The sequence below is a fragment of the Gordionus sp. m RMFG-2023 genome, chromosome 1, assembly GCF_954871325.1.
Source record: "Gordionus sp. m RMFG-2023 chromosome 1, tfGorSpeb1-WG-v2, whole genome shotgun sequence".
Lineage (NCBI taxonomy): Eukaryota > Metazoa > Nematomorpha > Gordioida > Chordodea > Parachordodidae > Gordionus > Gordionus sp. m RMFG-2023.
In genome coordinates this window covers 32,513,516-32,582,421 of record NC_088775.1, presented here as the reverse complement: position 1 = coordinate 32,582,421, position 68,906 = coordinate 32,513,516, and the positions used below count along the sequence as shown (strand labels likewise).

General features: G+C 28.8%; 2 protein-coding genes and 1 long non-coding RNA gene across 7 annotated transcripts; 2 read left to right on the top strand and 1 right to left on the bottom strand.

The window, feature by feature from the left end:
- The first annotated feature begins 12,124 nt into the window (after positions 1 to 12,124).
- Positions 12,125 to 12,600, top strand: LOC135922606 (uncharacterized). Its single transcript, XR_010570974.1, has 3 exons — positions 12,125 to 12,214; positions 12,261 to 12,389; positions 12,453 to 12,600. It is a non-coding gene; the product is annotated as an uncharacterized LOC135922606 (long non-coding RNA).
- Positions 12,601 to 36,517: 23,917 nt separating this feature from the next.
- Positions 36,518 to 37,331, top strand: LOC135922510 (eukaryotic translation initiation factor 5A-1-like). The gene is made up of 2 exons (XM_065456873.1): positions 36,518 to 36,635; positions 36,700 to 37,331. The coding sequence occupies exon 2, from the start codon at positions 36,700 to 36,702 to the stop codon at positions 37,165 to 37,167; it is 468 nt and encodes a 155-aa protein (XP_065312945.1). The 5' UTR covers positions 36,518 to 36,635; the 3' UTR covers positions 37,168 to 37,331.
- Positions 37,332 to 37,445: 114 nt separating this feature from the next.
- On the bottom strand, positions 37,446 to 59,739 carry LOC135922509 (tumor suppressor candidate 3-like). 5 transcript variants are annotated; one of them, XR_010570939.1, is made up of 10 exons: positions 59,608 to 59,739; positions 59,393 to 59,559; positions 59,228 to 59,345; positions 59,100 to 59,182; positions 58,999 to 59,056; positions 58,816 to 58,956; positions 58,558 to 58,647; positions 56,144 to 56,285; positions 55,177 to 55,265; positions 37,593 to 37,729 (listed from the first exon to the last, which is right to left on the bottom strand). XR_010570939.1 is itself a non-coding variant. In XM_065456870.1 (9 exons), the coding sequence occupies exons 1-9, from the start codon at positions 59,686 to 59,688 to the stop codon at positions 37,623 to 37,625; spliced, it is 987 nt and encodes a 328-aa protein (XP_065312942.1). In that variant the 5' UTR covers positions 59,689 to 59,739; the 3' UTR covers positions 37,446 to 37,622. The 5 variants fall into 5 exon arrangements, 3 of the variants coding, with proteins under 3 accessions (XP_065312942.1, XP_065312943.1, XP_065312944.1); XR_010570940.1 differs by lacking the exon at positions 37,593 to 37,729 and adding an exon at positions 55,102 to 55,134; XM_065456870.1 differs by lacking the exon at positions 55,177 to 55,265 and having other exon boundaries at positions 37,446 to 37,729.
- Positions 59,740 to 68,906: the final 9,167 nt, after the last annotated feature.

The following is a 68,906-nucleotide window of genomic DNA, read 5'->3' as shown; positions in this document are numbered from 1 at the left end:
ACTTCTTCAAAAAAAATTAATAAAAATGTTCCTTTTATACATTGCTACAACTACAAGTTGCATCTTGTGGTTCAAAATTGGTATAATAATATTGTTATTATTGCTAATTTTTTTAATTTATCAAATGCATTGTATAATTTTTTCAGGCGTTTTAACCCTGTAAATATACAGGCCACACCCTTAAGTGACTTTTAGACCAGAGGTGGACTGGTCATTTGGAAACATCTCGCATTATTTATGAGAATTTTGATGCTATTGGTGAAGTATTATTTTACTTTTCAAATAGAACTCTTAATTCAGAGGTTTCAATTCATGATTCAGTCGAATCCTCTGGTCTTTTATCTCAATGTATTAATATAAATTACATTATATTAGCCATCATAATTTATGAGATATTAATTACAATAGATCCACTAAATAAGTATCTACAATCAGTAGGTACTAATCTAGTGGATGCTAAAAATTGTATTGATTCTACTATCAATATATTAAAAAATAAAAGAAGTGATAATTCTTTTGCTTTGATTATGATTAAGGCTGAAAAACTTTTATCAAAATTTAATCTTACTCCTTAAAAATTATCACGGGTACGTAAAACGCCTAAATTATTCCAAGATTTTTTAGTTGATAGCAAACTAGAATTCGATTGAGAAAAAGACTCCAATTGGAGTTCTTAAAAAGGATATATTATGAAATTATAGATAACTTTGTGGATCGTTTTTTAGACCGATTTACAGAAGATGATTTTAATCTTTTTTCATCTTTTAATACATTGCTCCCCCTTGACCCTGATTATTTTTTATCAGATAAAATGGCCCCAATAAAATCCCTGTTAAACTTAAATATGGAAACACTGCATCATGAAATGAAGATAGAAAAAGGCGGAAGCTAAAGAAAATCATAATTTTGAAAATATCTTAGATATTATGTATAAAAAAATATAATCATGCATTTAAAGAATTATATAAATGCTACTCAGCAGCGATAATCATGGATATCAACGGCTTTTTGTGAGGCCTCGTTCTCTACATTAAAGAGAGTTTTATCGAGCAGTAGAGAGTCTATGAAGGATAAACGTAAACAAAATTTAGTATTAATGGCGTATGAAAAAAGAATAACGCAGAATTTATCTTTTGGTTCATTTATATTAAAATTTAAAAATAAAAATCGCCGTATTCTATTATAGTAATATTTTGTTTTGTATATGCATATTATAGTATTATTTTGTTTTGTATATTCATATTATAGTTTTATTTTGTTATTAAATATTTAATAAAAATAGGAAAAAATACCTATGAATGCATAATTATTTGTTTGATTTTAAAAAAATAGTTCCCCCCCCCCCCAAGTAAGCACTTGGCCACCCTAAGTGAAAATTCCTGGCTACGGCCCTGAATAAAATATAATTAATTTGGCGCAAATTGAGAAAAAGAAAGTTTTTGAAAGTAAGTTGTGTTCAGTGGCAAGCCACGCCAAGCCAAAAATAATGCAAATAATAATTCAAATATTTCCAAAATTACTTTACATTCAAATAAATAGCTTGACAAAAAATAATTTAATAGAAATTTAGTTTAATATGATTCTGAACAATAAAATTATCTATATTAATATGTGTCAAAATATCTGATTATATAATAACACAAAATATTATTTATTTAAAATTAGGTCATTTGACAAGTTTAAGTTTACTTATAAAAATTAAAAGATACATTTATAAGATTCATTCACTTCGTATTCAAATTATTCCATAAGTTATAGTGTCGTAAATTACATCTTATTTTAGTTATCATTTTATTATTATTTAAATATACTTTTCAGAAATTTCATATATGATTATTTATATATAATTTAGTGATTTAGAACCAACTAAAATAGGGAATGGTTGGTTTTTAAATAAAAAAAAATACAATTCATTAATTCTATCATCTTGTTTATAAAATATTATAAAATATTTATTTTATGATAAAAATATTAATAATATTCTAAAATACCGCCTGCCTTTAAAAATTACTTACGGGAGCTGGCTGAATATATTTAAATCGGCAGGGTCACTGCCCTGCGTTACCCAATCCCTCCCGTCCAGTGGCGTCGTTAGGGGGGCGCGCAGGGGCTCCAGCCCCCTGAAAAATTTGAATAGCCCCCTGAAGCAAAAAAAAAATTTAATGGAATCTTAACCTCTTGAACTAAAAATAAATTTTGTTTGCCTCTTTTATTCTATAAGTAAAATATAGATTTAATTTTATTATTTAAAAATTAATAAGACTATCTGAATATTTATTAAATGAATACTATTTTAAATATTAGATTAAATTAATACATATAAATTATATTTTCTGTTTGTCAGCTAGCAATCAAATTTTGTGTTAAAAATAGAATATCAATATAACTCACTAAATATTTATTTAGCATTAACAGTTGAAGCTTAATTTACTATTATTATTTAAATTATTTTATATTTATTAATTGAAAACTAAAAAATTTAATATTGTAATTAACATAGTTCAAAATGACTAATCAACAGTATATTTATTAAATTTTATTATCATACCTATTCCTAATAATATTTTCAAGGTTAATAAGTATAATAAAAAGTAAGTAAGTAGACATCTAGTTTGTAATAGTGTTGTTAAAAAGCCGAGTTTTATCGGCTCCGACCTCGAGGCCGTAGCCAAAAATTCGCTCAGGCTCAAGCCGGCTCATTGAGCCGGCTGAGTTGGCTTGCTCGAGTCGGCTCAGGAGTTGGCTCAAGCCGGCTCAGGAGTTGGCTCAAGCCGGCTCAGGAGTTGGCTCAAGCCGGCTCAGGAGTTGGCTCAAGCCGGCTCAGGAGTTGGCTCAAGCCATTAGCTCAAGCCGAAATTTATTTATTTGTGATTAGTGTTGTTAAACGGCTGATCCAAATCCGCTTCTTGGCTTACTAGTTTTATTAAACGGCTGAGCCAAGCCGGCTTCTTGGCTGCCATGCCGGCTTATCCCTAAACTCAGTCAAATTTTGAATCGAAAATTTGTAACTCAAGCCTACTTTTAAGCCAATAATTAATTTATTTGTGATTAGTGTTGTTAAACGGTTGACCCAAGCTGGCTTCTTGGCTTATTAGTGTTGCTAAACGGTTTGGCCGTAATTTGAAGCCTTTCATTGATTTTAAATCAGTGATGTAATAATATTACTGTAAGGTATTGAATGTTTTTCCTAGGACCCTTGCAATTTATTTTACTATCTCTCAGCCAATATTATCTTTAGAAATAAAATATTATGTAAAAAAAAATAATAGCATAATTTAGGATTTGATATAGAAAACTGTTTTACGCAGGCGCACCCTACCTAAGTAATAATTACACAAATTTATACAAAATAGATTAACATTTTTTATAAAATAATCATTCCTTAAATAAAATTCTTTATAAAAAATTCTCTATAAAATCATTCTCTGTAAAATAAATCTCTATAAACGACATTCTCTATAATTGTTTTCTCTGTAAAAGTTTCTCTATAATTGTTTTCTCTGTAATGGTTTCTCTGTAATTACGCGATACCAAATATTTTCAATTATTATTTTATAAATGAAAAAAATAAATTAAACATAAAATTACAAATAAAAAGAATATTAAGTATTGTTTATAAATTTTTAAATGTGGTTTATTTTAATATTAATTATTATATCCGATAGCTGCAGAGCCGTTTGTTGGCCAGTATTTCTTAAAAAATATTTAGATATACATATAGTCCGTGCTTTGTATATTCAGATTTTAGTTTTTAAATATTATATATTTTAAGAAAATATTAAAAACAAAAAATATCTAAGATTTTTTTTTCTTTAATGCCGCTTCATCTATTTTACTTAAATACTTTTTATGTAATTTATTCAGGTAAAGAATGCATATATTTATATATTATAAATATAATAAGAAAGCAGCAGTTATAAACCTGGCAAGGGCAACCCATACATCATTAGTTTATCTCAAGTTAATAAAAATAGGAGGCTGACATGTTTGATATAAATAATTAATTTTCTCCTTTAAAATCATAAACTAATATAATAAATTATATTTATAGTCAACCCTTAGTAATATAGGAAGGGAGGGGGTTGGGAAGAAATTTAAATAAATAAATATTTTTGTAATTAAAATCAAGGGAAAAAAATGAGACAGATATCAGGTCACACCAATGAAGGATTTTACCTTCGTCAGCAGATTTCCCTGGAAGGAAATCTGCAGGTCCAATTTTATAAATATTCAAGCTTCTCTCAGATGATATGTACCCGCTTTTTTTAAAATACTTTCTCAGTTCTTTTTTATGTATTAAATTTTTTTTTCCAATTCATTTTTTTAATATATATTTTTAATTATGTTGTGTATATTTCTCATTGCGATTTAATATACAAAAAATTGTTTTATTATATTTTTAAAATTCTTGGTTAAATCTTTTCCATTTTTACTTATATACTTAATTTGATATCCAATTTTTAAAAAAAAATTTTTTGATAAAGTAAAAAATAAAATGAAGGATAAATAAAAAATTTAAGGAATAAAAATTTTTGCTAAGTATTATTTTAAATTTTCCAACCCTCCTCCCCCCACCCCACCCTAATTTCTCTTGTTTTCTTGTTCTTTAATATTATTATTTTTTAAAATTTACCAACCCCCCTAATTTCGATTGTTCATAATTATACTCCTCTTTTTTTTTAAATTTTGAACTTTTTTCCCCCCATTTTTCTTGTTATAATTTTATCTAACTTTTTATGAGCCATATTAAGCGAAAATAATGGGGGGAGAAATTTGTTTATAAAAGAAAATATTTCTTTACACAATTACTAAAAATAAATACTTCCGATTTTTTATAAAATTATTATATGAATATTTCTAAATATAATATTTATGTAATGTGTTATTTGAATAAATATAATTATTTAACCCTTCACTATATAGGTGAAAAAAACTCCCGCGGTTACATAGGTGGGGTCTATTTTACCCCAAATTTTAAATAGCTATATCTCAGCATGGTTAAATTAAATAAGAAATTATAAAAAGATTTTTCTCTAATATTAATATATATGGTTTATTATTAAATTTTTTTTAAATCAAATTTATAAGAACCGGAACAAACCGAAAAGAACCGGAACAAACCGAAAAGAACCGGAACAAACCGAAAAGAACCGTTATAAATTATAAACCGAACCGATTTAAATTTTTTCAAAAAAAACCGAAATGGAACAAAACCTTTATAAAATTTTAAACTAAAAACCGTAACGAACCGAACCTCTATACTTAATGGTTCGAAACCCTGTTGAAAAGGGGTCGGCCAAATCGTGATCGATTTAACGAATTTCATTTAACCCTTCACTACAAAGGTGGGGTAAATAGGACCCCACAACTTTTATAATCTTTGTAATACAAAAGCTAGAAGATATTCCGACCTGATTTTTTCAGTAGTTTAATATTTTGTAACAAGGAATACAACTTCCAAATTTCATGATTATTGATTTGATAGTTTTTGAGATATATGCTATTTGTTGAGCTTGGGGTAAAATATACCCCACCTATGTAATGATGTAATTTTTTTTTAACCCTTCACTACAAAGGTGGGGTAAATAGGACCCCACAACTTTTATAATATTTGTAATACAAAAGCTAGAAGATATTCCGACATGATTTTTTCAGTAGTTTAATATTTTGTAACAAGGAATACAACTTCCAAATTTCATGATTATTGATTTGATAGTTTTTGAGATATATGCTATTTGTTGAGCTTGGGGTAAAATATACCCCACCTATGTAATGATGTAATTTTTTTTTAAAATCCAATTTTTTTTTGTTACTAATTATATTTATGTATGTCAGGTTAATAAATATAATTGAAAAAAATATAATTATATCTATTTTTTGATATATATGACTTTAAATTTGAAAATTTTATATTATTTAGTTTTTCGGTGTCATATGATTTTTAATTTCAATTATTCTAGTGACATTTTATACTTTGAAAATAGAATTATATGCTGGCAATCAGCCTGAAGGACCTTATAAATTGAGAAATAAGCCTTTTGATGTGGTTGAAAGGTTAATTCAGCCCATTTCTAAGAGTAATAGGAATGTCACCACAGATAACTGGTTTACCAGTTATGAACTTGCTATACATTTATTAAATTCCCATTCATTAACAATAGTAGGAACTTTAAAAAAAATAAATAGCAGTTTCCAACATCATTTAATTTTAAAAAGAAAGATATTTGTTCAAGTTTATTTGCCTGCTAAGATAATATGACATTAGTATCATATGTACCAAAAAAGTATAAGCATGATGCTTTCTACCCTTCACTATGATAACAATATTGATACATCAACTGGGGATTTGAAAAAACCAGAAATTATCACATTTTACAATCTTACCAAAGCTGGTGTTGATGTTGTGGATCAGCTATGTTCAAATTATTCAATATCCAGAATAACAAATAGATGGCCTATGACAATTTTTTATAATTTGTTGAATATATCTTGTATAAATTCTTTAATAATTTATAAATCCAATAATTTAAAGGAGATTAATAGATCAAAGTTTATAAAATTATTAGCAATGGAGCTAATAACTCTATTAATGAGTAATAGATATGAAAACCCACATGTTAATAAACTACTAAGGGATAATATTGGGAACATGCTAAATATAGAGGAATTAAAACCTATTTCAACCAAACAAAAAGGAAGGTGCTCCTCTTGTCCAAGGGTTAGGGACAAGAAATCCTCATTTATTTGTTCAAATTTATATGCGAAGATCATATGTATGTAACATGTCGTGAATGTTTTTTTAAAAAAAATGCATGAACTTTAATATCAAATATTTTTTTTAATATCTGATGTTTTATTATAAAATTTATTTAATTATTACTATAAAATATTGAATTAATAAAATATATAATCAAATTTGCTTCCATTCATTTATTTTTGGTCATATCATGATTAAGGAAAGTTCCAAAAAAAAGATTTTTTTTTGAGCAGCTTTAGTAAATATATCATAACTTTATTTAGAAATAAATGTAAATCTAGAAATTTTGTATTTATTATCTCTAATATTTTTACAATAAGTATATAAAATTTTAGTTCTTAAATTTTATTATTTTCTGAGATATAGCTATTTAAAATTTGGGGTAAAATAGACCCCACCTATGTAACCGCGGGAGTTTTTTTCACCTATGTAGTGAAGGGTTAAATAATTATATTTATTCAAATAACACATTACATAAATATTATATTTAGAAATATTCATATAATAATTTTATAAAAAATCGGAAGTATTTATTTTTAGTAATTGTGTAAAGAAATATTTTCTTTTATAAACAAATTTCTCCCCCCATTATTTTCGCTTAATATGGCTCATAAAAAGTTAGATAAAATTATAACAAGAAAAATGGGGGGAAAAAAGTTCAAAATTTAAAAAAAAAGAGGAGTATAATTATGAACAATCGAAATTAGGGGGGTTGGTAAATTTTAAAAAATAATAATATTAAAGAACAAGAAAACAAGAGAAATTAGGGTGGGGTGGGGGGAGGAGGGTTGGAAAATTTAAAATAATACTTAGCAAAAATTTTTATTCCTTAAATTTTTTATTTATCCTTCATTTTATTTTTTACTTTATCAAAAAATTTTTTTTTAAAAATTGGATATCAAATTAAGTATATAAGTAAAAATGGAAAAGATTTAACCAAGAATTTTAAAAATATAATAAAACAATTTTTTGTATATTAAATCGCAATGAGAAATATACACAACATAATTAAAAATATATATTAAAAAAATGAATTGGAAAAAAAAATTTAATACATAAAAAAGAACTGAGAAAGTATTTTAAAAAAAGCGGGTACATATCATCTGAGAGAAGCTTGAATATTTATAAAATTTGACCTGCAGATTTCCTTCCAGGGAAATCTGCTGACGAAGGTAAAATCCTTCATTGGTGTGACCTGATATCTGTCTCATTTTTTTCCCTTGATTTTAATTACAAAAATATTTATTTATTTAAATTTCTTCCCAACCCCCTCCCTTCCTATATTACTAAGGGTTGACTATAAATATAATTTATTATATTAGTTTATGATTTTAAAGGAGAAAATTAATTATTTATATCAAACATGTCAGCCTCCTATTTTTATTAACTTGAGATAAACTAATGATGTATGGGTTGCCCTTGCCAGGTTTATAACTGCTGCTTTCTTATTATATTTATAATATATAAATATATGCATTCTTTACCTGAATAAATTACATAAAAAGTATTTAAGTAAAATAGATGAAGCGGCATTAAAGAAAAAAAAATCTTAGATATTTTTTGTTTTTAATATTTTCTTAAAATATATAATATTTAAAAACTAAAATCTGAATATACAAAGCACGGACTATATGTATATCTAAATATTTTTTAAGAAATACTGGCCAACAAACGGCTCTCCAGCTATCGGATATAATAATTAATATTAAAATAAACCACATTTAAAAATTTATAAACAATACTTAATATTCTTTTTATTTGTAATTTTATGTTTAATTTATTTTTTTCATTTATAAAATAATAATTGAAAATATTTGGTATCGCGTAATTACAGAGAAACCATTACAGAGAAAACAATTATAGAGAAACTTTTACAGAGAAAACAATTATAGAGAATGTCGTTTATAGAGATTTATTTTACAGAGAATGATTTTATAGAGAATTTTTTATAAAGAATTTTATTTAAGGAATGATTATTTTATAAAAAATGTTAATCTATTTTGTATAAATTTGTGTAATTATTACTTAGGTAGGGTGCGCCTGCGTAAAACAGTTTTCTATATCAAATCCTAAATTATGCTATTATTTTTTTTTACATAATATTTTATTTCTAAAGATAATATTGGCTGAGAGATAGTAAAATAAATTGCAAGGGTCCTAGGAAAAACATTCAATACCTTACAGTAATATTATTACATCACTGATTTAAAATCAATGAAAGGCTTCAAATTACGGCCAAACCGTTTAGCAACACTAATAAGCCAAGAAGCCAGCTTGGGTCAACCGTTTAACAACACTAATCACAAATAAATTAATTATTGGCTTAAAAGTAGGCTTGAGTTACAAATTTTCGATTCAAAATTTGACTGAGTTTAGGGATAAGCCGGCATGGCAGCCAAGAAGCCGGCTTGGCTCAGCCGTTTAATAAAACTAGTAAGCCAAGAAGCGGATTTGGATCAGCCGTTTAACAACACTAATCACAAATAAATAAATTTCGGCTTGAGCTAACGGCTTGAGCCAACTCCTGAGCCGGCTTGAGCCAACTCCTGAGCCGGCTTGAGCCAACTCCTGAGCCGGCTTGAGCCAACTTGTGAGCCGGCTTGAGCCAACTCCTGAGCCGGCTTGAGCCAACTCCTGAGCCGGCTTGAGCCAACTCCTGAGCCGGCTTGAGCCAACTCCTGAGCCGGCTTGAGCCAACTCCTGAGCCGGCTTGAGCCAACTCCTGAGCCGGCTTGAGCCAACTCCTGAGCCGGCTTGAGCCAACTCCTGAGCCGGCTTGAGCCAACTCCTGAGCCGGCTTGAGCCAACTCCTGAGCCGGCTTGAGCCAACTCCTGAGCCGGCTTGAGCCAACTCCTGAGCCGGCTTGAGCCAACTCCTGAGCCGGCTTGAGCCAACTCCTGAGCCGGCTTGAGCCAACTCCTGAGCCGGCTTGAGCTAACGGCTTGAGCCAACTCCTGAGCCGGCTTGAGCCAACTCCTGAGCCGGCTTGAGCCAACTCCTGAGCCGGCTTGAGCCAACTTGTGAGCCGGCTTGAGCCAACTCCTGAGCCGGCTTGAGCCAACTCCTGAGCCGGCTTGAGCCAACTCCTGAGCCGACTCGAGCAAGCCAACTCAGCCGGCTCAATAAGCCGGCTTGAGTCTGAGTCTAATTTTCGGCTCAAAAACTACTGAGTTTAAGGCTAAGCCGGCTTGACTCAGTTTTTTAACAACACTAGTTTGTAATCCTCTATTATATACAGATGTTTATAAAATATTAGATAAAATGCCACTTTTATATTATTTGACAGTTATGCTAATATTATAATGAAATTTACTAATAAATGCTTTTGATAATAAATATAATAACAATTTGCTTCCAAGTATTTAACGCCATCTATTTAGTTATAAATATTTAAAAATTTAATCATTTTATTATTCATCCTACAATATATGTAATAAATTTGATATCTTTTCTTTTCTTTTTTACGTTAGGAAATCTATTTTTTTCTTTTTCAAAAAACAGTTTTGAGTTAAATTTTTAATACAAGTATATTTCTGATATTATTACAAACTACTATTATTTTAGGGAGTTGATAGACTTACGCCAGGCGTATTAGCAAGAAATAAAGGCTATATTTTTTCTTATTTATACGCATTTTCCGAATCGATGAAAAGTTACGAAGTTAAATAAACGAAGTTAATTGCCAAATATTTTTTGTTCAAGAAAATAGATGTATAAATCAGAGTTGTACAAAAGATCTTCTTTGAAGATTTTTGAGCGAGATCTAGCTCAAAAATTTGAGCAAGATCTTCTAAGATAGTAAAATTTGGAGATCTTTTATTTTAAAAAAATTTTGTGTAACGATCTTCAAAGATCTTCATGATATTTATTTTTTTACCCCTTTATTAAAAACCCAGATGTTTTTCAATTTTCATCAAGGCAGGAGGAGAGGTATAAAACATAAAAGAAATATTATATTAATAAAATTGAAAAACATCTGGGCTTTTAATAAAGGGATAAAAAAAATAAATATCATGAAGATCTTTGAAGATCGTTGATCGCAGCGATCTACAAAGATCTAGATCTTTGAAGATCGTTACACTTAATTTTTAAAAAATAAAAGATCTTCAAATTTTAGATCTTTTTATTTTGAGCAAATGTATCAATTACCTCTGAAATTAAAATTAGGATTTACAGTATCGGATTCACAAAAAGGTACATTGACTTTATTTATTGTTAATAGTAAATTATATAGAAAGGATAAATCATAAATAAAAAGTAAAAAACTCATATGATGTTCACAATAGTTTTTACCATAGGTATATTGTTGTATCAATGACATTAATACTATAGACTGCCGAAGTGGCAAAAATTGAATTGAGTAGTGGCCATTTTGTGTTTGGATCTATAACAACATATGATAATTTCATAAATTTCAGGTTTATTTTTATTATATATTATATTGATAATCTTATTTTTTTACTAGATGAATAAAAAACATTTTATAAACATTTGCAGTTTATTACTTAATAAATATCTTTAATATTTTACAGTGGCGTCGCTAGGGGGGGGGGGGGCAGGGGTTCGAGCCCCCTGAAAAATTTGAATAGCCCCAAAAAAGTCTCCTTAATATCTCCTTGAACTAAAAATAAATTTTTAATTACCCCAAGAACGATTTCTTTTATAATTCTATTAAGTAATATATTAATATTATTATTTAAAAATTAATAAGACTATATAGATATTTATTAAATAATTACTATTTTAATTATGAGATTAGATTAATATAAATTATATTTTTACTATGTCAGTTTGCAATCAAGTTCTGTATTAAAAATGGAATATCAATACCATGCATAATGTTTAAACATCAATTTAGCATTAAAAATTGAAGTTTAATTGATTTTTATTATTTTAATTATTTTAAAACCCTAAATTTAATATTTTAATTATCCGAGTTCAAAATCACTATTTAAACTTTAAAATGCATGTGAAAAATTCATCTATCAAAATTTAAAAAAAAAACTAAACATGTGGTGAGTAATTTAATACAGTTTTTTAATTTCAAACTATAACCTTAGATAATGAAAGACGATTAATTGTGGTTCTAAAAAATATAAATTGTGAAAACAAAAAGGTTAAAAGAAAGACAGGTAAATTAATTAATATATAATCTAAGATATTTTATTTATAAAATAATAAAAGATAAACCTGTGGGTCAATCTGTAGATATATGTGAGATCCAATGTATAGATATCTCAGGATGTATTAATTTTTTAAATATAATTAAATATCAAATTTTATATAGGCATGGAATCTGATAGCAGTAATCCATATAAAGGTATGAGTTGTATTAGAACAAATTATTTGATGAAATACATTTTAAAATTAATCTTATTTAGATTGTTTGATTAATAAAGAAAGAAGGCTTATTGATGAGAGGACTAATGTAAGGACAGTAGAAAAGAAAAAAATGGGTAAATTAATTTATATTTAATATAAAATATTTTATTTATATATTAGAAGTTAAACCTGTGGGCCAATCTGGTAATATATGTGTGATCCAATGTATAGATATCTCAGGATGTATTAATTTTTTAAATATATAATTTTATATAGGCATGGAATCTGAATGCATTAATCCATATAAAGGTATGAGTTGTATTGGAATATATTACTTTTGATGAAATACATTTTAAAATTAATCTTATTTAGATTGTTTGGTTTATGAAGAAAAAAGACTTATTGATGAGAGGACTAATATAGGGACAGTAGAAAAGAAAAAAATTTAATTTATATTTAATATAAAATATTTTATTTATATAATAGAAGTTAAACCTATGGGTCAATCTGGTAATATATGTGAGATCCATAGATATCACAGGATGTATTAATTTTTTAAATATAATTAAATATAAAATTTTATATAAGCATGGAATCTGATAGCAGTAATCCATATAAAGGTATGAGTTGTATTAGAACAAATTATTTGATGAAATACATTTTAAAATTAATCTTATTTAGATTGTTTGGTTAATGAAAAAAGAAGGCTTATTGATGAGAGGACTAATGTAGGGACAGTAGAAAAGAAAAAAATAGGTAAAATAATTTATATTTAATAAAAGATATATTTATAAAATAATAAAAGCTATACACATGGCTCAATCTATAAGTGACAACCGTACAAGTATTTTTTTCATTATAACAATATTTTTCTTCAAATATATAATATTTGCCATAATTTTCATAAAAAAAATATTATTTTAATTTATATATTAATATTTGTCACTTTTTTAGAAGAACTTATACAAGTATTATTTTTATTTTAACAATATTTTTCTTCAAATATATATTTGTCATAATTTAAAAGCAATGATATTTTAATTCATATATTAATATTTTTACTTTTTCAGAAGAGCTTGATCTGGGTACTAAGACAACTGGACCTATGCAACCAATATTATGTGCATATCCTTATACTGGATTGGGGAAAGATAGAAGATTCAACCTCAGTGGTACAAATCCTTTCATTGTATAGAATATAGCATTACCAGAAACGTTATTTTTTGTTTTCCTTGTCGTAATTTTCCAACACAACCTCAAAAAAATTATCTCTTTAATATAGGTTATCAAAAATTTCGTAAGGTAAAAGAATTCTTAACAGCTCACGGAGCAACAAATGGTCATGCAACGAATGTGATTCTCTGGAACCATTTTAAACAATCTTTAATAGAAGAGATCATTAAAGAAAAATTTGTAGCTCTAACTAAATCAGCAATAATGGAAAGAAGAGAATATTTAAAACGATTATTCAAAATTATAATACTATGTGGTAAGTTAGAACTTCCCCTTAGAGGACATCATGAAAGTAAGACAAGCAATAATCAAGGGAATTATTGTGAAATATTAAACTCTTTGAAAGAGTATGATTCATTTTTAATGGCATATAAGCCACCAGGCAATGCTCATTAGTGCTCACTTCCATCACAAAATCAAATGCTATCTGCAGCGGGAAACCTAATCTTAAAGTACATAGCTTCAGAAATAAGGGAGGCAGGTTATTTTGCTGATGACACTCGTGATGTTAGCTCATATGAACAATTTAGTATATGTGTTAGATATGTTGATAAAACAAAAACACCAAAGGAATCTTTTATATCTTTTGAAAAAGTTGTAGACTTAGATGTAGAATCATTAATAAAGACATTGATATTAACTTTAATTAACAATTCTATAAATGCGATTTGCGTTGCTCAAGCTGATGGTGCCAGTGTTATGAAAGGGCATCTTTCAGGAGTCCAGGAAAGATATCGCAAAAATCACAAAATGGCTATATATGTGCACTGCTATGCACATAAACTCAATCTTGTATTAATCTTTGCATGCAATATTTACCTCAGTCTAGAAAGTTTTTTAATGTATTAGAATCTATTCATGCTTTTTTCTCAATATCTATTATTCATCATAACAAATTTCTTGATTTACAATTAAGATTAGGGCTAAAATGCAAAAATATTGATGCCTTGAGTTCTACACGTTGGGGATCCCATATTAAAACAATAAAGGCAGTAAAAAACACTTTCCCTGCAATTATTTCTTATCTAGAAAATATAGAGCATGGTGATATGGTGAAAGCAAATGGAATTTTATATATTCTTTTACAATATGGTACAATTTTGTGTATGTTTATATTCCAAAAATTATTATCTATGTGTTCCAATATTTCTATTTTTTTACAAAAATCAGATTCTGACATATCAACAGCATTGGCTCTTATCGAGTCTCTTATCATTTCTTTGTCAAATTTAAGAAATAATTCTTATTTTTCTTCATTATTTATTGAAGTAAATAAATCCTGCAATTTATATAATATAAAAATAACAAATAAAAGAACAAATATACCTACTACCATTTTAAATGATTCTATTCAAATAGATGATATTGTTTCTCCTAATTATTCTGATCAAACAAAAACTTTTTATAAGTGCCATGTCTTTTATCCAATTTTGGATACTATGATAAATGAATTAAAAAAAAGATTTTGTCAAGAAAACACAGATATATTAATAGCTATAAGTGCTTTACATCCCTCCTCCCCCCAATTTTTAAATAATGATATCATTAAACCATTTATCTTACATTATAATCTTCCTGATCCAAAGGAAGAATACACAATATTAAAGCTTTATATTTTAACCTATAATAAAACACATGAACCTATGTGCAAATCGATAATAGATTTGATTAAAATCGTACCCATCGATATATTCTCTCGTATATATAATTGCCTTAAAATTGCGCTAACACTATCTTTTAATTCCTGTTCACGTGTGAAATGATTTGATTAGTTTATTGTAAAGTTGTAAAGTGATTTAATATAATATAAACAGCTATATATATATGTTTTTCTATTTTTATAAATTGTAAATAAATTATATCTTTAAGCGAATATAAAAAATCAATTTATTTAAATACATTACAGTTCTCCCCACTATAAATTGAATTCATCATAATAACGTAATGGGGGTTTCGAAACTCTTTTTTCTAGAGTTGTATTTCCATTATGTTCTGCAATGTCCAAATCCTCAGTCATTGTCATGGGTGTTTCTTTAGCTTGTACATGAGCTTCCCTCAGTTGGTCGGCATGCTTGTTTTTTACAATACCCTCAGACTCCATCATACAATATCGCACTTTTCCGTTGAACCACTGTTCCTTCATGCCATCCCGCAGTCCTTTCGTTTTTTACCCAAACTTTTTGCTTCTCTTTAAATTCACGGGGCTCAACGTTCCTATCATTATAATTTTTTTGTTTCCATAACGCGTTTTCAGTCCTTTCTCTCGTAGATAATTTCCACTGATCTAACGTCGTCCTGAGCGGCCTTCCAAACATCATTTCGACAGGGGATTTACCGGTAGTTGTGTTTGGAGTATTTCGGTGTGTAATTAAAACATTCGCTAAATTTAACTGTTCCGGAGTCCCATTTCTCCTTCCAGCATAGAAACGCGTCTTTATCGTACGTATATAGCGCTCAGCCAAACCATTCGACTTGGGGCTAAAAGGGGCCGATCTAAAATTTTTATATTATTTTAAAAAGAAACGTTTTGAATTCAGATCCAGTAAACTGAGTACCGTTATCTGATACAATGTAACGTGGTAAACCAAATCTAGCGAAATAATTACGCAGATTATTTATTACACTCGTCGAATTAATATGTGTTAAAATTGCAACTTCAACCCATTTGGTGAAAGCGTCTACGCAAATTAACCAGTACTTTCCAGACACGGGACCTGTCAAATCAATGTGTATTCTTTCCTAAGGTCGGGTACGAATATTCCAATTGTATAATGGTACATCTCTGGCTCCCGGTCTTCCTTCCTGACAACTTTTGCAGTTTTTTACTAATTCTCCAACATCTCGGTCAAGATTTGTCCAGAAGGCATAGTATCGGCATAAGGATTTCATCCCTACTATTCCCGGATGTCCTCGATGGATAACATTCAAAACCTCCTTTTTTTAGGTTATCAGGAATGATGATTCTATCATTATAAAATAAAAGCCCTTCTTCGAAAGAAATATTATCTTTAATTAAGATGAATTTTTTTAAACTTTCCGAATAATTATTTATATTATCCATATGCCAATGATTTTTTTATTAATTTAGCAATCTCTTTTAGATTTATATCATTGATCGTTTCACTAATAACTTTACTTCGAGTGAACGATAAATCTTCAATTAAATTGATCCTTACTTCTCTAATTTCATTTTCAAATTTTTTTTTAACTTCTTCATTTTTTCTCTCTCTACCCCCAAACGGGACAGAGCGTCGGCGCATTTGTTTTGATTACCCAGCCTATGAATTATCTCATAGTCGTAATTTAAAAGCTTCGTGACCCACCGTTTTAAACGGTTATTTGTTATCTTATTAAGGTCTCTTTTATCACCAAGATATATTTTAAAGGTTTATGATCAGTAACCAAAATAAAATGTCTTCCATAAATGTACTGATGAAACTTCTCGATATCGAACATGATCGGCGAAGTCTCCCGATCAATAGTGGCGTAATTCTTTTCAGCTGCTGAAAGTGTCCTCGATTAGCAATCGGTTTCTCCTGGCCAGTAAGAAATCGGTGTGCAATAACAGCTCCCAGACCATCTTCGGAAGCGTCACAAGAAATTACGACAGGAATATCGGCTGAATAAGGAATTATTGTATCTTCTTTTGGTAATATTTTTTTAACTACATTAAATATTTCATCTTCTTTAGCTGACCAAAACCAACTCACATTTTTACTCGTTAGTCGGTGTAAAGGCGCACAAATAGAATGTAAATTTTTAATAAACGATTCATGATAATTTACCATTCCCAAAACGAACTTAATTCTTTAACATTAGATGGTGTTTTACAATTTTTTATAGCATTAATCTTATCTTCGGTCGGGTGAATTCCGAATTCATCAATAACATGACCTAAATAAGTAACTGATTTTTCTCCAATTTTAATTTTATCGGTCGTAGTTGTCAGTCGAGCCTTATCAAATCTTCTTAATACTTCTTCTAGATTAACTATATGATCAAAATTATTCTCGCCTGCAATAATTACATCGTCTAAAAATACACTAACCATAGGAATTTTCTTTAATAGGTTTTGCATAAAACGTTGAAATATTATCGGAACGCTAGTCAACCCAAAAGGAATTCTTTGATATCGGTAATAACCGACATGAGTCGAAATTACTAAAAGGTCTCTACATTCTGGACTAACTCCGAATTGTAAAAATGCATCTCTTAAATCTATCGTTGAAAATATTTTACCACCCGCGATCCTATTTGTCAGGTCAACGAAAGTTGGTAGTAAATCGTTATCTATCGCTAAATATTTGTTGATTGTTAAACGAAAATCTCCGTATATCCGCACGGCACCGGATTTCTTTAAAATATTAACCGTTGGCGTAGCCCAAGTAATTGGAGTCTTTGTTGGATCTACCTTCTCGATAACGCCTTCATTTAAAAGTCTGTCCAACTCAGCTTCAACGGTTCGACGCAACGGAAATGGAATTCTTCTAGATGGTAACGATATTGACACTGTATTCTTTATGACGGCTTCCTGTAATTTTATTTGTCCTAATTTTTTTTTAAAAACTTGCGGAAATTTTGAAACAATTGTATTTAAACTGGAATCTTTCATATTTATATTGTTAATACGAACTTCTTCAGGAAGTTTTATATCAAATTCTTTAAGAAAAGGCATTCCAAAAATGAGGGAATTCTCACCCTTAACTACCCAAATAGGTAATAATTTTGAAATATTACTTCGACTTCCACTAAACATTTACCCAATACTTCGATTTTGATATGGTTATATCCTATTAGTTTATAAGCAGGTGATAATGTTGGTTTGCCTATGCGACTCCAGGTAACCTCGTCTATCACACTACACGCCGCCCCAGTATCGAATTCCATAGTAAGCTGCAGTCCATTTATCTTCGCATCGATTGCAGCTTTATTAGCAAAAGACAGGCGAGGCGTCCGTGGTAAAATCATTTGTATAGCATGCGTTCTACACTCTTTCGCTATGTGGTTTGCTTTTCCGCATCTAAAGCATATTACTTTTTTTTGACTGAAATTAGGTTTAAAACTTGGTTTATAAAAATTATTGTTGAATTTGTTAGCATTTTAATTATTACTTATGAATTTGTTTACGTTGTTATAATTATTCCTAGAATAAGTATTTTTGGAAACTTGCATAGGCTTATGTTTAATTATTTTATTAACTTCTGTCAGGGTTCCCTTCTCCAATGAAGACAGCGCGATAGCTAGACGCACAGTATCTTCAAAAGTAATATTTCCTTCGGCATATTTTGACCGAAATTCTTTGTCTAGCTCGGGTAACCCTACTTCTAAGATGAAAATATCCCTTAAGAGTTCATCAACCGGCGATTTAAAATTACATAAAGCGCAAATGCTTTTTAATTTAATTGAAAAGTCAATTATACTTTCGTTATTTCTTTTTAATGTAAAAAAATTATTCCTATAAAGAAAAATGCTAGAGACATCCTTAAAAATTTTTTCTAGATTCTCTATTAATAAATAATTTATATTATTTAAAATATTTGGAAAATAAAAATTTTTAATTTTAATTAAATTTTCGGTGCCTATATAGGCCAATAAAAGATCCTTTATTTTATTTTCATCGAAAATATTTTTTACCTTGAAAATGAGTTCTATATTATATGATACATCCTCATTGAATTTTAAATTTAACATGTTTAGAATATATATTTTTAGCAATTTGCTTTAAAAAAACTCAAAAAAGTTCAAAAATAGCGATGACAATTACCACTTATCTATGGTACATCATCACTGAAATTTTGATTTAACATGTCTACAATATATATTTTTATCTATTTCATTTAAAAAAATTCAAAAATAACCATCATGACAAATGGCACTTTTTTATGGTACATCTTCACTTAAAAATTTTAAAATATAACTATGATGAATAGTTAATCAGAGCATTATAATTTAAAGAAGCTTTAAGTAACTTTCCCGCCTATAATATTAATATATACTAAATGTTATTTGACTTTTGGTCGAAAAAAATGATCTAGATATTGGGTTAGGAGTGAAAAAAAGCAACCCTAACTTTAAGTCGTCTTTAAAAAAAAAATCCATATTTTGGGTCGGATTGAATAAAACGACCCGATGTTTCAGTCTGAGTCAGAAAAACGACCCAAACTTTGAGTTCGAGTCGAAAAATACGATCTAAACTTCAAGTTTGAGTCGAAAAATACAACCCAAATTTCAAGTTTGAGTCGAAAAATACAACCCAAATTTTGAGTCGGAGTTGTAAAAAACGACCCATATTTTGGGTCGAGGTCGTTTTTTTCGGCTTGGACTTGGGTCGGAGTCGAAAAAAACGACCCATATTTTGGGTCGAAGTCGTTTTTTTCGGCTTGAACTCGGGTCGAAGTCGAAAAAAACGACCCAAACATTGAGTCGGAGTCGAATAAAACGACCCGAGCTTTGGGTCGGGGTCGCGACTCGCGGCGTTTTAACAACACTAGTTTGACCATAATCCCTAATATATTAAAATTTAACAAAAAATGATTTTGATTATTGTAAAGTTAATCAATCTTAACTATTTTATAATTATCGACCAATTATTCCAATAATTTCTTAATATTATAAATATAATATAATATATATAACTTTTTACCAGAATTGAATAATATTCCGTAAATCTGACCAGAACAATTAAAATGAAAATTAATTTTAAAAACCAAATATAGCAAGTGTAAGTAAAACAAATGAGAATTAATATAATTTATACTCGAATAAATATTAAATAAAATTTAAATTTATTAAAAAATAAGAATGAAAAAATTATATTATGATTATAATAAATCGGGTATTTTTATTTTTTATAAGAAAAATGAATTGAAAAAAATAAAGAAGGCGAGAAACGGCAATGATTAGGCAAAAAAATAACTAAAAATATTACTATATTTAGAAAAATTACATATTTATATTTTAGGCTATGTCCTAAATCAAAAAAAAAATTTCTTAAAATTTTTGCGAATCGCAAAAATTACGGGAGATTTGGGAGATACGAAACATGTCCCGATTCATACATTTATTTTCAATTTTAAAATGTTTGATATGAATGATTTACAATTTCTATTTTTTATATTATTTGTTGATACGACTGAGCGTAGAAGAAGGCATAGATTTTTAGAAGGCTGGTATATATGATATTATTTATATTATATGTATTAATTCTAGAGATCAAGGACTTTTTAAAATATTTGATAGTATTCCATCTTATCCTGACAAATTTCGTCAGATGTTCCACATGCATGTGGAAACATTCAACTACATTCTTATAAATTTGGAGTCTATAGACACCGCTATAGTTAAACATAAAAACATAAATTTTATTAAATTTTGCCTTTATTCCAGAAAATTTTTTCTTTATTTCTTCATATGTAAGATCAAAGTTCTTACCAATCTCTTCTAATTTGATTTTGCTAGCAGCGGTGTCTCTATATTTTAGATCACTAGTGCACCATAAATATCTATATCTTCTAATATTTTCCATTAATAAATATTCGGTTGCCATTTTAATCCCTCAAATTGTAAAAGTTTAAGGAAAAAATGATTAAAGTTTTACGAATCGTATAACTTTTAAGAATTATGTGATTTGCGCAAAATCGAAAAAATCATTTAGGCCATCATTTTAATTTTCCATTAAAAATGGCTTATATTATTTTTTTCGTTAAATTGGCGCAAATTGCGCGAGATAATTTTTATGCAATTTTTGATATTTAGGACACAGTTAACAATAAAAAAATTCTTTTGTTTTTAACAATTCATGATACAAATAATTTTTTAAATAATTGTAACCTAATATGATTGATAAACATGCTTTTACTAGTTAATTATATCAAAATATTTATTCGCCATTAATATTTTAGAGTATTTGACCGGTCAATTGACCGACATGCCAACCCTGTTATTTATAATTAAATTTTTATATAATTTAGGAATTTTTTCAGTGTTAATACTTTTCTCAATTTCCCTTAAAATAGTTGGATGGGTACGTATATACTCTTTTTCATATTTATCTTCATTTATAACATTTACTGGATACCTGGATATTCAACTAAATACACGTTTTTTAAATTAAGTTTAGAGGTATTATCAAATTTATTTAAAATACTAATTTTTCTTTTATAGTTTTCATCCCTTTTTAATTAAGTATAATATATATTATATATAAACATGTAACTTTTATCTGGTGATTTAATTATTATGTCATATATATGTTTATTATTCCTCCTACTATAATAGCAAAGGCAATTATTATTAAAAACATATGGGCCTAATATATTATTTTTATCTAAGAAATAAATATATTTTTTTAAACTGGATTTGACACTACTCCAAGCACCACAATCATCAACATATGCATTGCGATATCCAATATTTTTTATATTATTAGTATTATTAATTATATAATATTTATTATTTTTGATACTTATTGTATAGAATTTAAAATATTTTTAGGATCTAGTAAAAGCTGTATTACCTGTGTAGTCTCGATAAATAAATTTTTTAAGATGATATAAAAAATTAATTAGGATAATGTCACGTTATTTTTCACGTATAAACCAAAAATGAAGAATTTTCCATGTATAACGCCAGCCAGACAGTATTAGTCATTGGGCCGGTTTCAAATCGGTTATCGGTCAAATTACGATATTTTTAAAATATTTTTTGGGATAATGATTTGCACGTATTTATAGATAAATTAACCAAAAATGAACATTTTCCAAATAATATTACTATAAATTTGGTAGATCGAATATTTAGTAAGTGGTCGGTTTTGAGCTCGCCATTCGGTCAAATCTTAAAATTTTCAAAAAATTAATTAGGATAATGCTTAACACGTTATTGTTCATGTATAAACCAAAAATGAAGAATTTTCCATGTATAACGCCAGTAAGACAGTATTTAGTCATTGGGCCGGTTTCAAATCGGGTTTCTCTCAAATCACGATATTTTTAAAATATTTTTTGGGATAATGATTTACACGCATATATAGATATTTAAACCAAAAATGAACATTTTCCAAATAATATTACTACCAAATTTGGTAGATCGAATATTTAGTAAGTGGTCAGTTTTGAGCTCGCCATTCGGTCAAATCTTAATATTTTCAAAAAACTAATTAGGATAATGCTTAACACGTTATTGTTCACGTATAAACCAAAAATGAAGAATATTCTATGTATAACGCCAGCAAGACAGTATTTGGGTTTCAAGGTTATCGGTCAAATCAAGATATTTTTAAAATATTTTTTGGGATAAAGATTTACACGTATATACAGATATTTAAACCAAAAATGAACATTTTCCAAATAATATTACTACCAAATTTGGTAGATCGAATATTTAGTAAGTCGTCGGTTTTGAGCTCGCCATTCGGTCAAATCTTAATATTTTCAAAATATTAATTAGGATAATGCTTTCCACGTTATTGTTCACATATAAACCAAAAATAAAGAATTTTCCATGTATAACGTCAGCAAGACAGTATTTAGTCATTGGGCCGGTTTCAAATCGGTTTTCTGTCAAATCACGATATTTTAAAAATATTTTTTGGGATAATGATTTGCACGTATTTATAGATAAATAAACCAAAAATGATTATTTTCCAAATAATATTAACACCAAATTTGGTCGATCGAATATTTAGTAATTGGTCGGTTTTAAGCTCGACATTCGGTCAAATCATAATATATTCAAAATATTTTTTAGGATAATGTTTAACACCTAAATATACACGTATAAACCAAAAATGAAGAGATTTTGATCAATAACGCCAGCAATATGTTCCTTACAAACTTTCTACTATTTTTCGATTCTAAACCTACTCATTAATTAAATCTCAAAGAAACCACTATTTTTTAAATTTTTTTTTAGGTTTTTTACATGTATTTACACCCAAATACAAAAAAAAGCACTATCCAATATTTATTCTGGTTTCCTAAGAATATATTTTCATATTTATGTATTTAACGCCCTCTTATGGATATAAATTTGTAAAATTTTGTAATTGAAAAATAAAATTTAAGTTGTAATAAGCTAGTAAATATATTTTTTTTCCAATAATATAAGTAAAAATAGAATTTTAAATTATTTGATATTTAATATCAATTTTATAATTAATTAAAAATTGATTTATGTAAAATAAAAAAAATGTTTTTTAAAAATTTATTATATCATCAAATTATGATTGATTATGATTAATTGCTTTTTAGCAAGACAGTTTAGCAAGACAGTTTAGCAAGACAGTATTTAGTCATACCCGAGTCAAAAATCCAAAGAAAATTAAATATGAAACAAATTTTAAACAATTTGCTTCCACTATTTATTTTTACTCTCCAAAACATAGGCGTACCCAGGATTTTCCTAAGGGGGGGGGGGTGAATTTTTCTGAGGGCTTCGCCCCCAGACCCTCTTTTTTGGCGGGTCGTCGGCCCGTTTAACCTGGCCTTCGGCCGGGTTATTATTCCTATATATATATATTTAAAAATTTTTTTAACAAATAATAATCCCGGAAGAAATATGAAATATATTTTTATTAGTTTATTGTTAATATAGATAGATCACACAAAAATGTGGTATTAATTTATGTTATGTCATAAGATAGATCATACAAAAATGGGTTAATAATTTATGTTTTGTGTAATATAAGATAGATCACACAAAAATGTGGTATTAATTCATGTTATGTCAAAAGATAGATCATACAAAAACGTGGTAATAATTTATGTTATGTCATAAGATAGATCATACAAAAATGGGTTAATAATTTATGTTTTGTGTAATATAAGATAGATCACACAAAAATGTGGTATTAATTCATGTTATGTCAAAAGATAGATCATACAAAAACGTGGTAATAATTTATAATGTTATATCTAATTTTCTTTTAGAATTTGATAATTCATTAATTATTTCAGTATTATCTGGTGTTAATTCCCGATGAATATTTAATAGCGCTAAACCATTATCTATTTTGCGAGGTAGTATTTCGTAAGTATGTTTTTAGTCTTCTTAAATTAGAGAAAGTTCTTTCATTTGTACATGTCGTAATTGGGAGGCATGCTAAAATTTGAAATAATTTTTTTATGTTCGGAAATTCAATTTGTTATGAAATCTTAGGGAGATATTATTATTTTTATTTCTTTTATCGATTTTTTGGATTGTTATTTTTTATTTTCTTATATCGATTTTTTTGAATTGTGACTAATTTTTTTGACCAATTCTTGGAATTTGTATTTTTTGAAAAAGATTTTTTTTTGTTTTTTTTCTTAGAAAATAAAAAGAAGAAAATAATATTTTTTTGGATAAAGAAAGATTTTTGTTTTTTTTCTTCGAAAAATGAAAATAAAAAGTTGTATGAAAAATAATAAAATTGAAAAAAAGAAAAATCCATTTCAGCATTAAGGAAATATATTATTTAAGATTACGTAAAATCTCGACTTAGAAATTCGGCGACTTAGCAATTCAACAAATAAGAAATTTAACAAGGAAAACAGTGATTCTTTCTCAACATTTCTTATTAAGTGGAGGCATATTTCACATTGAAGAATATTACAGATGAAAAAAAGAAAAAAGAAAAAAGCGATAATTATTCTCTCATTACAATCCAGCGATATATATTCTAGCCCAAAAAGCTGTGCCAAAAAATATGATGGATCTAAAGTTTTATGATATGTTAAATATTTTAAAGGGGAAGGAAGCATGTTATATTCTCGCGATAGACCATGAAATTTATTCTCAAAAATTAGAAGATAGTTTAATTATTGATAAAATAAAACACGAATACAAAAATGATAATAAGGTCAACGAAATGGATAAAGGAAACGAAAAATTCCGGGAAAAAGCACCCGACTCAAAAAAATTACCAGATTTTATGCCTTGTCATATAACTTACATTAACGATTCTGTAAATTCTTACAGTTTAGCACTTGTATCAAGTATCGAGGAAAAAGAGCAAGTCACGTCAAAACGAAAGAAATGTTCAAAGTATTTATTAAAGGATAAATTATACGTTAAAACCACTAAAATTTTACATGAGTGTAATAAAATTGATGTATTACCCAAGTCTCCAACTAGACATTATCAAGATCTAAAAAATATTTTGAAAGATAAAAATAGTGAAAAAATAAAATAAAATAAAATAATGAAAATATAAAAGTGAAAAATATTTTAAAGGACAAAAATAAGGGAAAATATTCACCCAAAATCAAAAAATACAAATTCGATATATGTAAATTAAAAATATTTCAATATAACATCTGGGACGACGATGTATCAGCACCTCAGATAAAATTAGGAGAAATCGGCAACAAACAGATTAAGAGACTCACGATCAGAATAATTCAACAAATAGAGTTACCGAAGAGGGAAAAATTTACGAATTCCAACAAGACTAAACTCACATCCAAGATCAACAACTTCGACTTCGGAAGGGGAAGGAAATGGAAGCAGGATACGAAAATAAAAAAAATACTAAACGAATTCTTATTAGCTTATAGCCAGCATACGACTACAGGACAAACCCCAGCACAGATGATGTTAGAACGGAATGCTCGGAATCATCTTGAAATGATTAAAGAAACCCATGAGAGGAAACAAGACGATACGCACGCAGATCAAAGAGGTACATTTTTCAAGATAGGACAATCAGTATGGACGAAAACCTATAGAAAGTAAAGTGGATCAAGGGGACTATAGTAGGCCGATGGGGAAGTTCATATATACTGCGGATACCGCTAAGGGCCAGTGGAAGAGACATAAGGATCAAATTAGAAAATTTTTTTAAAAAAGGGAGATGTTATGAAATCTTAGGGAGATGTTATGAAATCTTAGGGAGATATTATTATTTTTATTTCTTTTATCGATTTTTTGGATTGTTATTATTTTTTATTTTATATAAATTTTTTTGAATTGTGACTATTTTTTTTTGACCAATTCTTGGAATTTATTTTTTGAAAAAGATTTTTTTTTGTTTTTTTTCTTAGAAAATAAAAAGAAGAAAATTATATTTTTTTGGAAAAAGATTTTTGTTTTTTTTCTTCGAAAAATGAAAATAAAAAAGCTGTATGAAAAATAATAAAATTGAAAAAAAGAAAAATCCATTTCAGCATTAAGGAAATATATTATTTAAGATTACGTAAAATCTCGACTTAGAAATTCGGCGACTTAGCAATTTAACAAATAAGAAATTTACACAATTAGTGTGTGTTTACAAATATTCAGTGCATTTAATGCCTTATCAGGCTTTATATCCATTCTTTTTAAATTGGCAAGCCAATATTTAAATTCACTTATTACTTCTAATTCGGTCCCTACTGTCATAAATTGTACTATTTTTTTTAAATTGGAAAATAGACACTCCGGTGTCGGCTGATTGTTGGAAAAAAATTTCGGTCTTGGAAAGTAATTTAAATGTGGTTTTAAGTGAAATCAAGAACGGCAGACCAGAAATGGTAGAAACTTTGGAATGTAATAACGATGATCGTTTGGATATTGTGGAGAGATCTGTAGTTATCCTCCAAGAATTGAAAGAAATAAAAGAAGTGATTAAGGTTATATATCAAGATATAAACAAATTGGTTATTGCGAATAATAATGGTAATAAAGGCCAAATATGTGGTCCGACATGGTCAAATGGGAAAAATATGTCCGTTGAAAAAAATAGTTTTTCTGGTATTAGGAAAATCTTAGAAGATTTGAAATGTACCCGCTGTGGGTATAGGGGACACAAGGTAGAGACCTGTGTGGTCAAAGAACAAAATTTTCGTGAGGGTTTTCCGTTAAAGAAATTCACATTAGAAAATTCTAATGTTAGAAAGATTTCTGGTACCAACACGAATAAATGTGAGGTTCTACGATCGAATTATGGTAAATCCCGTTTGTGTTTTAAATGTAACAAACCGGGACATGTAGCCATAAATTGTATCGAAAATTGACTATATGATAGAAAGTGTAATCATATAGTAAGTAGGAGATTGGGAGGTAAAAATAATAATAAAGTAAATAACCATGCGGAAATGAGATATGATTCTCGTAAAAGCCGTGGTTTTAACAGAAATTTTTTTTATCCTGATGATAAAAATAAAAATAATGAATATTCTAATAATATTAAATGGGAGAAATATCCTAAGGGTATTGTTAAATATTCCGATAAGAGGGATGTTAATACTTTCAGATGGGAAAAATATCCCAGTTATATTGCAAAAAATTTTTTGAATATTGAAGGAACCACTAAATTCCGAGTTGAATTTATGTTCAAATGGGAATTCTCATGAAACTGATGTTTCAAATGAGATTAATATTGATCAGTCAATTAAAACATATGAGATTTTAATGACTGAGAGATTAGTCGAACCTTGTCCTTGTCCAAGAGTTACTATAAGAGTTGATTCGCGGGATATCGACATGTTGCTCGACACAGGGGCTAGCATTTCCATAATGTCTAGAAGAAATTATTATAAGTATTGGCCTGGGGGTAAACTTGAAAAAGAATCTATGTGTGTCAGACAATTTGATGGGTCTGAAATAATAGTTTTGGGAAAAACTAAGTTGGGAGTAATTCTCCATGATACCACATTTTTCCTAGATTTATGGGCAGTAAAGAAAGATGTGACCATCATGGGGTGGGATTGGATTGTTCAGTTAGGTCCTTTCAGTAATTATTGGAATATTTTTGCCATACATAAGGGTTCGGCCCTAAATGAGAAAAAACAAAAATATTGCTAATAATGCTCGAAAAAATATACATGCAATAGAAGGGACGGATTTAACCGTAAAACAAGATAATTCAACCCTTAATTCTGATAGGTATGTAAATTCCACGGAATTAATGGTTGAAAACAATATTAGCATTGATGAAAACCCAATGGTTGCTATTGGTATTCATGAATCACATAAAATGCGTGAAAATATATCTCTTTTAATGAAGAAATATGAAATAATTTTCGAAGACAAGTTAGGATGTCTTAATGATTATCAAGTGGATGTAAAATTAAGGGAGGGATATTCCCCTATTTTTCTAGCGTGTCGACGAGTTCCTTTTGAATAGAAAAAGGAAATTGACGAAGAATTGGATCAATGGGTTAAAGATGGCATTATTGTTCCAGTTGAATATAGTGTATGGGCAACCCCGTTGGTACCGGTTAAGAAATCAAATGGTAAATTGAGGCTCTGTGCTGATTTCAGAGTAACCGTTAATCGATGGGTAGCAGAGGTTAAATATCCGTTGCCTCGAATTGAGGAAATTTTGGCTCAGTTGAAGGGAGCAAAATATTTTACAAAGGTGGATTTTTCGTCAGCCTATCTACAATTACCGTTGAGGGAGGAAATTCGTAAATTATCGATGATCACGACTCCTAAAGGGTTGTTCGCTTTTTGCAGATTACCATTTGGGTTGAGTGTGTCGGCCCCTATTCAGCGTACCATGGCGTCAGTTTTCCAAGGACTAGAGGGGGTATTTTATTATATGGATGATGTGCTAATTACAGGGATGACGCCTGAACAGCATAACCAACGTTTGGAGGAAGTTTTTAAGATAATTCATGGTAAAGGCTTGAGAGCCAGTAAGGAGAAAAGCATTTTGGGCGTAATGGAGGTAGAATATTTAGGCCATCAAATAAATGGGATTGAGGTGAAGCCATTAAAAAAAATTTGAAGAATATATTAAATTTGAAGCAGCCCAATAGTAAGGCTGAGATGCAGTCCTTTCTGGGTATGGTAAATTACTATCATCGTTTTATCGAGGATTTTGCGAAGGTAGCTGCCCCGTTATATGAGTTATTAAAAAAGGGTGTTATTTCGATTGGAAAGTGGAACAACAAGAAGCGTTTGAAATTTTAAAAGGAAAGATTGGGGAAGAGCCAATTTTAGTATGTTTCAACAATGATTTAGAAATCATATTAGCTGTTGATGCCTCTAACAAAGGTGTTGGAGGAGCCTTTATATTTAATTGATGGTGTGGAAAGACCCATCCTTTTTTTCTCGCGAGTTTTTCGGGATATAGAAACGAGATATTCTGTGATTGAACAGGAGGCATTGGCCGGGATTTTTGGTTTGACAAAATGCCGTGAATATTTGATTGGTAAAAAATTTGGAATTTTTACCGATCACAAACCGTTAATACACTTATTCCGAAAGGATAATAGGGAGTTAATGTTATCTCCCCGGATGCAGCGTTGGTTATTATTAGTGGGCAGTTTTAACGTGGAGGTTAGGTATCGTCGAGGCAAAGAGAATCATTTGCCTGATATTTTGTCTAGGTTAGGTTCTGGCTGTGCAGATCCGGAAACAAGTGATAGGATAAGTATTGATAGAGAGGAGGCCTTAGTGCGTACTCTGTCTTATAAAAGGGGGTCCTACTAATTGGGAGGATTTGAAAACAAATACTGTGAACGACAAAGATATAGGTCAAGTAAAATTGAGTTTAACAGGAGAAAAACCTTGGAAAAACAAATATGATTCCTAAAAAAAAACAAAAAGAATTGTCTATTGTTGATAATTGTATTATGAGGGGAAACAGGGCCGTAATTCCTTATAAATTTCGGATTAAAATTATGAATTTATTGCATGCCGGACATCAAAATCGAGACAAGATAAAATCTTGGGCTCAGGAATATGTATGGTGGCCTGGTATGGGCAAGGATATTGAACGGATTACCAGGAAATGCGTTCCTTGTAATGCCTGTGCCCCTATGCTCCGTAAAGAAGTAGAGCAAATTTGGCCTAAATCAAAGAAACCTTGGGAACGTATCCACATTGATTTCTTTGATCTTGATAAAAAAACATATTTTTTAGTGGTAGACTCGTATTCTAAGTGGATAGAATATGCAGAAGTACATGGATATACCACAAAAATTGTTGTTAAAAAATTAAGAGAATTATATGCTCGGTTCGGTTTTCCCGACACGATAGTGTCTGATGGGGGTCCCGCCTTCGTCGTGAGGATTTTAAACAGTTTTGTGTTGAGTCACAGACAAAACACATTCTGGCTCCACCATATCATCCCAGCTCTAATGGACAAGCTGAGAGGATGGTAGCCATTGTTAAAAATTGGATTAAAAAGGCCGGAACCCATAAAGATGAGGCTTACATGTCTCAATTATATTACCTCAATTCTCACAATCGAGAGGGGGTTACGCCTGGTTATTTTTAAGTAGGCGAACACGGGGTCCTTTAGATTTCTTAAAACCAAAGAGGAAGATTATTACCTCAGTGGAAGTAAAACTAGGGGTAAAGTTTTCAGTGGGCCAGAAGGTTTGGACCAGATTGTTTGACAATCGGAAAAAAAATGGGAAAGAGGTCGGGTATTATTAAACCGGGGTTCGAAATTAAGTGAAATTTTGTTAATAACCGGGGTTACTGTGATCCGTCATCACGATCATGTAAAATTGGGATAAAATAAGAAGGGTAATTAATATGAGAAGATAGACTCGATTTTTGTACTAATTTATTTTAAAAGTACTGATTAAACGGTTCATATCGGGTCAGGGTTGCGTATATTGGATCATATTTTTTTAATATTGTTCAATATATACAAGTTGTTATGATTAGTTTCGATCCAATTTATAGTTCAATTCAGACGGGTTTATTAAAAAGTTTTTCGCCATTTTAATGATATTGGAAAGGTTTGTCTTTTTGTTCGTTAAGGAATGTCCTTAACTGCAAGATGATAGGGACAATAAGTCATTTTTTTAAATGAATAGAAATTTTGTTTTTATCTTTACTTGAATAAATAAATAAAAAGTTTTTCATGGTATTAAAGGGTTTTTGTTTTCAGACTAAGTCGAAAGGTTTTTGTTTGGATCAATAGAATTTTTTTGTTATAACTATTTTATAAAAAAATGAAAAGTTGTGTTTGCTTTGCTTAATGATATTAAAAATTGTTTGTCGTGAGTAATCTGTTTTTGTAACCAGATGGCTGTTTTAATGAATAGGAAGATTTTTATGGTATTAATAAAGGTTGGTGGATAAATTTTTGTTTCGAAAATTTTTTTTGTCTGGCCAGTTGCGGGTAAATGATAGTTTTTATTTAAAAAAAAAAAGAGTAAAGAAAAATTTTTTTTCTTAAATTAATATTCTTAAAGTTTTTTTTTTGTTGAAATGGCCGTTATATTAGAGAAGAAAAGAAGACGGTTGGGGGATTCACTTGATTGAGTTAGATTTTTTTTACAAATACTTTTGTTTTATTTGGTTTTACTTGACGCTCACACCAAGGGATATTGGTGATAATAACATAGAGATATTTGAGGCACATGTGGGAAATAAGAAAAGTTTATAAACATGTATGCGCCTCATTAAGTTTGCACTATACCATAAGTTTTTTTTTATGCAAATACACACGATATATATGAAAATTTTTCCATATATATTCATAAAAGTTTTTTTTATATTTTTAATTCCCAAAAAGTTTTTTTTCTCCCCTTCACATTTAAAAAAAAAAAGAGAAATAATTTATATTTATAGAATCTTTTGGTGTATTAATCAATTTTCTTAACTGGCGTACAACTTTCTTGAGAATATTCATCAACAGCAAAAGATCGTCACCATGCATACTAACAGTCAGTTAATAGATTTCGGCTCCTGTTACCTCAGTGACGCTCATACCAAAAAATACCGGTATGACCATCCAGTCCCCTGTATCTCAAGAAAATGCGATGACGTCCGTAGGACCTAGGAAGCGAAGATGCTACAACTGTAACAGCGACGGGCATATCCGCAGCCAGTGTCACGTTATAAGTAGAGATACTCGCCAACCCCTAGCTTCGATAAATACCAATTCTACGGGCAGATCCGCAAGAAATAATAAACGAAGGCCGTGCGAACCAACGCAGGTTCAACTGTCGCTTCCTACCGTTCACCGGGCTCCGTCGGCCAACAGAGGAGGGTTAATAGGAACGTTCAGTAGTCGATCCAGTCTCGCATCAACCCCATCGGCGGAGGACATTCTCCAGAGAGCGATGACCACTCTTCATGAGACCGCTCCTTGCACATCAGCATCCTCGACGTTGTTACAACATCATGATGCCATGGATTTGTGGGAGAATCAATTACTGCTACCGTTATGACTCCCACAAAGTCCGCGATATTCACGATTCTAATTATATATATCGCTTAATTTTACATGATACATCGGAAAATTAGTAATAGTATGCAGTTATATTTTTTTAATGTACATGCCATTGGCCCATAAAGGGGTGGCATGTCATAAATTGTACTATTTTTTTTAAATATTTAAAATGTCAATCATTTAAAATAAGATTTTTTTATCGTTTTTGATATATAGTGATTTTTATATATTATTAATTTTTTATATGAAAATTGATAAAACCATGTTTTTTTTATCATTAGTTTTTTCTCTGAAATAAAAAGTGACAATTTAATAGTCTACAAATTTAGTATTATTGATGTTTCGGGTTATTTTGTATTTTCAGTAAGTTATATTTTTTTATTTTGGATCTTGGCCTTTTTTTTGCTTTATATTGTTAGCGTTTTCTACACCTTTTTTTTATATAATTTTTTCTTTACCTACCATATCTTGCAAATAAAAATTATATAAATACTGAATTTTATTTCTAATGTCATCCGAAATGTTCACAGATGGATTAGAGGATAACAATATTTGAAAGTTACTTAGCAAAAGTTTATGGTTTAATAAACGTTCTTTAATCTGAATTAAAAAAGTGTCCATAAATGGTATAAAAATAATAATTTTGTAATACTCCTCAACTGATTGTAAGGAAATATTATTCAGCTTATTATCATATTATAAGATTGCACTTTTTTTTGAACTTTGTTAAAAATCGTTCTAAATTCACAATGAGCATTTTTTCTTATCTGTAAAATAGCATTATATGCATCTTCAGCTAAGATAAATGCCTGAACCATATCTTGATTCACTCTTTGCAAGGCTCTGCATAATAATATTGTGTGGCAGAAGAGAGTGTTAATGCAATTAATGGCCAATAAAATCTCAGGATCTTGAATCGCTTTCAAGATTCCATTGGCTTCTGCCACCACTGATGTATCTGTCCATCCACATATTTCCTCCTATGCAACAATTATCGGGTCAACTAATTCAAGAAAAACTGCAACCGATTCATGTCGTAGGATCCATCTTGTAGGGCACATTTTCACAAGTTTATGATGATTATTGACAAATTCTTCCTTTGCCAGAATATTTTTGAGGACATTAGATCTTTTTGGAAACTTGAACATATCGTATACAGTGGCGTCGCTAGGAGAGGGCGCGCAGGGGCTCAAGCCCCCTTGAAAATTTGAATAGCCCTCTGAAGCAAAAAATTTTTTTTTAGATTGCCACCTGTAAGATTTCTTTTATAATTCTATTAAGTAAAATATAGATTTAATTTTATTATTTAAAAATTAATAAGACTAGCTAAATATTTATTAAACGAATACTATTATTTTAAATATTTATTAAACGAATACTATTATTTTAAATATTAGATTAAATTAATACATATAAATTATATTTTCACTATGTCAGCGAGCAATCAAATTTTGTGTTAAAAATTAAATATCAATATCACTCACTAAATATTAATTTAGCATTAACAGTTGACGCTTAATTGACTATTATTATTTAAATTATTATATAACCCTAATTAAATAAATATAATTATTTATTAATTGAAAACTAAAAAATTTAATATTGTAATTAGCAGAGTTCAAAATGACTAATCAACTGTATATTTATTTATAAATTTTATTATCATACCTATCCTAAAATTATTCAAGGTCCAAATAAGTATAATAAAAAGTAAGTAAGTAGACATATAATTTATAATCCTCTCTTATATACAGTTGATTATAAAATACTAGATAAAATGCCACTTTTAGAGACGTATTTGACAGTTATATAATATTACAGCTAATATCAGTGGCGTAGCTAGGAATTTTCCTTAGAGGGGGTCCATACATATAAAAGCTGGGGGCTTCGCCCCCAGACCCCTTTAAAGGGCCTTCGGCCCTTTTGCCCGGCCTTCGGCCGGGTTTATCTTACAAATCATAACCATATCTTCGATAATATATAATAAATATATTTTTTAAATGCATCAATAATATGTTATTATAATTTAGTAGATTATTCTCAATGACTTTATAATAATACTATCCAGAATAATTTCAATATTAATATAATATCCTTCCACAAACATCAAAACCAGAAAAATATAATTCATATAAAATCACTTTTAATCTTTTGAACGTATAATCTAAAAAAAATTTTTGCTCTGGGAGGGGTCCAAACCCGAAAAACACCCCCGTAGCTACGCCACTGGCTAATATTATGATGAATTTTACTAATAAAATAAATATAGTACTAATTTGCTTTCAAGTATTTAACGCCATCTATTTAGTTATAAACAGTGTTAAAAATTAAACACATAATTATTCATCCTACAATAGGTAATAAATTTGATTTCTTTTCTTTTTTACGTTAGGGCTATTTTTTTTCTTTTTCAAAATCAGGTATGAGTTAAATTTTTAATACAAATTATTTTTGATATTTTTACAAAATACTTATATTTTAAGATATAATATACTAACTAGAGGTGGTGCGACAATATATAAATTCTTAATTGTTTCATCATATCATTCTAGTCCTTATTTTATAGTTCAAAAATGTTTCATTTAATATGGCATCCTTGCCGTGTAAATAACTCAAGGCTTCAATATATTTGCAAAATTATTTCTTCCAAAATTTTTAGTGTTTTTATTTTATCAATTTATCCAATATATTCTGATACTAGGTCACACCGTGAGTGTCATGGCTATTACTGCAAATTAACCAGCATCTATTATTTGTGTTGCTATGTAATTTAAGATTATTACTACAACGGCTGAGAACATATGATTGTATATTATAGATAAACAATAATGGTCAACTGTGTAGTGGTTTATATATTATATATCATTTAAAATGGACGATAATCTTTTATCGATTACTTATCTAGCTACCATCATGTCATCTAAAAGGAAGCTCTAATCACTTAATATTTTTATTATTTGGATTGGTCGTTTATACTCTCTTCTTCAAGAATTGTTGATTTGGTTTAGGCCTATAAATTTTTCCTTATTAGTCTTCTATAAATGTGTAAAATGGTAATAGAGAGTTATATTAGTTTGATAACATTTTGTCAATGTAAGTTGCTAAGAATTATATTATTGCATTATGTGGTTTTTCAAAACTATTATCAATTGAGACATATGTATGAATTATTAATCTTTTTTATCACTTGTAATTCTTTAGACGCATTAGCAATCGAAAATATTTTATATTGTAATAAATAGATTTTGTATTAAAAAAATTATTTATTTTTAGAAATGTCTTGTATTGTTTTAATTATGCCAGTTTATTTTGTATGCATAATATAATGAGAAAATTAAAATCAGAATAATTGTTCAGACCATGCTATCAATTCAATTATCAACAGAACCTTGAAATCCTCAAATATTTCCTCCACCCTGGAACCATCCGGCCTCAGCCCCGACAATCAAACCAGATGAGATGATATGATGCTAGTCCCTTGAAACCAAGGTCTATCTCTCGCCTGGGATTATACTTGCGTGGATTGTTTTGCCAGATCTTTTTCTTCCAACTCTATCACGAAAGCCGAAAACACAAAAACAAACAAATATAACAACCTTAATAATGTTTTGTTTGTTCCGGTAGTTTCAGATACCTGTGGATCATTTGGACCCCAAGCCTTAAGATTATTCAAAACAATAAGGCAAAGGTTACGGTTCCTATCTCTCCCGCTCATGTAGACGCTGTTTGTCATAATATATCATATATAATATTGAATTTCAGAACTAATAGTTTTTTCAAAATATAATGTATATTTCTAAAATAATAATATATACTATATTATACGAAGACACTTCTATTTAACAGAGGATGAAAGTATTATATTGTATCATTTAAATAGTAAGATTATTACTAAATTTAACACTTTGAAAAGAATATTATACTTATCAAGATTCTTTTGGACCTGCCAAACTTTTAATTCAGATTATAATTATTTCATCTAGTATATTTGTATATGATAAAAAATTTATATAATCTACAATAAATAATTATTAAAAAATATAATTTTTTCACAAGTATTGTTTATTATAATTTCTTTTTCTTCTACGTTAGAAATAATTGTCTAAAAATGAATAAATAAATCCAATTTAATTTGTTTATTATTTGTATCCGCGTGTTGCTTGTATCCGGTAAATAGCGCTTTTCTTTTTTACGTCCAACATTTTGCATAATTAGAAAATGTAAGTATTCAAATAGTTTTATTTAATTATATATATATATATATATAATTATCATATTGTTAAGATGGCAGATGAGGAATTCGAGCAGGTTTCTTCTGGAGCTTCAGAGACGTTTCCAATGCAATGCTCAGCTTTAAGGAAAAATGGATTGGTAGTACTAAAAGGTCGTCCATGCAAAATAGTTGAGATGTCAACATCAAAAACTGGTAAACATGGGCATGCTAAAGTACATTTAGTAGGAATAGATATTTTTTCTGGTAAAAAATATGAGGATATTTGCCCTTCAACTCATAATATGGATGTACCCAATGTGTTAAGACAAGAGTTACAACTTGTAAATATTGATGATGAAGGATATATGGAATTAATGGATGATAAAGGTAATACTAGACAAGATTTGAAGTTAGAAGGTGATTTAAAAAAGGATATAATGGACAAGTTCAACAATGAAGAGACAATTTATGTGGCAATACAAAAAGCAATGGGCACTGAGACTGCTGTTGGATTTAAAAATATGTCTGATAAAAAATAACCGGTAAATTGAATTATTGTTATGCGAATTTTATATTTGGGAATCAACAAAAATTATGCATCAAAACCTTCATCCAATGTAAATAAAAAAATATATTACAGCTTTTAATGCTTATTTCTTTTTGATTTTTGTTGTTTTTATTACAAATAAAATGTTATAATTAATTGTTACTCAAATGTTCTGTATAAATATTTGGAACCATAAGATAATATTTAAAACTTCTTAAGAATATTTTCTTAATGATTTATATTTTTAATAAAATATCAAATTTTTTTAATTGCAATCTTTATTTCAGCATGTATCAAAAGCATATATATAACAAATGAAACAATATTTTTTACTACAACATAGAATAACAAATATAAATATATAATAACATACAATATAGATAAAATAAATATTCATATAATCTTGAGATTGCAAAGCTAGATATTTATTGCTAATGTTTCGATTATTCACTTGAACAAAAAGCTATATGGATAACCCTGGTATTTTGAACGAAATATTGAGAGTATAAGGCTAAAGAAAATTGATAATAATGCAAGTCCAAGTATAGCTATAACTAGAAAATAATTAAATAATAAAATTAGTCTGCTAAATATACATAATAAAATTAAAACTAATGTTAAATTTAATTTTCTTGAACAAATTTCTTTTGGCATAAGCCAATCTCAATTTTTTTTAGCATGGCTTAGATTTTTAATCAAAAAATCTTTTTTGAATCATAAATGAGATAAGAATTACTAATTCTTTAGTCCTAAGTTTGACTTCTAAAATGGACAATAATTGGATATATTTGCCAGAGTATGGAACATGCACTAAAAAGTTTGGTTAAATTTATAAATAGTGCAAGGCATTTATTTAAAATAAAATACTTAGTTGTTAGTTAATAGAAAACAAGGATTAAATAAAAAATAGGTAATAAAATTTATTCATTTTCAAATTTATCTTATGGCAACTATTGAAAATTTTTTTGTAAGTATCTAATGACATTGAATTTTTTTGTAGAATTTGTTTTCTTGTTAAATCATGACAACTATTATAAGGGTTATTTTATAAGAGAAGATAAATGACATCAAATAATAAAAGAATATTTATTTGCTACAATACAAAGTTGCTTTCTTTCCCACCTTTTGAGAGCTTGTTTATTTTTAGTTTGTAAAATTAATAAAAACCAAACTTGAGGCAATTAAATAGCAAAAATTGGTCCTTTATCAAAATGATAATCTTGTTATATTAAATTGAACAGTAAAATATTTAGCTTCTATTAATACCTTTACTGCTTTTTTAAATTTTCATTTCTTATTTTTAATGCAATGAAGAGCTCTTAAAACATTTACTTCCAAATAATAAGTTTAATCTTTTTCCAAGTAATGTTAGAAATGTTCAAATAGGCAGGATTGTAATTTACCATAAAACAAATAATAAATTAGGATATTTTTTGTCAGGTTCCATTTTTTTGCCAATTATTGGCAGCATCTGACAGAAAATTGATTGGAGGCAAACCCCCTACGAAATCTACTACCCCCCTAAAAAATTACACCCTTTGGCCGCGATATTTCACCATCCATTATGCTCCAACAACCTATTAAAAAAAATATAATGAGCCACCATTCATAACCTCAAGACAATTCTAATTAAATGCTTTCAGGCCTCATGGTAATTTAATGCAGTAATAAATAATTATTAGTTGGTGATAATCAACTAGTTGTTGCTAACCGTATTCTAAATATTAGATGGGCATGTATAACTTAAAACTGTACTATCTGTGAATGAATGAGAAATATATATTTATTAATAAATTAAATTATTTTTATCTTTAATCAACAAATAGCGCTTATTTTTATACCTACCCCCTTTAGCCCTTAAAAAATTGGAGGCAAATCGCTCTACCCTCCTCTCACGTAGACGTTAAAAGTAGGTAAATATTTACAGATGTCGCTCGGTAGAAATTATTTAAAAATATAATTTAAGAGACCAATTTGTAATTCTCTAGAAGACATGCAGTTCCGTTTAATTGATAGCTTAGAAAACGAGGATAAAATGGCTTGAATAAATTAAAATAAATTCTTTCCAATATATACTTTATTCAAAAAGAATTGACCTATTATAACCTAGATGAGCGATTTGGCGAAAAACAAATGAAAAGAATCTGTCAAAGATTTAAATTAATTGAATATATGGGCTTCGACAATAAATTTTTTTTTAAATTCCTTAACTGTGTCGATACTTATATGTTAATTATTAATGGCCCTTAGATATCCGAATGGATTCTAAATATATGTATCAAAATATCTAAAAGGAATATGGCGGGCGAATGAAATCATCTTAAAGAAAAATATAGCCCAAAGAAAAAGAATAAATGAAAGATTTATGGATTTTTTTAAAAATTTTTATTTATTTGGTATTAAATTTGTTACATTATTTTTAATATATAATATAAATAAAGATTTTATTCATATTAGTAATAAAAAAAATCGATTTTATATATCAGAAACCTGCAAAGGTACCATTTACAAGACCGGCCCGGATTTTTTAGGCCCGGCTCGGGTTTTATATTTTGCATTTCCAGGATTTTTAAAAATATATTATATTTATTTTTAATTTTATAGTAATAATGGCAATTTAAAATATTTTTTTTAAAATAGACCGGGTGTTTAAAAAAAATTCAAGATAGGTCTGGATATATTTAAAAAATTAAAATACGGCAGCCTGCAGGTCTATGATATATATGATATTTTTTGATGATATATAAAAAATCGTAGCCCCCCCCCCTCCACTTAACACACCACTTTACAGCTCTTAAAATATATAGAAATAAACATGCAATTTATTTTAAAATAGTATTAATCGAAATATTAAATTAGCTTAAATTCCAAAAAAATTATGTCAAAATTTAAATACCTGGGTTGGTCCTTAGGAAAAATCAGAAATTTGTGAGGCTTGGCTCAATTTTTTTATACATGAATTGTCAGGCCCTTATTTTTTATGTGCAAATTGCCCGACCCAATGAATTTTTTGCCTGGCCCGGGCTTTCATATCTTTGAATCAAACAATTTAGCATTCATAAAATTATAAATCATATTATGGTATTAGTATAAATAAAATAATTCATAAATTAGATATTATTATTCGTTAGGCCATTTCCAGACAGGACGTTTTTTTCAAAGCGGTTTATGGGTAATGTTACCAGCAATTTTATTTTATTTCCAAAAAAAAATGTTAAATTCTAGAATTAATTTTTTTTATATAATATATTTTTTTAAAAAGCAATCCTGAGCCTGACCCACATTTCAAAACGCCATTTAATCGTTATTAAAATCAAACCAGTTTGTTTTCTATTTACGATTAAAAAATGGGGATCTGGATTGTTTATTTTTAATATATTATATTATATAAAAAAATTAATTCGAAAAGTTAACATTTTTTTTGGAAATAAAAATTTGATTGCTGGTAACATTACCCAAAACCGCTTTGAAAAAACGTTCTCTCTGGAAATGGCCTTATGCAAATAACGAATTAAACTGTAAAAAATTAATTGAATTCTTTAGGATAGATTTTATTAACAAAGCAGAGATGCAAATGCTATTTTTAAATGTTTTGATATCAATATATATCCTAAACGAGTCAGACGATATCAAAAATCTATCGATACCCTTTATAAAATAGTCGATACTATTTCGACCTTTTTTAGGAAATAATTTATTAATAATTAAAAATAGCAATATATATTATAAAAAAATATATTAACATATAACGACAAAATTTTTCAGCGACACTGAATAAGTGTTCAACGGGAGCGCCGGAAGGAATGGTAAATGTATTTAATAAATATTTGTTTAAAATTAAGAAATGTGCTAAAAAAATATAAAGGTTTTATTTTAAATTATAGGACATTTTCCGTTATTCGTTCAAAACCGATCAGATAACCGATATATACCATCTATCTTTTAACCAATGTCATAAAAAAATCAATATTTTATATGCATAAGAATAACTAAATCAAAATGTGCGCAAAACAAGAAACACTTAAAAATTTGCCGTTTCTCATGACCAAGGTGATGTTTGGTATATTATCATGAGATTATTTGAAACTTTTATTCCTCAAAATTTAGTCATTAAAATATGTGCAATCTTTATGGCTGATTGCTCGTTAAATATATTATAGATCTTCTTTTCATAACAAAACAAAAAATAATTCGAATTTTATAAAAATATTACATATAAATAAATTGAATATTGGTTCCTTTTATTCATTTTTTATTCGTGTACACAACGGTAACCATTAGCTCTATTTACCTTACTAATTCCTAAATTTATGTTTTAGAAATTGGAAATTTTGTCGCGCCATATGTATCAAATTAAAATATACAATCATAAAATAACCATAAACAATAATAACTGCATCGATTTTTAAAAAAATATCGGCCACGATCCGATACATAATATTGGCACAGACTATTTAAGATAAAATGTAAAATACTATAGACCTGTGTGCCGATGTCTCAATTGACGGTGGCGGTATTTTTTAATTATTTCATGATTTCGATACCGCCTACTATGTCGACGGATGCGGCGGGGCGATATTTATTTAAAATAAAAATTATAATTTATTTGGGCGTTCTTTTTAACATATTGGTAATTTAATTCATTTCTTAAATTATTTCCTGTCTCACTCCAAATTAAATTTATGTATTTTCTCATTCTCAGATAGACTAAGGAATTGCATTTTGACTCAGACCATAATCACATAAACAACACATATTAGTATATAAATTTGGAATGCAAGCAAAATATAAAGTATGAAATATAATAAATCAGAATTCAGATTTAGCAAAATTATAATTATGAATAAATAGTAATTTATCAAAATCCGTGGGACATAAAGAAGTCCTTTTAGCATTGAGTATTAATTCAGCAATGGAAAAAATTCTTTCGCTGGGTGTACTGGTTGCAGGTATACAAAGAACCTTCCTAGCTAAATTAGCAGCCTAAAAAGTTCCAGTCGCTGTTTCTTCCAAATGTTAATGCATCCTCTTCTGGGATATTATGTTGGCTCAGCAAAATATGACATTCTTGTTGAGATTACTAATGTTCTTATAATAGTTGCTTGGAAGGGAATGTTTCTATCATGCTCTAAAAGTTTTAAATGTCTAATTAAAAATTGCAATGATATCGTAGAATTCAAATTTCTAAAACAATTTTAAGATTTTGAAATCTGAGATCAAGTAGAGTCGCTAATATCTAATGTTATAAATATAATTTTATTAATAAAAATATAAAATAACTTGAAGTTCAGTAATGGGAAACCTATGGTCAAGCTTTTTTTTCATATTTTCTTTTAAGCAAATAATATCTGAGCTATCAAATCTATTGATTTGTATACGGGTTCTATTTCACTGCAAAATAATAACCTAACGTTTATTGTCGATTACTTTTGGGAGGAAAGAAATTCCACCGACTCTCGGAATGGATTTAATACTATGTAAAGCTCATCAATATTATCCAAAGAGTTTTAAAGATTGTTTTCCTGTTTTATTAATAGGGTCCATATCAAATCAATAACTTTCAACCCGACCATCTCAGATTTTGCTGAAATTTGGTATATAAGTTAAAGAAGTGTTGAATCCAAAATATTAGCCCCTTAACTCTATTAGAACCGGAGATATAGGGTCTCAAAGTAGCTCTGCGAGGTCATTTTTCGAAAAAAATGATTTTTTAAAATCGGGATAACTTTAATATTAAATGTAGTATATTTATCTATCATGGCTCATTTTATAGCCCTAAGTAAACTCTTCCACAAATTATAAATGGAATTAATTTTTAATTTTTAAATTGCGGTCAAAAATTTGTAATTAATTTTTTTAAATGTTAGTATAAATTTTTTTTTCCAATTTTCAGATATTTTGTAAAGAGTATCAGGAACTGTTCATATAAAAATTTTCAGAGTGGTAAAAAAGAATTAAGTAGAAATCCAAAAAATAAAAAACCTCTAGATGGCGTTAATAATTTTAAATAACTTAAAATTTAATTTTTGGAAATATGTCAATCTACCTTTTATTTATATCATATAATATAATATTTGTTGAATAAAATCGCATTTTGGCACAAAAATAAAATTTCCGCTAGATAGCGCAAGTATTCTAAAATAGATAAATAAGATTTAAATTAATTATCGATTTTTCGATTTATTCTCCAAATAAATTTATCCATTCCAGTGTCTATTTTTACAAGAATTTTATCTATTATTAAAATTAATTAATACTATTTAAATTTGAATATCATGATTTGTAAAAATCCTTTTAATATAAAAAAGCATTTATCAAAGAAGACTCCGTAAGGTATGTTCATGGATGTCTGAATTTTCTAATATCAACATTGGAAATTATATCTGTGTTGTGCGCCGCTTAACTTTATATAAATATAAAAAGGAGGATATTCCAATTAGAGGAATACAACATCCCTTCAACTTTAAATGAATTTTTAAATACCACCATAGAAACAAAAAATTATGATTACCCACAACTCTCTTCATCTTTCTTCGAATCCTTAAATTCAACATTATTAGATATTGGACAATTACAAATTAAAAGAAAAGAGATATCCTAAGCAAAAGCTTGCAAGAATTTCAAAGGGAATAGGCGAAATTTAATCAGCTATGGAAATAAATGATAGCAACGATTTGATAATTCAAAATATGAAAAATAGTTACCCTTTCTTATCTAAAACACAAAAGTATCTTTTATTAACCACGTTACCTCCGAATTGGAGCATACAAAAAACTAAAAAAGAACCTAACGCTATTTTACATGATCCGTAATTCAAAAATCATTCTTCGTCAAAAAGGAATTTTTTCGACTCCTAATCCCAAGGCGGGTAAAGCAATAGATCAAAACACAGTAGAAGTTATAAATTTTTTTATTTAAATGATGAATATAGTAGGCTACTGCCCGGGAAAAAAGATTGCATAATAATAGAAAATGAAGAAAGAATTACTGTACAAAAACGATTACTTCTAAATAATTTAAAAGAAATTTATTTACATTTTAGGATGCTTACCCTGATCTTAAGATAGGATTTTCAACGTTTGCTACCTTGCGCCTTAAAAATTGTATTATGCCTGGTTCAAGTGGCAGCCCCTCGGTATGCGTTTGCCGCATACATCAAAATGTTAAATTATTAATATAGGGAGCAATTTAGCAACCTTAACAAAAAATAAGGAATGCGAGATCATAACTTACAGAGACATCGTTTCAAAAATGATTTGCAATCCTCCCCTGCCAGCTTGTTACTTTGGCGATTGCCAAAAATGCCCTGGAGACCAACCATTAAGGGGCCAATTAGAAAATTTATTTGTAGCACAAGATATATATCGAATTTCGTTTAAGCAATGGATTTCTGTAGATAGAACAAGTCTAGAGACACTAACGCAAACAGCTGACGAATTTCTTATATACTTATTTGAAAAAATATTTATTATGATGAGCCATGCTTTTATTAGTGAGGAGCAAAACAAATTCCACCAAAATCTTAAAAACAATTTAGAGCAAGATCATTATTTGGTAATATGTGATTTAACTGAAAATTATTCTTTCATACCAAGATGAAGTACAGAGTTACCATTAGGCCATTTCCCAGGTCACCCTACATTCCTTTGTAATATATTACAAAGTTAATAATTCATTGGATCATATAGGTTATGTTGCCATATCCGAGTAGCTGGAACATAATAGTGCTTATTTCATTTATTTCAAAAAAAATTAATAAACTTTCTAAAAAATTACTTTTTATTAGAGCCTAAACATATTTATTATTATTCCGATGGGTCCGCGGCCCAATATAAAAACAGGAAAAATTTCATAAACTTGTGTTATCATCAGGTAGACTTCGCTATCTCAGCAGAATGGCATTTCTTTGCTACTGCGCATGGGAAAAGTGCCTGTGATGGAATAGGAGGAACTGTGAAACGTTTGGCTGCACGGGCCAGTTTACAACGACCTTATGAAAATCAAATAAAATCTCCTTGCGATTTCTTCAAATTCGCTGAGGAAAATATAAAAAATATTCATTTTTCTCATACATCCCATGAAGAATACCAAGAGGAGAAATAATTTTTAAAAGATCGGTTTTCAAAAGCTCTTTCCATTCCTGGAACTCAAAAAATTCATTCAGTTTATCCTGTTAGCTTATCACAAATAATTACGAAAAATTATTCCAGTGCTATTCAAATCATAACACAAAATATTCAAAATCGAATAGGCGAGGTATCAACCAATGATATAAAAGGGTATGTTACATGCTTTTATGATAATGAATTGTGTGGGTGGCTTATATACTAGCCATTATTAGTCCTGAGGAGGTGAAGGTTATATTTTTACACCCTAATGGACCATCTAATTCCTTTTATTATCCATCGATATTCTTATTCTTCCGAAAAGTAATATTCTAACTTATCAATCTTTTGGCCACTACAGGAAGAACTTATAATCTACCTCGTGAAGAATCCGAAATGGCTGTAAACAAATTAAATTTACGGAAATCAATAACCAAGCTTCTATACTATAGGTAATTTTACTATGAATTAAATTAATAAATATTATAGAATAAATAAAAAAATATCTACTGACATATTTCACAAAAATGAGGTTTTTATCTATTTTAGAATACTTGCGCTATCAAGCGGAAATTTTATTTTTGTGCTAAAATGCGATTTTATTCACACATTATTATATTATAGGATATAAATATAAGGTAGATTGACTTATATTTTCAAAATTAAATTTTAAGCTATTTAAAATTATTAACGCCATCTATCGGTTTTTTATTTTTAAACCTTTTTTACTTAATTTTTTTTACCACTCTGAAAATTTTTATGAACAGTTCTTGATACTCTTTACAAAATATCTGAAAATCGGAAAAAAAAATTTATACTAACATTTAAAAAAATTAATTACATCTTGACCGCAATTTAAAAAAATTTATAAATTAAAAATTAATTCCATTTAAAATATGTGGAAGAGTTTACTTAGGGCTATAAAATGAGCCATGATAGATAAATATACTACATTTAATATTAAAGTTATCCCGATTTTAAAAAATCATTTTTTTCGAAAAATGACCTCGCAAAGTTACTTTGAGACCCTATATCTCCGGTTCTAGTAGAGTTAAGGGGCTAATATTTTGGATTCGTCAATTAAAACCCTTCATTAACTTATATACCATATTTCAGCAAAATCTGAGATGGTCGGGTTGTAAAATGATTGATTTGATATGGAATGACCCAATGAAACATTATTTACAGGAATTTTGTTTACACTGCGAATACTTTCTAGCATAATTAATATGCTGTGCCAGCGGGTAGGGCAACTTAATTTTAAAGTTGTATTAATTAGATTGGTTGGTGCAATGCCATTTCTATTATCCACCTCATCAGACATATCAAAAGTCAAGGTGTGGATCAGAATCATTAATATCCAAGCTATGACCTGTCTCATAAATTAACTGCAGACATTAACGATGTTCAACTTTAATTTCACATTTCAAATCAGCTACTCGATATCTGAGGGCTGAAGTAATTTCTCTAATTTTTTTTAATGTGAATATCAATTATGGGAACTTTTTTTATGCCATCAACTGTAACCACATTATCATCAAAAAGATCTCAAAATATAGCTGACAATAAACAAACTAAAAATTTAGTTGTTTTGAACTTTCAAAATAAAGCTAATAAAATTAATTTAACAAACCAGTTAAAAATTTTAAATGATTAATAATAAAAAATAACACTAACCTAAGTGCCATTTTTTATCTTTTATATTGTTTCTACTTCTTGGTGTTGACTTTAAAAATATTTCTAGACTTTGAATGGATTTATTATTATTAATTTTTTTGATATTTTATGAACATTAATTAAAGGCTGCTTAAGAATGAAGTCAGCCAAACTTCTGGAAGCATAATTCTAAAATTTATATCCATAATTATTGCCTATTTATAAAATTTAGTGCTTCAACTATTTTGAGATATTTTTAAAAAAAACTACAGAAACAGTGAATATCTGGGTGAGCCAATATGTAATGTCTGATTAGTATTCACTATTTCATCAATTTTTCCAGTCAATAAAAACCCATTTGTTGTGTTTATAATATATTTTCATTGTTTTTTTATCTATTAAATTTTAAACACCCCTCATTGTTTTCAACATTGTCTAATCTTACAAAATTTGAAATTAACAAACAACTATTCAACTTATTTTTTTGTAAAGACAAAGGCTATTAGAATTGTAAACAACTCCACCGCAAAATTTTATTTATATCACTTAATTTTTTTTTAAACATAACACAAAGCAGTATTATCCATTATTTTTTTGTCGTTCCCCAACACCCACGGGTGTAAAATTTACGCGCTTATCTGATGCTACAACCATTAAAAGGGAAAATATTCCTGTGTCACTTTTAGCCGATTCCCTTTCTCTTCCCCCCAAAGTTCATTCTAGCTGGGAAGGAGTGTTATGTTTGCAACATATTTCAATTATTCTGTTTTTTATCTGTTAAAATTTTAATTGACCTCTCATTATTTTTAACATTATTGATAAACAACTATCAATTTATTTTTTTATAAAGACAAAGGCTATTATGTTATATAACCACATGAATTAACACTTGTAATTGGGGATTATAAGGTTCCCTATTGGTTGTTCGAATGAACACATAACAGCCGGGTTTTCGATGTTTTCATTTAAAAAATATAAGCACATCATCGAGGGAAAAAACCTATATAAGGACGGAATTATTTGTGTATGGACTTTTATCTTTTTTGTTTTACATATTACTTGTTTTATTTCTGGGTAATATTTATTTTTTAACCATTTATGTTAATAATAAAGAAAAAATCTAGAAATAATTGACTTGTGTAACCTCTCTTGTGCTTTTTTTAGATCCTCAACCACTATACCGTCCACCATGGTTACAGCTACTCCCCATAATCTAAGCCATAAGCTAGCCGGCGCGCCAAATCCTACAACTACCCTCATTCCTTTAAGTCCTTTATTCTCAAAAACCCTTGTATCTCAAATGGAAAACTATAAGAGGAATAAAAATAACAGTATGCCTTAGGCCGAGTCTTAAATTTTAGATTGTGATTCAATTAATAACGTCTAAATGCATTGTTGATTCTATAATCTTTAGAGATATTATTTGAACTTTTCGGTTTATTTAATAGATAAAATCTCACATATTTTGAATTAATTTTATTTTCAAAAATTTGATATGAATCTAACTCACAGTAAGACGCAGTCCCATAAAAAAAGTTTGCCAAACTTTGAAAGCGAGCCAAATATATAATACTTGAAGGATATATATTTTAGCTAAATCTTCAATCCGTTTGGTAGACAAATAAGAAAGTATTAACAAAAATTACTGATATTTAATCTAGAAATAAAGCAATTATAAATAAATAAAATACATATTTAAAGAAAATTACTATCATCATTATATAAAGATAACTTTATCATATTTCAAAATATAAGACTCGATATATTTGGCTGTAACTTTATTACTCTTATAATTAATAATGGTAGCACAAAAAATAGTCAAATAGACTTGTGGCATTTTTGAATGTGTAACCAAATAAGGATTGGTTAGGGTAAAATTGAAAACGATACTAATAGCTGATTTTTTACCCTCAAGCGGTATGGTTAGGGATTGCTTGGTAAAGTAATACTAAGTTTGTTGTTTAAAATAGAAAAGGTTACATAGCACATTTCTTGAAAACGTTCCATTTTCTAAAACATAATTTATGACAAATTATGTGAAAATTTGATTATAAAATGAAATGTGTCAAATTGGGGACCACTTCCCGTTTATGCTACTATAATAAACAATTTAATATTTTTTGTATTTCTAAATTTTTGTAATAAAAAATGAAGAATAAACTATCATATAAGATAATGATAAAATGTAAAATAATTCGGATTAATTAATTTAATTTTCTTATTGAAAAATCGAGAAATAACTATCATTTAAGATAAAAAAGTATCAAATTTTTCGATACCGATACATAAAAGGTATCGAATCATGAAGAAAATATATATCAAAATATCAAAAGTATCGTCGAGACAATTCGACAGCAAGATGTATCCAACACAGTATCACGATAATTTGATAACTCTAACAAAAAGTATCGATAAAATTAATTTGACACGAACAATAATTACAACAGAAATGATAGAATTTGCATGCAATCAATCATTTTTTTAAATTGTGATATTCAATCAGGAAAACTAATATTTATTTATATATTGTGTGTCTTCAGTTATATTAGAGAGTAGCATTAGTGAGAATTATCTTCATCAATAACTAAGGCAAATAAATAAATAAATAGCAGATTTTATTACTTTTTTGAGTATAGATATTGGTAAAAATAAGGTATCCATAATGGAAATTAGTATCAAGACAAGAATCATTCCCAATAAGAAAAAAAATTTTCGTGTGATGAAGATATTTTTGATGACTAGGATGATGAACGAAAATTCTTATAGGGAAAAGAGAACCTTAACAATTTCAAAATTAAAATTTATAAAATATAATATACCCCTGACATTTTCAGCACCTACGGGTGTTCAGTACAGCAAGAGGCGCTGAGATAAACGACACCATTATTGTTAAAGAAATAAATTAGCAATATATTTATAATCACAGTATATATAAAATTTTTTATTCAATTATTTTTTTATTTGAATTTTGTATTTGTGTAATAAATATAATAAAAATGAAGTAAAATTTTTCAGTCTTTTTTCATAATAATTGTTCCGATACTTTCTAAATCTACTTAACGACGTTACTTTTTCGAGTAACGTTGACAGCTCTATAACATATAAATTTCCCAGCAATAGTTGCCGTAATTATTTTTTTAAAAAAGGTAACGCATACCTTGTTTAAATAGAGGTGGCCTTTTTATTAGTATCGTAGAATCAAAATTTTAACTAAGCCATAAAAAGATTTGGTTCTTTTAATTTAATTAATGTCTATATATTCTATTTAAACAAGCCATTTTTTATATAATATTAAATTAAATTTACATATAAATAAACAACTAGGAAGGAATTTTTAGTGCCCCCCCCCCACACATATTTATTATTTTTGTCTGGGCAACAAGGTTTTGTAAGCTTTCTTGCGTACGAGTTCAAGAAAAAGTCGTAAATCAACGTTCAAATGGAATGAATTATTAAAAAAATCAACCCAGTTTGCGTTTTTCAAAATGCTTTCTATATAACACCAAGCGGTAATTTTAAAAATTTGCATGACATCATTTGAAATGCATTATTTGCGTTTGCAACGCAGCGTTTAAATATTTCAAAGCAACTCTTTATTGGTAGATCAACAGTATTAGATTCCCAAATGTCGCATAAACATAAAGCTAGCTATAATTTGGGATAAATTATTTAGAATTCAGCTATTGACTTTCAGCTGCATTTAAGTATAAAGGATGAAATCCTCTGGAATCTGAAGGTAACAATGAATAAATTTGAAGGTGGAGATTAGCACCCTAGACGAACGGAAACAAAGATCTACTATTCAAACCTGAGTTACAAATCCACATGTTTGAATTTATCGCTAACATAAAATTTTTAGATAAATTCTGGCTCCAGGTTTCCCTACAAAGCAAAAATAGCGAGATTGCTTTCCGCCCACATACCTCCTCCCTCTTGTGACTTCTCTTTCTTCAAGATTAAGCAATACAAGTTTGTTGTCTATCGGCCATGATCCTAACTTACAAGATGCTATTCATTTGGGTGAGCAATTGTGTGAACATAGCCTGGTATTAGTGGATGATACATATCTACACTCCTAAAATTTTGGAATATTCCCCTAGTATCATTCCGTTTGTGAAATCATATGGAGTGATTCATTCCAGCCAAGTTATTCTGAATTCTTAATCGAGCTATAAAGGTTTTCACTAATTTCTAATAAAAATTTCGGCCTCCTAGCTAATGAAAAACTACGTATTGCTCTTTCGCTTCTCCCATAATGCAACACATTGCTACCTTTAAAGTGAACTATTCCTTACTTTTAGATTCTAAAGGATATAGTCTTTTACAATGAATGTAAATAATTTAAAGGCCGTTTCTAAAGGGGCACAAATGTTTAACCCGACCCTAAACGAGCCAATATTTCAAATAACATTGAGCCAAATCATTTGTGCCCAAGCAATAACAAAAACCCTCAGCTTAGTAACTTTGTTTTTGGCCTTCCAGATTGCATGGAGTTACACATGGATTCATTTTTCAGCATCCACAAGATATATTTGAAATTAGTTCAGTCCAACTCTTGAAAATAATAAATATGCGGAATGAGAATGTTCTATTTATCCCATTTGTCACCTATTCCCTTATTTTTCATGAGGATTTTTTAAAATTTATCACAATAGGCAGGATGAGATAAGTGGCGATCACAAAGAAGCTTTCTACCTTAAGCAAGGTATTACAATGGCAATTCACCATAGCAACTGCATTGCTATTGGTTCCAAGTAGCAATGTCAATATCATCTATCTTTTTAAAAATATTTATTGTTTTCTTTTAAATTTTCTAATGGTCCGTCACATTTAAAATTTATGTAATGATTTGGAGTCACTTCATCATGCGACACTTAATCACGGCTGCACTTTATCATGAGGATACTTCATCACGACGACACTTTATCACTCAGTCTTTATATCACGCGTCATTTTATATTGCGACACTTAAAAATTATAAATAAGAAAATTTAAGTGTGTTGTTTTTGTTATATTTATTATTAACAATAATAAAATTCTCATCTCTTAAAACTCTTGAAAAAATGTATTTATCTATAGATATTCTAAGTCATTCGTTTTTTCACAAAGATTTATTTTAGGTTTTGTATTTATCCATAATTATAAATATATATATATTAGCTCAATTTTCTATATTATTATATATTAAAGAATATATTTTTATTAATTATAATGTTAGAATTTGGATTTAAATCAAAAAATACATTTACCTAACTCGTGATATATTGATTTATAGTTACTAATAATAAGTATAATTAAAATCATTCTTATTGCTTAAGTTATGGGTGATTCCATGTCAAATAGACCAAAAAAACGAAATTTTCGGCCGACCATCTCAAATATGAATGAAACTTTGCATGTTAGTTATTTATGTTGTAAATCTTAAGAAAATCAAAATTTTAGAGTGCTAGCTCAATCGGATTCAAAGATATACGCCTTCAAAGTCGAAAATTGCGAAGTGCGTGATTTCTTTAAATCGTGTTTTTAAAAAAAATACTTAAGATAGAGTTACAAATTATATATCATTTTATAGCCCTTAAAATTTTACGTTGGAAAATATAAAAAAAATTAAAAAAATTTCAAGTGTTTTCTTATTTCCGGCAAAAATAAAAAATTAACATTGTTAGGAAGGGATTTTTTTTGGGTGTTAATATTCACTAAAAAGGTTTATTACCTTTATATTAAACGATTTAATAAAAAATCTCGATAGCCATTTTTGTTTTTTTAATTTTATTTGAATTTTTATTATTTTTATAAATAAAAGAATGTAATATAGATGGCGTAAAAATATGAATAGTATTGTGATTAAAATTAAAAAATCAATTGATTATAACCTAGAATGATGTCATGAGGCGATATGTAAGCAGGCAGCCCATACAGATATTATTTTATTTGGATACAAAAACAATTATAAAAAAACAACCTCTTGTTTTAATCTTATCCCATTTTGTTCTTTTTAATAGAATTTCTTGAGACGATAATTTGTAGGTACGTCCTGTCACTATAATAGGATCTACAACTGTTATTATTTGATTAATGGGTAACCATATCTTTTCCGCAATTGTAAGGTAAAAGAAGGATATTGATGGTCCATGGGGATGTAAAAAGGAAATATATCTCCTCAGGGGATGTAAAAAGGAAATATATCTCCTCAGTAAATTCATTCTTTTTAGTACTGTGGCTAACCACCAAAAATCGTCATAAACAATTTTAAGAATCCTTTAATATCGGCAAAAGACAAATTATCGGCATTTGAGATATTGTTAATTTAAAAGTCCTCTGCATATGAATATATTTTTGATTTAAGTTTACTTAAACTCAAAGGAAATACAGAATGTATTTCCCGAGTTCCTAGAATGGGACGAGCTAAATTGAATCTTTCTCGTAGTTTAATCTCTTGTAAATTGTATTGGTCGTTGGTTATATATGTAAAATTTACTGATGGCATGTTTTGTTTTGCAAATTGATATAAATCAACTGACGTTAAAATGTGTCCAGAATTGATGCGCTGAAGGCTTGAACGTGATGCTAATCTTTTTAATGTTCAGCCAAGACCGTCACATGGACCTTTTCCATGGGATGTAGCTAAGCTGAAAATGCCATTCAGCTGCTACACCAAAATCTGATAGATGATAACACAGATTTATAAAAAATTTTCTGTTTTATATTGCGCAGCTGATGCATCAGAGCAGTAATATATTTTGTTTGGCTTTTTGCTGAATTGATTAGTCAAAAATTTTATAATTTTTGTCTGGTATAAATGTACTGCAATAACATTATTGAACAGTGTCTTAGATTATAAATGCATAATTTTCAGAGAAATCAAAAATTATCATAAATTCTTTTGGTTGTAAAAAATGTTTAAGTTTTGAAATATATGATGATTGATTGGTAGCGATGATAGGAATAAAAAAATAAAATAAGCTGATAAATTTTCAAATAATAACGATAGTAGATCCACAACAATGAAAGGATATATCTACAAATTATGGCCTTAGGAATTTCTATTAATAAGCGCAAAATTATAATAGTTTGAATATAAAATTTTAAAATATGTTTATTTTACAATGTAGCGTCAATAAAATCTGTATGGGCTGCCTGCTTACATATCGCCCCAGGACATCATTCTTGGTTATACTCAATTGATTTTTTAATTTTAATCATAATACTATTCATATTTTTATTTAAAATTATTATAAATTTTTTTAATATAACGCCATCTATATTGCATTTTTTTATAAAAATAATAAAAAATCAAATAAAATTAAAAAAACAAAAATGGCTATCGAGATTTTTTTATTAAATAGTTTAATATAAAGGTAATAAACATTTTTAGTGAATATTAACACCCAAAAAAAATCCCTTCCTACAATGTTAATTTATTATTTTTACCGGAAATAAGAAAACACTTGAAATTTTTTAATTTTTTTTTATATTTCAACGTAAAATTTTAAGGGCTATAAAATGATATATAATATGTAACTCTATCTAAGTATTTTTTTTAAAAACACGATTTAAAGAAATCATGCAAAATCACGCACTTCGCGATTTTCGACTTTGAAGGCGTATATATTTGGATCTGGTTGAGCTAGCACTCTAAAATTTTAATTTTCTTAACATTTACAACATAACTAACATGCAAAGTTTCATTCATTTTTGAGATGGTCGGCCGAATCATTGGTCGATTTGTCATGGAATTACCCTTATGCCTTCTGTTTCCCTAGATAAGATTATAATTATTTTTAAAAAATTATTATGAAAATTAAAATTGAATTTTTTTTAAATATCGAAATTTAAACGGAAAAATAAAAAAATAAGATATTATCAAAATTTAACTTTTCAAATATATTAAATTAAGTTTCAAGTATATCATGATAAAGTGTCGCGTGTTCAAATGACTGAGTGAATAGTGTCGTCCTGATAAAATGTCATCAAGAGTCTCCGTGATAAAGTGTCGCATGATAAAATGTCGCTAGGTGCTTGTAATTGTTATTTGTTTTAATATGTACATCTATTGATACAAGTTTATTAATGGAAAAATAAAGTGATCTAATTTAAAAAAGGTTATTTTATAGGTTTTTTCTTTACATAGTGTTTATTTAATAAAATTATTTTATAAGTTTTCCCTTTATATAATGTCTACTTTATAAAAAATTATCCTTAATCATAAATGATTATATAATTTTAGTTATTATTTTTACCTCTTTGGGCTTGGGACAGGTCGTACTTAAATAATTTGTAATTAAACACTGAGAATAGGTGGTAGCAGGCTAATATTTCATCTTGGTTCCTGCAAAAAAGTGGTTAAAGTTCAAACACCTCTTATTTTATAATAGAAGCTGTAATATTCATAATATATGATGTATTTTAGCGACTTTATAGAGAGTTGCTAAATGTCTAGATACATGTACCAATACAAAAATATTGTATGTCTATCGAATCTAAATTCATTTGAAACAATTTTTAAAAAAATTAATCTTATTTTTTGTACTAAATTTATTGATATCTGTCCAAGTTTATTTCTCATAAAGAAGACTAATAATAATCTTTATATAAACAAGTTTTTAGATGATTAATAGTGGTACTGACAAAGAAGAAATAGCCAACACCGCATCAGAAAAATTTTCAAACTTGACTTCAAATTTAATGAAAAAAAAGGATTGACCCATGGATTAGTTGATGAACTTTTAAAGTTTTCAAATAGTACTAATCGCAGAAAAAAAAGAGGGATTTAATATATAAAAAATTCAACACCACCCAAGAGGACATGGATATAAATTGTAACACCCATCAAACTTTGAATCATTATTTTAAAAATGAGTGTCAGGAATTTACTATTAATGGCCATTTTTTAGAAGAGAGAAGCATGGGGAGAGGGGGGTGGTTTGTTAGCTTAAAATAATATTTAAAGTAATCAGGCAAATTTACGGGGATTTCCCTTGCCCCCTGCCTACATAGCCTGATTATAAATTTATAACCAGTTATTAAATTATATCTATTCTTTGTCTATTAACAAATCTACTCCATTTATCTGCAACATAAATACTAAATATTCATTATCATAAGAAAAATCAATTTGGGTCCTGGAAATTTTTAAGATTTCTGCAATATTTTTTTTCTCCATTTAAGTAGTCAAACAAAAACTTCAGAAATAAAATAAATATTAACTTTTTCGTTTGCTATTATCCAACTTGGTGGAACACATGGCTTCCTTGAGAAGTATAATTCCCAGGGTTATGGCTGCGTAGAGTATGATAACTATGTAGCTTTCCACTATGAATTGTGCTCTACCATCATGTCTGATATAATTCTTTAAATATTAAATGATATATAACAAATATGATTAATATTGCTGGGAGTAAGTGAAGAGATAAAAATTTTTAATAGTACTCGAATTTCTGGTCATCCAATAAAATAAGAAATATAGATATTGGAGAAATAAAAATCTCAATAGTAGTCAAATTTCTGGCCATTCAATAAAATAGGAAATATGGGTATGATATTTTTTTCCAAAAGAAATTATTATTATGTTAAAAATTGGTACTTTAGGCCACAAAAGAAGAAATTAAAAGATAAGTGAAAAAATTATATGAAGCAATAATTATTAGGTTATTGAAAGTGAAACCCTATCTTAACATATTAGAACTTTTGACTTTATATCAGGGCTGGAAAACAAATAGAAAAAATTTTGAAAATATAAGAGCTTTTGATTGTAAATTATTCAAATTTTCAAAAACAAAAAAGTTTATTGGAAAACATCTTAGGGTTGGTTCAGGTCAATCTCCAACTAGAATGCTAAATCAAATTAGGTGTATAGGTGATATATTATTAAATTCATGGTAACTTAGATTTATTTTGTTGATTCAGAAAAATATTTAAAAACCAATATTTTTTTCAAAGATTCATACTCAAAAACAAAAGCTTAAAATTCAAAAAACATTTTTTGTTTTTTATTTTCCCAGTCCTATTATATATACATAGACCTGTGCGCCGGCCGTGGGTATGCCGAAAACGCCGCCGTTTATGAAAATTGCGCCGGCGAGCCGCCGATTTTCATATCGCGGCCTACGGCCGGCGCAGAATTTTTTTCCATATTTTATACCTTTTTATTCTAATAATTGGTCAACATCACTGTTGTAATTTTATTAATGCCAATCAGGATTTTAATAAATTTTTATTTTCTACATGTTTTTATTATATAATAGGAATTAATAAATTAAAATAGTTATTAAATAGCAATATATTTAAATTATATTTCACGCACTCATTAAATTTTCTTAGATCTTGATAGCACTGATCCATACCCAGATACCCGTTTTCAAATTGGAAATTCCAATGATAATAATAATAATTCCACGCATATGAAAACTTTAAAATTAAATGTCCCAACACGTTGGCATAGTATATTAATTATGCTAGAAAGCATATCGGGATTAAATAAGAATTTAATAAATAATGTTTTAAAAAGAATTGGGAAACACTTTCTAAAATTATCAACCTATGAATCTGATCTGGTAGAAGAACTATTGGCATTTCTATCAAAATTTTAAGAAACTATAGAATTTCTTTCAGCACAAAAAGGGCCTACGTTAAACTTGGCGTTACTTTTTACAAGTGAAATTGAAACACATTTAATAGTAAATGATAGTGATAGTTCTGAAATAATTTCACTTAAGGAAAATATGCTAAAAAAACTTGCGTTACGATTTCCGGTTTGTGATCTGCAAGTAATAATATACATGTATATTCATTTATTTAATTTATTTTTTATTTAAAAAATTATCTAGGTATTGGCTTCTCTTTTAGATCCAAGATTTCAAAAATTGACAATTGTGTCAAAGTATATAGAAGAGCAAAATTGCACAACTTCAGAATTTATAATAAAACATCTTAAACTTATAGAGAATGATGATATTAAGGTAGTAAATATAGCGACTGAGGATCAAGAGGTATTATCAAATTCAAGTTATTTGACAAAACTGGCAAATAAACATTCCACAATTAACAATTATGATTCCACATTATGTGACTTAGAACAAGAATGCCACATTCTACTTGGAAAACGACATTCACAAGAAATGGGTGTTTAAAATTTTTGGAGAGAAAAGAGTGAACTTCTCAATCTTTCCAGACTGGCGAAATTCTATGTATTCCGGCGACTAGTACACCCAGTGAAAGAGTTTTCTCTACCGCTGGATTGACGTTGAATTCGAGGAGGTCATCATTATGCCCGGAAAATTTAAATAAAATAATTTTTATACATGACAATTATAAAATTGCGAAATCTTTTTTGGATGTATAATGAGTTTTCTCATAAATAAAGATTAAAAAAATATGCCAAGATATGTGTAGTGTAGTGTATATTTTAATTAAAAAAAAAATTATATAAAAATTTATAACTGCGCCGATTATCGCCGCTTTTGTTGACGGCGGCTAAAAATCGGCGCGCCGCCGGCCTTTGATAAAATATTTGAAAATCGCGCCGGCCGCCGATAGTTTCGTCGGCGCACAGGTCTATATATACATGAATCAAATTTTTTTTTTCAAGATAATGTTTAATTTTTAGTAGTAAAATTGCTTACCACTCCACCTGTTCTGGGGTTCCTGTGCATAAAAGGGGGGCCCCTTATGTGATTCCACATTTGCCCAGATATCATGATGAAGATGAAAAACTAAAATAAGCACAAAAAAATAGAATTATAAAATTTTATATTAATAATCCTTTTTTTATTGCTCTTTTTAAAAATAACAATATTATTTTGAACTTAAAATCATATTTGAAATGTCAAATTATCTTTAAATCATGTTAAATAATATTTTGATAATATCATATGTTTAACTAATGAAATGGATGCCCATAAATTTGACTGGTATAAAAAATTGAGATTATTTCTTCTTAAGTATAGCAGTCCCCCAATTAAGAAACATAACAAAATAAGCGCCACAGTTCCTGAATAACTTGGTTGTCTCAAGATATTTATCTATAATATATTTTATATATAATTTAAAATGAAAGTAAAAACTTGAATTTCAATATGTGTGTAAATAAATTTTGCTAATTTTTCAGCTGAAATTCCCTCCCTATAATATTTAATGACAAAAATACATTTTATTATTCAATTACGTCTGGATATCAAAAACTTCATAATACTTCTTCTTACCCTTTGGTGGAAAAAGATAAAAGGTTGGGACCGAATCAATATTAAACTTTTAATAATAAAATGTAAAAAAAATTAATAATTAAAATAATACAGAATTAAATATTTCATATCCATCTTCATGATCTATCATAGTAAAAAAAAGAGCATTTGAAAGTGAATTAGATAATCTCCAGGAGTTAGCTAATATTGTGTATTCTTCATATACTGGTCTAAATAATTTGTAGTTATAAATTAAAAAGGGAATATAAAGTTCTACCTGCATATAGGACAATTTCTCTTAGTAAGTGCTGTAAACATCACCATTACGGTATAATTTCGAGCGCCTATTTCCACATATTGTTGAAATTTTATGTTATTAAATGGAATAATAGCATCTTTAAAGGACATTTCATATAATCGACGACATTTTTCGCCCAAACTGATCTAAATTAGATATATCATATAAAATTAGACAACTTAAAGTGATATAACCTCATATTTGAAACTAGATAGATGAGGTATATAAAGAAATATAATTAAAAAACTAAAGAAATCTAGCATATGCGGCATCATGATTATTTTTAAAATTAAATTGATATAAACAACTAATTTACTTGGTATATAAAAAAAAATGATTGACAATATCCGATGTCACGATCAGGTGGCCAAACAGGTGATAGAGGTGATATTTATTATCATAGAATTTTGTTAAAGATAATTTTAATAAAAACAATTTATGTAATTAAAAATACTTAATTAATTAAGCGTATATGTTCATTGCGTTGTAAATAAAATAGAGCTTTCGGTATTCCTCATTTCCATCTAACTGGATATAAAATATTGGTGATATTCTTCATGAGGATCCCTCTATCTACTGGTATGTGTGCAGTAGTATTGCTAAAAAGTCCGGTTTGGGTTAATCTCAAAACGGCCCGATTAAAATTTTAGCACAAATAATCAACATCGAGATTTAGCAAATAGATGGTCAAAGCAATATGCAAAATCTATAAGCTTACAAATGCTGTTATAATCAAATCGGACCGTTTTTCAAATCGACCTAAATCAGGGGTTTTAACAACACTAATTTAAATTTGAAACTAAGTCACTTTTGTCATTTTGTGAAAAGAATTATGGTGTTGATAGAATGCAATTAGAAATTCAATGGAAATTCATTTTAGATAATAAGATTAAATATTAAATAATGTTTCTATCTATTTCTTAAATCAGTTTAATTTCATAAATTGTTTACAATGATGTTTAATTCGTTTATATTTTTTAAATATTTGCTCAATGCTTTCACATTAAATGAGGTGCCAGGTTATGGAATCGTGAATTAAGTTATGATACAAAAATTAAATGTATTATCAAAGAAAGAGAGAAATTTAATGTGTGTATACGAGAAATTTTAGTTTCCATATCATTTGAGAAATAATTATATATGAGATTAGTGAGCACAACCATCTTTTTCACCATATAAAATAGTAAATACGCTGGGCTATCTCTTTCTATATCATTAAGTCAAGAAATAATTTATAATAAATCCTTGAGAAAAGCCCTTAATCAGAAATTGAGCTGACTAAACTAAAAGAAGTTTGATTTAAGTTCTTTAATGGCGAGTTTGACAGAAATAGAAGCATTGTTTTGGGTTCCTAATTTTAAGGGTTACTTGTTGGCAAGTTTTTTAAAATAAAACATCGGACTTATATCTCAAATGTTGTTAGCTTTGTTAGGGCAATTCAGGGGCGTCGTTAGGCTTTACAATCTCGAGGAAATCAACTAAAAAAAATTATGGGGGAGGGGCTTCGCTCCCTATCCCTACTAATTTGCGTATTCTGAATTTCATATTTTGTCATTTATTATATTATGCATACAAAATAAACTAGCATATTAATAATTATAATAATACAAGACATTTCAAAAAATAATATTTTTTAATACAACATTTATTTATTACAGTATAAATTATTTTCGATTGCTGATATAAAAAAAATTGATTCAAAGAATTACAAGTGATAAAAAAAAGACTTCTTACATATGCCTGAATATAATATAATTCTTAGCAACTTAAATTGGGAAAAGGTCAAGAAACTAATATATATTTCTGTTACCATTTTAGACAATGTTTTATAGAATATTCTAATAAGGAAAATTTTATAGGACTAACCATATCAACAATTCTTAAATCAGAGAATATAAACCACCAATCCAAATCATAAAACTATATGATGGTTAGATCTTCCTCTTAGATGACATGATGGAAGCTAGATAAGTAATCGAAAAAATTATTGTGAGATATTAAATTTCTAAAAGATTGTTAAATAATACATTATTTATATTTTAACGTTTAAGGCGTTATTTATAAAATGATCAAATTTTTTGACATAAAGAAATATCGAATATCTATGATAAAACTTAAATAATATCATCGTTTCACAATCAAATCAATACTATATCTTTTTCATATAACATTTGTAATCTATACGACTATTACATTACGCATTGTAACAAAAATTATTTTTCATCTTTAGTAATATATAAATGACTACATCGTTTACCATTATTGCTTATCTAAAATATGCAGTCATATGCTCTTAGCATCTAGAGTAATAATCTTAACTTACATAGCCACACAAATAATAGATGCTGGTTTTTGCAGTCATAACCATGACACTCACGATGTTATCTCATTTCAGAATTTATTATGTTAGATAAATTGGTAAAATAAAAACACTAAAAATCTTTAGAAGAAATCATGCAAATATATTGAAGCCTTAAGTTATTTAAACAGCAAAGATGCCATATTAGAAATAAAAAATTTTGTAACAATAAAATAAGAACCAGAGTGATATGATGAAAGCAATTAAGATTTTATATATTATTGTCGCATAATCTCTAGTTGGTATATTATATCTTAAAATAATAGTAGTTTGCAATAATATGAAAAATATATTAGTATTAAACATTTAACTCAAAACTGTAAGAAAAAAATAGCTTTCCTAAAAACACGTAAAAAAGAAATGAAAAGATATCTAATTTATTACATCTATTAATTTTTAATAATATTTTAAAATAAATAGATGGCGTTAAAGAATGGAATGCAAATTGTTACTTATATTTATTATAAGTATTTATTAGTAAAATTATTAAAATATTAACTGTAATATATTATATAACTGTCAAATACGTCTGTAAAAGTGGCATTTTACCTAGAATAGAGAATTATAAACTATACAAGCTGATAACCAATCAAGAATGACGGGGTTGACAATGTTAAATATATAGTTCATTAATATATTTTATAAAAATAATTAAAATTTCGAAAAAAGAGGTAAATTTGTAGATCATACCTCATAAGATATGCTTAATTTCTGATTCATCTATCATCGAATAAGGGAGAAAGGCATGATGTCCCGTCTTTACAATATCTTGTTGACTCTCAGTATTAAAAAGGGGGTTAAAGAGATTTTGTTTAACCGCCAAATGGGAAATTTGAAATTGTAGCAGATATTTTTGAACGTCAAAAATTTCAAACCCTTCAGTAATCATATTAGGCTCCCAACCAGAATCTCCATGAGGAAATAATATAGGGTAAACCATTGGGTCTAAATTAGGACTTAACACGTTATGGATTACTAAAAAATTTATATATCGTTTAAAGGGACGTTCTCCTACATCATTTGTAGATATTATACCTAAGTCATCAAATGTAAATTATACCACCGACGGTCGCTAGAACGATTTTCGCGAAATCTCATATTAATCATTAGCAGTAATACATTTGAATGTTTTGCAAGGAATAACTCAGCTTTCTCAACTTCACCTAAGGTTTTGAAACTTAAAGCATATGGATCAACATCAACACATTTAAATGTCTCATGATATTTATATCACAATCAGAATTGGCAGGGTGCTGAAGACGTCCTGCAATGGCCTGAGATTATCTAGTACATACTGAGCAAATTTATGTATAATATTAGTATGGGGATATAGATGAGATGTGCGATGATAAATTTGATCAAGAACTTTAAAACAGTAAGGCCTATTATGCAAAGGCAATAGAACTATTGTAAGAACGAATATGACGCATAAAATTTTTGTGCAAGGGATTTAAAGATAAATAAAAGATTTTTTAAAAATCAGGATATTGAATAAGTTTGACTTTACGCATATGACAACAATGGGTGAATTTACCATCTGAAAGTCTTTTGGCTAAAAAATTAAAAGATTGACGAAATTGGCATATTAAATTCATAGGAACACAGTTATATTGCTCCACTAATGGATTAATTTTAGGGAAAATGCTAGAAAAGATCATTTGAATTTTTTTCCTAAATCTTCTAGAGCAAGGGTGAATCATATCAGATTTATCTTATAATAATAAAGTGTTATAGAATAGCTATTAAATGCCCTTTTATTTAAATAACCAATCTTAAAAACATATAAGTGTATATTTATATTTATAAAGCATAAAAGGGGTAAGTATTATACTGGTCATTAGTGCCCATGAATTTATAAGTCACGAGCATGGTTTTTCTTTTTATCTGACTATTTAGCTTTCTAATTTTTATAAATTTTAACTATATAGGTGAATAATTTCTTATTTTTATATATTTTTATATGTTTCGAAATTCTTAGATATTGATATATTAATGTATCAATTTATTAATGTATCAATTTGGTATTTACTTTATTTCCACAAAAAAATAGAATAAAAAAAAATATAATAATCATAATTCTTCTTTTTCAGGGTTTTTATAACCCACATAAATAATAATAAAAAAAAATATTGATAAAAACAAATAATATTGATTAAAAGAAATAATATAGACCAAAAAAAAATAATATTGATTAAAATATTGACAACAAAAATATTCAAAATGACTTGCTATAAAAACAAAAAAAATATTTACAACACGCCCCCCATTAATTACAATTAAACCTGCTATATAAAGAGAAAAAAAACTAACATGAAAACACAAAAAAATAACAATGACGCGAAGTGAACAACACTATTGTATATATATTATCGCACATATGTTTCCCCCTTTTTTTATTTATTTTACAATTATATATTTATCTTTATTTTTTCTTATACTACAAAAAAAAATCCTAGTACATATAATAACAATCTTCTTACTGTTCTGTTCTCTAAACAATTCCTCTAACTCCTCGGCCGATATATCAACTAACGGCCATTCTTCCTGCCATTCAGCGTTGTTGTTAGAATTTGGTGCTGTCTCCCACGACGGTTCCACTACCGCCACCGGTCGCTCAGTCTCCAACTCCCCCGTAGTTGTTTGTATGTTTTCCGCTCTTGTCAACGCGGGTAACACGGTCCGAACTGGCCAGGCTCCTCGTCTCCGCTCCCCACTATCACTTTCATCCCTTGCTCCTATGAAATTTCTTCTGTCATCATACCTTCTCACAAAAGCATGGCGGGGCCCACGGGAGCATCGAACTTGCAAGTGACCTCGGGCTCCACAGATAAAGCATAATCTATCATTCCTTATCGTGCGCCTGCCCGAATTATTGGGTTCGGGCAATTCGGACTCTCGCCCCCTTCCGTTGATCATTTCAAATGGCGCTATTTGTCTTCTTCGCGGGAATCTGAGAATGGGTCTCGATTCGTGGTACAAACGATTTCCATCTGCATCTACCCTTCCCGGGAATATACTAATTCGAATTGTTATATTCACCCAATACATACATTCATGGATGGCTGCCATTCTGAGTCCCATTATAAAAGAAAGGTATAATAAAAAAAAATATATAATGTACTTTTAACTACTTCTTGAATACAAAAACAAATTTATTTACAACTAAATTTTATTAATAATTTATTTTTTTGAATGAATTTAAAATATAAAATTTTGGATAATCCTCCTTTTATTCTTTCCAATAATCTTCTTCAAAACATGTTTATTCCCCCCCTTTTTTTTACTGTCATCACCCTTCTATTCCCTCTCCAACAAAATACAATCTTGTACCAATTTTATTCATTTCCATGATTTATTAACTTGACAATTCAATACAAACTATTATTTGGGCACCACCACATAACATTTTATTTTCATACCATAAGTTATCTGATTTATGACGTTTTATGAGCTAATAATGCTATTATTTCTCTTCAAAAAAAGAGGGAAACATAAGAATTTTATCAATTGTATAAACAAAAAATACTATATGATTGGAACATTATTAAACTGCTCTTTAAGATAAATATTATCCCAACATATGATTTTCAACAATTTCATATATTATATCAATGAATCTATAATTAATTTGGGTATATTAAGAATTTTTAAACAATGTTAAACATTGTATCAACGAATCTATGATTAATTTGGATATACTAATTTCGATATATTAAAAAAAACGTTACATATATATATTTCACTGATTCAATCCCATATAATTCTCATGGGATTTCCAACAATTTTATATGTAATATCCATGAATCTATGATTAACTTGGATATACTAATTTCGATATTTTTAAAAAAAAACGTTACATATATATATATGTTTATTTCATGATATTGTTGCATAGACACATATATTTCCTTTTAATTTCATATAATATGCCATATAATATCATTTTGCTCCAAACACCTGATCGTAATATTTTTTGCTTCAAACACCTGATCGTAATCTTTTTTGCTTCAAACACCTGATCGTAATCTTCCTGGCTCCAGTCCCCTTTTTAGTTGGTCCCGATGCCTTATTCCTTCTCTTTCTTCAGAGAATTTTACTCGACTTAATTTATTTCCAATTTTTTCTACGATCACCCCTGACTCCCACCTTCTTGTACCTCCATATATTCTTGCCCACACAGTTTGTCCCACCATAAATTCAGGTTTCTTCGTTATCTCTCGCTCCACCTCTTGATGTAGTTTTGGTTTTAATAAATCCAATAATATCCTGGTTCGCCGCCCTAAAAACTTCTCTGCTGGAGACTGTTCTTCTCCCTTTCGACTGTTGTTTTAATAGGCTACGGCTATCCAAATTTCCCCACCTCCATACTTTGATTTTCTTAACCCGCTCTTAACAAGTGCTACCATTCTTTCTGCTTGGCCGTTCGAGCTTGAATGGTATGGCGGCGTTAAAACATGTTTCGCCCCTGTTTCCTCACAAAATAACTTGAATTGATCACTTATGAAGGCCGGACCCTCATCCGAAACTATTATATTAGGCACTCCAAATCGGGCCCAAAGTTTTTTTAAGATTTTTCTCACGACTTGAGTTGTCAATCCCCTCACTTCTTCGTACTCTATCCATTTGGAAAAAGCATCAACCACCAGGAGATATATCTTGTTTTCAAAGTCGAGAAAATCTAAATGGATTCTCTCCCAAGGTCGTACCACTTTCGGCCATACGCTCCTTTTGTCTTTACGAGGCATACTGGCCCATGAATTACACATCAAACAACCTCGGCAAATATTTTCAATTTCTTTATTCATGCCAGGCCACCACACATACTCACGCCCCCATTGCTTCATTCGCTCAATCCCTTGATGTCCAGCGTGTATCATAGATAACACTGCGCCTCTCAATTTCATTGGTACTACTCTCGGACCAGACATTCATCTACTATGGCCAGCTCTTTTTCTATGCACTTAAAATGTTTATCTCCCTCTCTCCACGGTCTCTTTCCCCCAACGCTCCTTTTAATTCTCATTAGTTCGCGATCTTTCACGGTGATTCTTTTTAGTTCCTCCCAAGTCACGGGACCACCTCTAGCTATCTTCGCTATCGCTCGAATTAGTCCCTTTTCTTTCCTTTCTTCCACTTCCTCGGATCTTATTTCGCTTTCATCTTCTCCCGCCCCACATCGAGACAAAATATCAGGTAAATAGTTTTCCCTTCCCCGCCTATATTTCACCTGTACATCAAAACTGCCAACCAGTAATAACCATCTTTGTAAACGGAAAACATCAGCTCCTTATTATCCTTTTTGAAAAGATGACTAAAGGTTTGTGATCTGTGTAAAAACAAAATAGGTCTCTCCAGTTCGTCTATGTAATGCAGCAAGGCTCCACCCACACCCCTATTTGAAGCATCCACGGACAATATGACTTCCAAATCGTTATTAAAGCATACTAAGATAGGTTCTTTTCCGATTTTACTTTTCAACTCTTCAAAGGCCTCTTCCTGCTCATCTTGCCATATAAATTTTTCTCCCTTTTTCAATAATTTATATAATGGTGCCGCTATCCGGGCAAAACCCTCCACAAAACGGTGATAATAGCTTACCATTCCCAAGAAAGCCTGTACCTCCACTTTATTATTAGGTTTTAACATGCTTGTTATGCTCGCCATATTTTTGTCCAAAGGCTTAACCTCCTTTCCATTGATTTTATGACCCAAATATATAACCTCAGACACTCCTAATACACTTTTCTCTGCGCTTGCAACTAACCCTTTATCCCTGATTCTTTTGAACACCTCCTCCAATCTTTGCTCATGCTGTTCAGGAGTTTCTCCCATTACTAATACATCATCCATGTAATAAAACACTCCTTCTAGACCTTGGAATACAGCTGCATTGTTTGTTGAAAAATCGGAGCCGACACGCTAAGTCCAAATGATAATCTACTGAACGCAAACAATCCTTTCGGCGTTGTAATGGCCAATAGACGCTGCACCTCTGGCTTCACCCGCAATTGTAGGTAGGCATTTGAAAAATCCACTTTTGAAAAATATATACTTCCTTTGAGACTGGCTAATATTTCCTCAATTCGCGGCAAGGGATATTTCATTTCCACCACCCACGGGTTTAACGTGAATCTGCGCATAAACGGAGCTTTCCATTGGCCTTTTTCACCGGTACCAATGGTGTCGCCCATTCGCTATATTCCACAGGACATACTATGCCTTTTTGCACCCATTGATCTAATTCCTTGTTCACTTCATTTCGCCATTCAAACGGTATTCACCGTAACGCACAAAATTTTGGTACATGTCCCTCCTTCAATTTGATATCTACCTCATAATCTCTTAGGCATCCCAAACTTTCTTCAAAGATTTCCTTATAATTATTCACCAATCTTCGCACTTCCTCTTGCACCTTTATTATCGCAAATTCCATTTCTTCATTTCGAAATTCCTCGTCCTTTTGTTGCCCTGTCTCTTTCTCCTTCATTATTATTTCTTGATTATATATTCTTTTGGTATTTCCTTGTTTCATACCATCATTTTCCGACCATTCTTTCTGCAACTTTGTTTCACCTTTGGAACTTCATCTAGTTTTACTTCTAATTCTTCATTATCATTAATTTCTTCCTTCCTTTCTGCATCCTCTCTTCCCTCTTTTCTCCTAAAATCGCGACAATCCCTATAATTCCCCCCGATATCTCCCCTAGAATTCCCCCCGATATCTCCCCTATAATTCCCCCCGATATCTCCCCTATAATTCCCCCTGATATCTCCTCTTCCACCCCTTTCTTCCCCCAAAAAGGTCTCAATTCCAGGTAATTTATCTCTATACCAATAATTCATATATTGATTTCCCTCATCTCTTTCAATAGGTACAAATATACTGCACCAAGCAAATATACCCCAAAAATTACAATCTGGACCTATTAGCGTGATCCAGTCCCATCCCAATACGGTCTCTATTCTTCGATTAATTATCCATAAATCCAATATCTCCATTCTATTGTCCAACATCACTTTTAATTCTACTCTTCCCATCACGGCTACTTCTGATCCAGCCAACTGCCGGATCTTGATGTCTTCACTTTTAATCATTCCCTCCGACCAAATACTCCGAAATTTCTCATATCCCAT

Coding starts and splice junctions, on each gene's coding strand:
- LOC135922510 (XM_065456873.1), top strand. CDS start 36,700: ATGGCAGATGAGGAATTCGAGCAGGTTTCTTCTGGAGCTTCAGAGACG.
- LOC135922509 (XM_065456870.1), bottom strand. CDS start 59,688: ATGATGCCGCATATGCTAGATTTCTTTAGTTTTTTAATTATATTTCTT. Junction 59,183..59,227: donor GATATGAAATATTTAATTCT/GTATTATTTTAA, acceptor TATTATTAAAAG/TTTAATATTGATTCGGTCCC. Junction 58,957..58,998: donor ACACACATATTGAAATTCAA/GTTTTTACTTTC, acceptor AATATATTATAG/ATAAATATCTTGAGACAACC.